At 42.5% G+C, this 72,089-nt stretch overlaps 3 protein-coding genes across 4 annotated transcripts; 1 reads left to right on the forward strand and 2 right to left on the reverse strand.

Moving 5' to 3' along the window:
• Positions 1 to 7,773: 7,773 nt before the first annotated feature.
• On the reverse strand, positions 7,774 to 38,097 carry SNX10 (sorting nexin 10; the record flags this gene model as incomplete). The annotated part of the gene is given in 9 exon segments (XM_079538101.1): positions 7,774 to 7,852; positions 8,332 to 8,547; positions 16,085 to 16,183; positions 16,842 to 16,942; positions 19,005 to 19,091; positions 33,319 to 33,351; positions 33,355 to 33,413; positions 37,913 to 37,959; positions 37,961 to 38,097. Coding segments are annotated over 9 exon segments (858 nt in total).
• A 12,696-nt stretch (positions 38,098 to 50,793) lies between these two features.
• Positions 50,794 to 60,055, reverse strand: CBX3 (chromobox 3; the record flags this gene model as incomplete). Its single annotated transcript, XM_079538533.1, has 5 exons — positions 50,794 to 50,920; positions 52,494 to 52,588; positions 53,949 to 54,114; positions 55,960 to 56,102; positions 60,032 to 60,055. The coding sequence occupies 5 exons, from the start codon at positions 60,053 to 60,055 to the stop codon at positions 50,794 to 50,796; spliced, it is 555 nt and encodes a 184-aa protein (XP_079394659.1).
• A 1,545-nt stretch (positions 60,056 to 61,600) lies between these two features.
• Positions 61,601 to 71,155, forward strand: HNRNPA2B1 (heterogeneous nuclear ribonucleoprotein A2/B1; the record flags this gene model as incomplete). Of its 2 annotated transcripts, none has more annotated exons than XM_079538080.1 (10): positions 61,601 to 61,639; positions 65,587 to 65,697; positions 66,474 to 66,620; positions 68,038 to 68,248; positions 68,576 to 68,677; positions 68,757 to 68,837; positions 69,421 to 69,483; positions 69,894 to 70,013; positions 70,255 to 70,377; positions 71,094 to 71,155. In XM_079538080.1, the coding sequence occupies 10 exons, from the start codon at positions 61,601 to 61,603 to the stop codon at positions 71,153 to 71,155; spliced, it is 1,059 nt and encodes a 352-aa protein (XP_079394206.1). The 2 variants fall into 2 exon arrangements, with proteins under 2 accessions (XP_079394206.1, XP_079394207.1); XM_079538081.1 differs by having other exon boundaries at positions 61,601 to 61,630.
• Between the last annotated feature and the right edge of the window lie 934 nt (positions 71,156 to 72,089).

Raw genomic sequence — 72,089 nt, forward strand, 5'->3', positions numbered from 1 at the left:
CTGCGATTATGGAGCAGCAGGACGAGAGGAAAATGCTGTAAAACTCCAAGCACAGAACAAGGCCCTGTCCTGTAATGTTCTGTCAACACCAGCCCTGCTTCCTCCAGTTTGGTTCCAACCATAGCATCAAGATTAACAAGAGCACAGCACTGCTGCAAGGGTCCCTCCGAGCAAATTCTGCCCATGCCGCTTATTTAGCCAGCACAAACAAGGTAACCTAATTGCCCATCTCTCCTCACCTCTAGTTTTTAATCAGCAAGAGGTGTGAGTAACCTCCTTTTCTTTTCCAAAATAGGCATAAATCTCTGCTCTGAATGCCACAGTCTGAAGGATAATTAGGCCCAAATTTTCAGACGCAACAGATGCCTGGGGGAGCTTGGTTTCCCAGTGCTGGAGTTCAGAGGGAAGCAAATCCCTTTCAGGTGATTCAAGTCACACATCAAAAAGTGGGGCCCCTCTGCTCCCTCTCACAAAGGTCTTGTGCCAATAGCAGGGCTTTTTGGAGGCACTTGGCACTGAACAGGGGAAAGTCCCAGCTCTTCCCTGGCCTGCGGCAGGCCCCAGATGTCCCTGTGCCTTGCTGTGTCTCCATTTCCCCCCTGTAAAAGAGCAGATCCTGTTTACTGCATGTGAGGCTGAATTAATCCCTCACTGCAGAGGGCTTTGAAGCTCTAAGCAGGAAAGCTTTATCATAAACACAGAAGAATTATGGACTTCCTATATCCAGCCAGTGATGTGCAGGCACTGATGCCAAGGGGTTACTTTGACTTCCAGTCATCCAGAGCCAAACTTGCTTCCAGAGTTCCTGTTATGTGCAATCAAGTTTGCATCCTTTTGATGGACTCTCCCAGCATCTTCAATCATCAAAACAGCAAGGGCTGTGGATCTTCTGATGTGGAGAATAACAGAGAAGATTCATATAAGCAGCACCATATAGGCACTTTTTGGCCATATGATAGGAAACCATCTTTCTGCCATGTACAGGTTACTCTTCCATCAAGGTAATTAGTCGGGACCAAACAGCACTGTCCCAAGGGGCACATTCATGGCCACTTCCAGCTGCAGGAGCAGCTTTCCCATGGGAGACGTGTAGGGGGTTTGTGAGCTCCTTCAGAGCACATCTTGAAGCAGTGAAATCCCCTTAAAAGTAGCCTCCCTTGGTGAAAAGCAGCCCACGAGGATAGAATAGCTCCTCGCACTTTGGTACTTCAGTCTCACCACTGGAAAAACAGTCTTCAAATCAACACAGGAAGCAAATTCAGATACGAGTGGGAATGTAGGAACCATGTATTTTATGGGAGAAATCCTGTCCCATGCTAAAAATTCAAGACCTCAAAATTCCCAGCAATTGAATTGAAGCCCAGTTTCACAGCAAGTGAGTATTGCTCGCATAGGAAATAAAATAGATTCAAAGTTCCTGACACTTGGCTCAGAGGGGAGACTTCTGCAAAACCACAGTGTTCCTTTCTGAAGCACAGGGAGATATTCATCTAAAACTGCCTTAATCACCTGAGTAAACAACATGAAATAGGAACACGTGAGAGGTCTTACAAACTGGAAATATATGGCACTTTGAAAGCGTGTGCGTGTGGAGAAGAAAGAATAGATTTCACAGACCGCTTTATCATCACAATTATTGATCATGCATTACAGACTTACACACAAAGAACAGGAATTTCCAGAATAATAGAAAACAAATTTAGAACTTCGTGTAGTACCTACTTCCTTTCAGAAATAAAAATGCATCTTCATTACAGTTGAAAACCGCTATTTAAAAATGTTCTTTAATTCAGAGCAGGTATTTTTGTGTTCTCAGGAAAAAAACCCACCTGACTGCAGCACATTCACAAAAGCCACCTATTGGTTCAAACAAGAATGTCATTTTTAATCTGAGCAGCATTCAGAAGGCAGAATTTTTTTCAACTTCAGTATAAGCAGCACAACTATTTTTTTTCCATGGACTGCAGCTGAACCAGCCCCTGATGGGTCTTAAGCATTTCTACTCCGACATTTGTGTTTGGTACTTGCACATCACCTGAAGCAGGCCTTCTGCCTTGGGTTAAGTTACAAGACATGTGAGGCAGAGACGGTTTTGTCCAAAAGATTTTTTTCTGTACTGTTTTCTATTTAACGTTTTTGCTTCGCTTTCTTATCAACTATCAAAGAACAGAAACAATGCTAGAATCAAGCCAAGGGCCCATCTCAGCTGATGACTGATTTCTTATGCACAAGCTCAAAAAGGAGGGAAGACACTGCCAGTAGTAAAGACTAATTCTGCAAGCACCCAAATTCACAGGTAACACTAGCAAATAATTACCACTCCAGCATATTTTAAATATACCCATGGAAAGAATCAGAGGAACTGCAAATACTTGTGATTATAATAGCCTACTACACTATAAGATGCTTAATTTGGTGTTTGTTTGTTTGTTTTTAAAGTAATGGTAAGGTTAGGCACGTGTGGCACATTTAAATGAACAAGGAAATTAGTTGTGCTTGGTTGACATTTTATCAAGAGGTGAATTCCTCCCTGCCTACAGGGAACCATGAGCTCCTTGAGCAGGGTGAGGCAGCCAGACAAAGGATGCTCTATGAAGCAGGGCAGTGAAGCCATACTCTGTGGGTCTGGATTTCATTGCTTTGCATTAAACCAAGTGGCTTAAAGCTATGATCCAGAGCGTTATCTGCTGAGAGCAGAGCGGGCCCTGCTGTGGGTGTGAATCCCAACATTGGGAAGCCTTCCCTAAGGGACAGAACAGGCACCCACAATACGTTCAGCACGGATGAGATCCCCAGATGGAGGGCAGCAACAACAGGAGAGGAGCAGTGGGCTGGATGGGGCTGCCCAGAGGACACAGCCACAGATTTGCTGTGTTTTAATCTGAACCATGATTTCCCACCGCAGCCTTTAAGCAGGCTCCGGCTGCCTCCGGCCTGCCCTCTCCTCCCTGCTCTGCTCCCTACATGAGCACATCTCCCTGTATTCTTTTGTTTTTCCCCCTTTTGGTATTTATTTTTTCCTCTCCCCATCACCCCGTTCATGCGGAGCGGGGCTGCTGATTACAAAGAGGCAGCCTGACTCCGGCAATAGGTCTTCTTCACTAATCCTCACTGTCACTGAAATTCCAGCTGCTACCAGAGTAAGAGGCTCAATCCATATTTGCCAGCTCTAATATGAAATCTGTCAGGACCCAAATTAATGAGTTCCAAATTCCTTACATCACGATAACAGGTTAAGACTGGTCAATTAATTACATAAATCCTGCCCGGTGCTCGCAGGCACCACGGCTTACATCACGGGGAGCGCGGGAAGGCCCCCCAATCAAGCAAGATGAAGTAAAATAAATCAAACCAAAAGAATAAGATATTCTGTTTTGCTTCTCTTTGCTTTCTCTGCTGGCAGGGCTGCGCGGGGCGGGGAGCACGAAGCAGCGGCCCGCCGCCATTTGCGCACACACACAAGCGCTAAAAGCGCCGCAGCCCCGCGCAGCCGCGCACTCACCGCGAGGGCGCCGCCCGCCCCGCGCCTCCCGCTGCACCGCAGCGCCCCCTGGCGGCGTGGAGGGACGCTCCCTCTGCAGGGCGGGGGGCGCGGAGCCACCGCCCCCTTTGTTCCCGCGCGGAGCCCCCTCCCTCTCTTCCCTCTCCGTTGCCACGGGCTGCGGTTGCCACGGGTAACCGCATGGCGGCCGCGCGCCTCCAGCAGTCGGGACGCGGGCACATGTGCGCGGCCCCGCGGCGCGGCGGGCAGGTAAAGCGCTGCGCGGCGCCGCGGGACGGGCAAGGAGCGGAGCTCCGGCGGCATCGGGGCAGCGAGGCCGGGGACGCTGCCTGCCCGGGGAGAGGGCAACTCCCCTATTTTTGTTTTCTTTCCCCTCTCTTTCTTTTCTTTTTTTACCTTTCTTTCCCTGTTTTTATTATTAATTATTATTTCTCTCGTGTCCCTTTTGTTTCTTTCATTATTCCCTCTTTTTCCACTATTTTTTTCTCCTTTCCTATTTCCTTCTTTCACACACACCCTCCCCCCCACACACACTTTTCCTTTTGTCCTCTTTTTTTTTTTTTCCTCTCCTCTTTCACCCCATCCCTCACAGAAGCTTCTGCAGATGCTGCACACACACACCCACAAATACACACACATATATACACACGCCGTGCACCGAGGTGCCTCGCAAATCAATAAAGAACCAAAGCAGAAGTGCCACAGCTCCCAGCTGAGGCCAATTCCTGCTATAGGAAGCAGATGCAGTGCTTTCCAAGGCATTATTGCAGAAGGCGAAGCAGCACTGCAGCACAATGCTTCTGCACCGTAACGACTGCTACATCCCTTCCACCCCGACCACTTCTCTGGTGCTGTGACTGCCTTTCCTCAAGCACCGGGGCTTTTCCTGAACAGAATCAGCTTGATCATAGAACTCAGAATTTGTATTTTGGTGCTGGGGAAGGATGCAGCCCTGTAAAAGCCACAGGGAAGAAACCCAGCACTGCAAGTAGCAGAGAAACGCACAGCTCTGTGCCATCCACCGCCAAACCACATCCTACGCTTTGAGTGACAGTCACCAACAGTGCACACCCACAGTATTTAAGTATTATTCCACTAAACATTTCAACATATTTAAAAAAATCTCATGGGATGGGCATGGGATGTTTCAGGCAGAAAGTGGAGGGGGTTTACAGAAGCACCCTGCTCTTCTCATGAAGATTTGCTGTCCAAAAGATGTCTTTTTCTCTTCTTTCTTATTAAATGTGTTTCAGTGGCACAGTAACAGGTTGCTCACAACGTCCTGGAGGTACACACTCTGTAATTCCACAGCCTGTATGGCTGGAGCCATTTCCTCTTAATTTCTACGAAAAGAAAGGAAAAGAGAAAGAAAGGAAAAGAGAGGGAATTTAAAAAAAAAAAAAAGACAAAACCAGAAAAAAAAGAAAAGCAAATACAACTGTGTATGCACATATCACAAAAATAGTTGAAATTACACAGGGCAAGTCAAAGCAAATAGGCTGTTGATAGAAAAAAAAGAGGAAGCCTCAGTGGTAGTATAAACACAGGATAAAAGGGGTAACTGGGTTTAATTAATTGAAAACTTTAAGAAATCATCCTACAAAATAGGAATGTTGCATTCTAAGCAAAAGCTAAAGCACAGCGTTTGAGTGCAATTACTCGAGCACAGAATTATTGCCATTAGATGAAATTGGCAATAGTAATTAAATGTATTACAAACTCAACATTACCCTGTTTGAAAGACCAGCAGGAAATGGCATGGCTCAAAACGAAGAAATACCACTCTGAATACCAGGGCTGCTCTTGCAAAAGCAAAATGCACAACACTCACAATCACCCCCTTGCTCAAGTTGCAAAAGACACCGATTTCCTATTAATATCTTTAAGTTAAATAGAAACTAGCACTTAAATGCTTCCAATTAAAGCATTCATGTGCACTCACAATACAGCTGATACACAAAATAAATACTGGGACATAGAACACTTTTCCTTCCTTTTTAATAATAATAAAAAAGATGCACTAGTACAACCAATACACCCAACAGTGAGAAGATAAATATTTAAACACATTTCTGCCTGATCAGAAGAAAGAGCTGCTGCAGAATTCCAACTTCTGAGCAATCTGACAAAGGAAACAGCAAGATAAGAACAGAATTGATAGAAAACTGATATTTATTTCGGAAACACCTTTGCTTGGAATCCATTCAGCAGCGCACAAACAGATCAGCTCCTGGAATGGAAAAACAAAACAGCCACAAAGGTTTCTCCACGCTCTGTGTTTCTGCACTTTGTCAAATATTGAGGGCTTGTTTGCAGGGCAGGGCAGTGAAGTGCTTCAGCAGCCCGGCTCGAGCTTTCCAAACAAAACCTAAAAATAATATTAAAAAAAAAAATAAAAGAAAGCCCACCCATCCTATACTTCATTAAATGAAAACAGCACTATCCTCTGACATCGCTCCCATTTCTAGCTTTATTCCAGCTTTATATATCCCCATCTTTTAAATAAGCTCCCAAAACAATTTTTCTAATAATGCACTCTCTCAAAACAAAGTAGTGCAATGGAACCATCCCTACGTGGCACTGGTACTATTTTTAGGCTACTTTTAGCTATAACTTGTTGCTTTAATTAAATGTTATCAGCTTTACGTTAAAACAGCTTCGTTGCTAACTGGCACACAAGCCGAGATGGCAAAGAGATCCATTTGTGCAATTCAGTCAGACTAAGCAAAAAGAAGCACGGGTATTTATCTCAGGAAAGCGCTGCCATCAACAGAAAACAGTGGCTCGGAGCAGTTACCTAAGAGATGTTATCCTCAGGCTATTAGAACACGTTTCTAAAATTACACAGATTCCCAGCTGGATGCTTGAAAAAAGCGTGCCCACACATGCCTGTGCTAACCTTTATGAGGTGTCCAGTTAATAATCTATTGTTTCTGTAATGCATAGGAGGTGAACAACGCTCCTTCTTTGAAAGTAGCCCCGGATTTCTTAAAGAGGACACACGCACCCATTTTAGGCTGGGAACACAGTGCCGGAGCACACGGAGCTCTGCTGGGCCCATCGGACCCCCCAGCTCTTTTTAATAGCAGCTAAATGTCAAATATAAATACAGCACCACAGCAAAACGTATTCCTTTGACAGAGCCTGGGACAAGACGCTACGCAGCTGCTGCTAACAATAAAGAGCAGCGCTGACGTTTAATCAAAATAAGAATTGGTGGTTACAGAGTTGTATCCACGCCTGCCTTTTGTTTGTGAAGTGCTCCGTATCCATGTGCTAACTGCAGCCACAATGGAACCGGCGGCTCCAGTTATTCCCGAAGATTCCAGCCCGCATTCATGCAGCTTGTTGCAGCTATGGGATCATCATCACCTTGGAGTGACAGACAGCATTTATGCTGCTACATTAAAGCATGGCTCCTGACATCTTCATGTAGGTGCATGAAGTTAAATATGTTGGGTGGAGTCCTGGACACAGTGCAGTCAGTGGAAAATTCAGCCATTGGTTTTAATGGACTGCATCCAAGATTCTCACTGGGAACGAGTACCCATCATTTCCCTGGGAACTGAGAATCCTCAGCAACCCTAGAAGTTATGTCATTTTTATTATCATTTCCAATTTCCAAGAAACCATACTCAAGAATTTTGGCCTTATGTTCTTATACACGATAAAAACAGGCTTTCCATAAACATCACAGAAAGATCAGGGAAGATATATTTATATCTCAAATTGTCAGCAGTGTATAGTTCGTACAAATGTTGTTTTGCTGATGTTGCTGAGCTACTTGAAAAAGTTAATACCTTGCGGGGTATGTAATTTCATCACCAATGTCAAATGACTTCTAAAGATGAAACTTCTCTGTTGCAAATTACAAAAAGATGCTTTGACTGTGTTTGATATGATACACCAACTCTAAAGCTGAGGACGAAGTTATCTTTATTTTTCCAGCTCTAAGACGTGCACTCACTAAGGGAAATATTTTAACAGCCACGTCAGTCAGCGGAACACGACTAACCCAATGCTGAGATTATTATAGTTACAGAGAAGTAAATGCAATAGGTAACACATAGACCTGAGTCAGCAGACATAATAAATCAAAGAAATAATATTGAGGCCCGTTTAAAAACTCTGTAAGGACATACTGTTGTGTTGACAATGAGTCTTTTAGGTGCTTGTTGCTAGCAAGTTGCATTTATGTGGGGTATGTAACTGGTAAACATAGAAGAAACCATTTTGTGCTGTCCTTAAGATAAGAGTACAGAACTGATCTTTCATGATTCTTCAGAAGCTAGGCTTGCTTTACATCCACATGAAATGCTGTCATCACTAGGTCCAAGCCCAGAGGATGAACTGCAGAAAAAGGGGAGAGGAAAAAAATAAAATAAAAGGAGGAAATTGGTTTTCACAACACACTCAAAGCCTGAGTAACAGAGGAGAACTTTAATTATCTCCAGTCACAAAGAGAGACAGGAAATTTGGACTTTTAATTAGCCATTTGGAGTGCAGTTGGATATTTTTTTAGCAAGATAATTTAAACGCGAATAATTCAAGTCTGACTAAATGAAATTCACATAATCAGAATGCAGATAATTGAATTTCTACTGCATTCATTAATTCAGTGTGGAGGTGTGTGTGAAGACTTCTATGATGAGCTGTCACAGCTCAATAAAATCTCAGTCAATTAATTTTTTCATTATCTTAGTATTACATCAACAAAAAACTGAAGCACACGCATGCGTGTACGTGTGTGTATATATATATGTATATGCATATATATATACACACACACACACACACAATCTCGAGAAGTAAGGAAATACAGAAATCACCTCTCCGAATCAGAGTCTGCATCGTTTCCTCCTTTTTTTCTCTCTTCATCTTCTATAGGAAAGCGCCTGTTCAAAGAGGCAAACTTCTGAATCGCATCAGCAACAGAATATTTGGTCTGCCCAGACACACAAGCCTCCATATCTTCCGGACTTAGCTGAGTCTGTAGGAAGAGGTGAAGCCTGCTGTCCGAGAGCAATAATGCATTTTGTAGAATCCTTTAAAAAAAAAAAAAGAGCAGTGAAATGTTTCTATGTGGATACACGCACATTCTGAAGTGTTTTACCAGAACAAATTCTAAATGATGCCCTGATTTTAAGATTCCTTCTGAATCCCAAATCAATTACAGAAGGTAATGAACTTATTAAAATGATTAGGTGTGCGTTACTTTCTTTTTACGTTATTTGGAATTTCAGGTGAGTAAAAACACCAAACTAAGAGTTAAGCACATCTGCTATAAGAATAACTTCAAGGACGTTTCTTTCGTGTAACCATCTGTTATTACAACATGGATTAATTAATTATTTTCAGGCAGTTGGAGACTCTAACGAAAATTTGGTCTGTTTGGATAATTGTTTTTAAATAGCTAAGCTTTTCTGAAAGCTGCAAGTCACCAATTTCTTTGGTTGGGCAAAGAAGTGTGTGCAGAGACACAGAGCTCCAGACACACGCAGTGAAAACTTTGAAATCCCTGCAAACAGAGCCAACGTTAGCCAGAACTTGCTTACAGACATACGTTTAAACGAGTGAAAATGCTGCTACTGAGCACAGTTTTAAATATACCTCTAAACAGTTCTCAGAGAACCTTACATGCAATTTCATTCTAGCTTTTCAAGAGTCCATTTTCATATTTGGCTTATACGTATTTCAAGTTAAATCTTCAAATACGTTTAGCACACAGCATTTACTTTCATATAGTGGAGTAAAGAAAGTGTAATACGTTCCAGGAACACAGAACATTGTAGAGGCACTTCTGCAAGGACTTAAAATTGCAGATCACCGTTGCTATTTTGAAAAAAATATTGCAGCTTTGCTGTAGCATTTCTCTACAGAAGGAATTCTTCTGTACATATATCCTACAATGTGTAACAAGAGACTTTTTGCCTATTTGCACGTGCAATTTTCCCTATCCAGGTGAGTCAAGAGATCACTGTCTACAGCCGTGCCAAATAGCACTCCATAAAACTTAAATATCTTTAAAGAAACCAAAACTATTAGGAGTCTTTATTTACCCATTTCTACCCATTTGAGCTACAACAGTTGCCCCCAAAAATAATTACTATGCAGTAGGAGACAAGAAATAACATTAAATGCAAGTAGTAGTAAAAGCAGTAAGACACAGTGCATTTGATAGGTACTCTGATTAAAATTAAATGCATAACTGATCAGTTCCTACTATCAAATAAGACTAATGAAGTGCTTGGACTGTAACATTTTAAAATACAAATACATTCTGAAATCCATGCTCTAAAATAGCCAAATTACAACATTTAATTAGCATGCTAACATATGTCTGGTTTTATCTAAGCCTATACAATTCTGGCAAGTCCAAACAAATAATAAGAGTTGTCTAACTAAAAATGTAGGATATTTGTGTTTGCACATATTTCCATTGCCTAGGCAAACACACGCATTCTCAACCAAATAATTCAAACTTTGACTTCTTGCAGTGAGGAAATGCCTCCAGTGAGCCCAGTGACCTACCAGGTGCATATAAAACTGTCTAAGAAGGAACAGACTTGACTGAAACTCAAAACACATTTTCATGCCCATGTTGTCTTCTCAACCTCATATAAATTCTCACAACTCTAATTAAAAATAAACATAGCAAACAGAGTACGTATCTGTAAAGCCAATGCACGCAGTGTATTAACATACTGAAAAACTTCTTAGCTCTCATAAAGAAGCAAGCAAATGCCCTGGAAGTCAACCCAAATCACAGAATTTACAAGTCTACACACCTTGACAGCACCAGCCTCATGAATGCTTTGAAAAGTCATCATTCACTGGATGCTAACAGAGGATTTCAGCCTTGACTCGTGATAAACACATTCCAAAAGACGACAAACATTGCGACAGAAAATACAAGAAAAAAAAATACTGTTCTACGCAGTAAGTCCACATTTACGGTTTGTGCGCTCAGGGGAGTCAATTTTCTCCTCCCTCTTTTCCTCCTCTTAAAAGAAAAGGGAAAAAAAAGTATTTAAAAAGTATAAAAACAACATTGCAGAGCTCACCCCCTGAGGAAGGAGAGCTACCCGTTTTCCCAGGCTTATAAGCACAAGGAGGGGGATGCACATTTCTGCAATTCTAAGCATTGGCGTGTCTAATACAAAGTAACACAGCAAAAGCCAAGAGATTAAATTCTGCCCATGGCATTTAGTTTCACAGCTTTTCTTCTTCCTCTACCTTCCAAAGTTTCCTGCCACCCAGCGAAAACACAAGTAACTAACTGCTCGTGCCATTATGCCACACTTACAGCTCGGTTGCTGCTTGGAATTTATTTTATTTTCTTTATAAAATAATGGCTAATCTTTAAAATTGATTTTAGATGGTTTGAGGCATTACACCAGAGGAGCAATGAGCGCTAATGCCAATGATATTGGACACAAATTCATTTTAGCTTTACTTCATGTCCAGTACAATTCTGCTAAGCCTTGAACTGCGAAAGCGCCGTTATTAACTCAGCAGTAACCCAACGCATGGTACAGCAAACAAAAGCCATGAGAGCACAGACTGATCGGGACCTCAAGGCTACTGTCCTTTTTTTTTTTTTTTTTTTCCCCTTTGCTGCTATAATTCAATTCCCAATTTTACTTTACATTGGACTCATTATTTCGCAGTGATTTTCTTTTCTGCTTCACAGCGCCATCTGGAGCTGAAATGACGGAAGAGAAACCGAGAGGGAAGGAACGGGAAGACGTAGGTGAAGCTAAATAGCATGCACACATTTGGGGGCGGGGGAAGACGTCAAACACACAAAGCGTTTTGCAAAGCAGTTAAAACAAACGCAAACACACACACACCTTTCACCCAGTTGTACCCTTGAAACGTTTCTCTTTTCTTTTAATTAAAAAATAACTGCTTTCACCCCCTCATCTGAACCAACAGGTTAGATTGCTTTTTAATTGCATCCTTCTAGCAATCAAAAAGAAAAATAATTTCTGCTCCATCAGTCAGCAGTACGTTTTCCTGTTGGAAATCCTGTTCCAAGGAAATAACCACATGCTTGTGGCCAGGTGTGGGAGCAGCACTGAGGGCTGGCAGAGCAGCCACCCCATAGGCCCTCACCAAGTTGGGGACTCATTGTGCAAGGTGCTGCACCTCTGAAATGCACACTGGGCTCCATGGGCTGCAAGGTCAAAATCTCACAGCACAACACACAAATCAATAAAAGCAGAAGAAAAGGTGGAATGCCCCAATATTAATACTCACATATAACATTAATACCAAAGCACAGGTAAGCATTCACACTGTTTGAATCCTATCAGGAGCACTGACGGTGTTCCTCAGTTTTATGAGTACAGGTGTCAATGCAAAGCTGCAGTTGCAATGATGTAAATCAGCTCCCTCCACAGTTGTGCTAATGTCAGAGTCATGGGGCTCACAATGATAATTCCTATAAACTCACTGGACACATTTAAGAGAACAACAGACTTTCTGTGCATGCCTAGAATAACAATGAAAGGCTAAATCCTGCAAGTCTTTATCACATCAGCAGTCATTACTTGTCAGAGATCTCACTCCTCTCAGCCAGATTGCTCACATGCATAATGACTGCTTATGTGATTAAGAGGGCTGCAGGAGAAGGCTCTACATTTGAATTAGAGATAATAAAATCATTTTTTATTCGTGGCCATGTGAATCTGTTTGTAAGCTTTCAGTAAGTGCTTGTGATCTCTGGACCCTTAAAGAAAAGGGGCAGAAAATATGACTTCACAACCAAAAGTAGTAATGTCATTGTTGAGGAAACTCTGGGTAGTATATGAGGAGTATTTCTCCTTCCCCATCTTACAGCAAGAACATTTACTAAAGGGAAAACATGTGCTTTGTCTTATTTGGACAAGGTCCAAAATCTGGTTTTCTTCAACATGATTTTATTAGGTATATTATACACTGTTCTGCTGGAGGAGAACAACATATGGCCGAACAGTACAACTTAATCCTAACTAAAGATTTCCTGTATCTACTGTAACCTAATACAATGACAGATGCACACTCGTATATGTGTGGAAGGTTAACACTCCGATTTTGTTTTCAACAAATTTACTCTGCCCATTTACATCATATCAGGAGAGAAAGGAGAAAATAAAACTTGAGAGACAACAGATCACAGCCTGGGCTGTGGTGCCCTCTATTGAACATCCGCTCGGCCTCTCGCAGCGAGCGCAGGGCTGCACAGCCTGCAGTAAACAAAGCTCCATTTCCTCCTTTTAAAAAGCCTACTGTGCCTCCTCATTCATTTTTTATAACAGAGGAAATGTTACTGATAGCGAGCAACTGTGAAGCAACTGTTTAGGATCTGATAATGAATACATTTAAGAATTAGCATGTCTGCTAAGCATTATTTATTTCAGTTTGCTTCCCTCACCAGATAGGAAAAAGCTTCAATGCTTTGCTCAGAACAGCTCCACTGGAAAAGGCAGCCATCACTCACAGGAGTCAATCCTACCTGCCTATGGCTGCAATGCTCCTGCTGCTCGGTGCTGACCAATCTGCCATGTAGGCCCTGGCAGGCTGGGATCCATCCTCTTCAGAACCAGCCCCCCACTTTCCATGTGTCACAGTGTGGGGACCTCTCCAGGAAAGAGCCCTCTACCTCTATGCCAGCTTATGCTTGTGGGAAGGAAGGCAACCTGAATCCCGAAGTTACAGTTCTTCAGCTATTCAGGGATGAAAGCAAAAGGGATCTTGTAGAACCTAGTCCTATAAGGCAGTGCCTCAATTTTGACTTCCAATTGAAGAGTAAGCTTTTCCAGTGAATCAACCTACAGACATCCTCAAATGCATGAGGATACATACCAGGAAAAAAACACAGTCTTCCTGATTCTTACAAAGTAATTTGTAATTGAAAATGGGCTAGCTAGCTTCCGTTAATGCAAATGGACTTTTGAAATATTAAATTACGCCCAGGCAAGAAGTAAGCCTTACAGCTCTTCATCATTCAGAGATAATTACCTGTAAGAATAGCAGGTCTTACCCTGTGCTGGTGTGGGAAAGCCAAATCAAAATGGGAAACATTTTCAGACTTCGCCAAACTGTACAGCTTGGATATAGTTTCCAGCTATTGGCACATTTTACAGGAAGAAGCTACACAGAGGTCCTTTTTAAGCACCTCACCATGCTAACTACCTGTGTTGAGTGACATGTGAAGAACAAAGAGACTTTACAGCAGTTGACAAAGATAGGATGCCACAGGGCTCCCAAGGTGCTGCCTCCAGCAGCAAAATCCTTACTCCTCTGGCATGTGGCTGCTGTCCTGGCAGAAACTGCAGCAACTTCTCACACAGACCAATGGGCACAGGGAAGAATCAGAAATTCTTACAAACCTGAACTCCACTGCAGGTATGGTTTCAATCCAATAAGCTTATAGCATATCAAATATAGGTTGGGTTCCTTACATGTGGGCATTTGAAATCTGTTACCTATAAACCTCTGCCTCAACAGATGCACACAAGTGGCACAGATTTCATCCCACAAAGAAAAATCAGCTGTATAAACAAACTGTATATAAACCACCAATATATTAAGACAGAAGAATTGGAGCGCTTTCAGTATATTAGCTGGAGCGGTCCAAAATCAGCAATGATCACATACAAGACTTAAAGACAACACACTAGTTAATGAGTCCCCCAGATGCTTTTTCAGTGTAAGATCTAATAAGTCCTTTGGTCCGGACTTATTTAGAAAGAAATAAAAGAAGCATCACAGCAATATGGATCAGCAAATAAAAAGATCCTAACTATAAATAGCAGTAGGTCTAACATGCCAGCCAGCAGAGGGCAATGGTACAGCATGCAATTTGCCAAGTCAATTCATCACCACACAACTTATCTCTGCAAATTCCTTCCAACTAGACCCCAGGGCTGAGGGAAAGCTGACACCTTTCTAAAAGGCATCCAAATTGAAATGTTTAAATCATTTCCTTACAACAGAGATGCCTCTTTCCTCACTCTTGGACTAACAGCAGCAAGGCAAAATGCTCAACAAGCCATCATGTTCTCCTGTCAGTACCCTGTCAAAACAGGCATCCACAAAATCAGAATTTGATGATCTGTTTCAAGAGAATCTACCTCTGATTTGTCTCCTGAAGCACAGGCAGTGATTGTTATTATTTATGATGCTGAGACAACATACCTTAGTGCAGAGGCCAATCTGTTAACATTTTAAAATAAGAGTGATTTTGAAAATTCACCACTCCATGAGGAGGCACAGATAATGTAAAATTGCTCAGACACAAGAGCTGAACTACCAGACTCTTTGGCTGACCATCAGTTTTAGCGACTGTGCTTCTAGAGGCGATATTTCAGTGTCTTTCTCTCCTGAGGGTAAGAAAATACACAGTAATCCTTTTCTGCTTTCCTTTCCTCATCTTATCTGCCCTCAACCAGTATTTACCCTTCTGGCCACAGATCCTGTATACAACTGTACATGGAGCCTCTGCAATGGCTAGCTCTCCCTGCCTTCAGTTGTTCAGCTTAATGTATATATTTCAGGAACAAGCATTTACAGTCTGCTATGGAAACCTATAATTGTAACATACTGACTGGAAAAACAGTGGGCCTACTATTCCTCTGCTTCCTGACCATAAGGCTTAAAGTCTTAAATGATTTTTCTTCCTTATGCAGCTCTGCTTCACAGAAACATTAATAACAATAGAAGATTAATGTCTCTGTTCTCAGGTTTGCTATGTTCTTAATCTGAACAGAGGCTAAAGGCAGCATCCAAAGTCATTCACAGTTCTGCCATAGCAACACTGAACAGGTCTGCACTCATAACAGCAGTGGCAAGATATAGGATAATGGCAGAGAAAGCAGAAAATTACAGCAATGAGGTCTCTGCCACTGCAGATGGTAAAGGGCTTTATAGCAGCATTACTGAGCAATGCACTGCTGGAACTAACACAGTGCTCCCCTGTAACTCAGGTCACAGTCTAGCTGTGTTCATTTACGTAAATCTTTTACATAACCACACAGCTGAATGATTTTATACAATCTGCAGCTGTAGTGAAAATTATCACAGCTGCTAGAGCTTGTTTATGTTGGCAGTGGTAAACACAGTAATTGGCATTACAGGTAGTATCCATGTTAGAAGAACTCGCTATCAAATTTTCCCAAGCTCCCAGTGGTACAGACCCCAGAATTCATTACAGAGGCACTGATATTCCATGAATATAGAGATGGAAAGCAGTCTATTTCTTTGTATAAATAATATCTAGCTTATTCTTGGAAGACAAAAGTAAGCATCACCATGAAATATTTTTCAACCTTAATAACCAATCACAAAGCAATATAAATACTAAACCATTACTACTAATCAGTCCATGAAATGACAGAAAACCTCAAGCTGACAATTTCTGACAGCCTGTACAGCTGAATTCATGTGTATGAAATATGACTTTGCGCAAATAAAGCAAAACATGTAGCATGTACAGCTGACCACAAGGTGGCTCTCAGGTACCAGAGATGAACTACGTTCAATCAAAATTGATGACATCATGAAAAAGCCAACCTCGCTAAGACAAGATGCACTTACTTCTCCAGAAATTCCTGCAGGCCCTGGCGACGATGGTCCACGTGATGGGGATTGTTCATATTGAAAAAGGGAGTTTTAGATGGCAGTTCAGGTAACTGTCTTTATAAAGAACAAGCAAGTACACAGTTAAAAACAAAGCTGAAGCAATGAAGAAAATTGATATAAGCAAATGCCAATCCCACATTTTTGAAAATAATGAGTCATATTCCAGAAGCCTCATTAAACTGAATTTGACAACGCAAAAGTTGAGAAATCAGAGGGCTTCTGACAATACCTCATAAGGAATAATGACTCAGATTCTTCTGGTCCAGTTGATATGACTGCAGGTATGCCTGCCTAGACCCTCTACGCTCTTAGGTTCTACCATGCACATCCCAGAAGCTCACAGAACATACACCTATAGTCTTGTTATCAACTAGTTTAAGCAGAACAGCCTCAAGCTCAGCATAGCCTAGTAGTCTGTGCTGGCCACATTGGTTGTTTCCACTACCTCTATGCAGCAAAAGGAAACAGCTCAGATCTGTTAGAAATTAGGCTGGGGTTCACCAAACAAAGTTTATCAGTACAAACCACATTCTTCTGAGTTTAAAACACTATGATCCTATAAACTGTAGTAGTAGGAAATGCAGGACACTTCCCAGTTCTGATTCTTACAGTTCTCAGAATTAAGAGGAAACAATGCTCCCCTTCCCTGTGTTATTGATAAATTATTAAATAGATATTTAATGAAACAAACCAGTAATAAATAGTTGCTCACATGAGCACAGCATTGCTCTGAAGCCTCTGCCGAAGCCAAACAAATTCTCGGAAGCGCCGTCTAACACAGGATGTCTTCCTCGTAAAGCACATACTGTTTGTCTGTTGGGAAGTTAAATAAAATAATGTTTTGCACACAAGCTCAGCATAAAGTGCAGGCATGATATAAAGAAAACATTTGAGATGCTAATCCTTGTGACACCGGTGGAAAGTTTGACATTAATTCAGTTTATGTTGAGGACCGTGCTGTATCTCAGACAGCACTGGTGACAGTTTGTAGTGCTTCTCAGGTGAATTTTTCATCACCTTTTTTTCTTTTACTTTTAAAATCGAGAGGATAATCACGATAATGGTACAATTTTCTATATAAAAAAAAGTTTTAGCAGACAATGCCAAACTTTACAGAAAAAAAGCCACATTTAGCTATTCTAGTTATAATTCTGCAAACAATTAGCTATTCTAACAGTGTGCAATCATAAGTTAAAGAAATTGCACTCTGCAAAATTTGGAAATTTTCCCATAGAACACTACTACCCCACCAGAAAATGCCAATTCAAAGAGAAACAATTCATGAAGATTAAATGCTTTTGCTAAGTTTTTCTGTGGAGCATACATTTAGGGGAAACACCATCTCCTAGACAAGACTCCATTATAAAATTGTCTGCAGTCCAAGCAGCCCTCAGTATCTTGCTGAGAGCTGTTAGCCAACTGTACAATGCAGACTGTGCAAGGCACAAAGATGCCAGCTTTCTGAAACAGATGAGTATCTTGGCTAGCGCACAGCTTAAGAATTCAAATACTCTAGGAGATAGAAAGGGAATCCAGCTGGTCTAGGAACTTGGAAGAACCAAGACTTTGAATCCAACTGGTAGACTGGGTGGTAGGACTGATCTAGATACTTGATCAGAGTCCTGGCAGGAAACCGAGCTGATGCTTACCAGCTTCAGAAATGCTCAGCAATGAGTCATGTAACACTGTGTCTAAATGACTTTGTCTCAAATTTAACCATCCAGGCTGGATGCAGCTTTGGGCAGCCCGGTCTGGTGGTTGGCAACCCTGCAGGGGGGTTGAAACTAGACAATCATTGTGGCCCTTTTCAATCCCAGCCATTCTATGATTCTAACAGCTGCTGAGGAAGACAGTACTACACTTCTATTGAGAAACATTACTGCCTATGAAACAGTAACAGAGCACACCACCCACTGCCAAATAGAAAGAATTTCTCTTACCTGTGTGTCAAAATTATTATCACTTTTGAATCAGCACTTAACCCACACTGCAGAAGTTTCACAGCTGATTGACACATAGGGTAGAAGTGCTTGTCCCGATGGACATTTAACAAGCGATCATTTGACAGAGTGCTTAACTCCCACAAAGAAAAATTCTTTCTTTCTTGTGCTAACCAGGTAACCTGGTGTTCTCAAACTCTTCATCCAGTAGCTGACATGCTTCAGAAAACTTTATTTACATTGTAATTAAAAACCCTGGATCTAGATTTAGGAAATCAAAATAACTTTTCTAGTTTAGGAAATTAAAGTAACTCACATCCACTGAAGAAAATAGACTTATGTATAAGACAGATATAAGACACAAGAGGCTATGACTCTAAGGGCACTCCCATTAACACAAGGTAAACTACAATTATGAACCAGAATATCCTTATTTGACACATCCAAGCACCACTGAGCTGGCATGTCATGACTGTCAAGGTACGCTGAAAACAAGCACATTGCAGTGACCAAGTAACTCGGCAAACAGAAGAACTCGAAGGACAAATAAACAGATACCTGCAAATAAAGCAGGTTTTCAGCATGAATACTTGAACACCAAAACTCTTTTGTAATGGTAAAATACCACTGATCCAGACAGTCTTCTAAGTTGATAAGTAAAGCTAAGAATAGCATCTGTTGTAAGACACTGTGGAATGCAACTGTGAGTGCAATACCAGGTCCTACTCCCAGCTCTCCCAAGCACTTTTCTGCATGGCCTTTGGCCAGTCTATCCTTACCTGTTCCACTGCAGCTAATCATTAAAAGGAAACTAACATCCTACAGCCTCCCACAGCTGTTGCAAAGAAATTCCATTAATACCTGCAGTGAGTCCCAACTTGGACAGAAGCAATAGTACGAGTCCAAAGAATCTCTGGTGATATTTTTATACTCACATGAATAAATATCTCGTAGTCTATGTAAGAATGCCAGGAGTCTTCTTTCTGCGTCCTGGGGTCTCGCACCAAAACAGTAACAAATTCCTGCAGGTGCATAATAAAAATCAAGCAATTAATTTCAGAAAACAAAGAGAACCTGAAAGACTCTTGTCTGTTCAGCTGCTCCATAAACTACTGCGCTCAGATTAAAAGCTGAACTGCTGCTTTATTGAATTTTGCAATGCTATAAAAGGAGAAGCAAAGTGCAATGAATCATCTGAGCTATACCACGCGCCCAGGAAATTCTTTGCCAAAATGCTAGCTAAAAGGGAATATTTCAGATTAAGTAATATGATGAAAAGTCATACATGCTTCATGCATGGGAGTGTTGGTGATCTCAGCAGCTAAGAACTAAAATCTAACACTCTAAGTCACTAAAGAGAGATACAGTTAAGCAAGCATTAAAATTAGCTTTTCCCACCTTTGTACAAGATTCACAAAAAAAAGTATTGCAAATATTTTCCGTGTACCCAATACTTAAGCACAATGCTTTATTTGCCCCTAAAACTCTTTTGTCATTTTATTTATTTTTTTTTAATCAAGTGTTTATACACATTGATTCCAGGGATATGAGAGATAACCACTCTGTACTTCCACAAGAAGCTGAAGAACTGCCTTCCTTTCACACTTGAAATTACTTGCTCCAGCCCAGTAGATAAGAATGTACCACTATTAATTGCCCTGGATGTGATTTGATAGCATGAACTGTGATCCAAAGCCTACAGTCCAGATCCAGTGTGCAAGGAGATGAATACTGCCCTTATGTTTTCTGATATCCCAGGAACTTAATGCACAGAGCACAGCTGAGGACTTCAGGACAAGGGCACTACTATCCCAGCCTCTCCAGCAATCTGTACAAGGAAGCAACACAGCCACCCTGCAGAGCATAATTCTGTTTCCATCATACAGTGATACAGAGTATTTGTCCTAGGGGTTGTCACATCTAATCCATTTCTTTACAGCTCATACATTTATATTAGGACTTAAAGTGATCCCAAAGGACTGAGAGAGGCCTGCGGGCATTGCTGCAATGGTAACTGGGAGCAGCTGAAGAATCATATGCTTCCGAGTATCCTCAGCTAACCACCATATGAAATCTTGCATTTACAATTTAAAATATATATACAGATTGTATACATATGGTAAAACTGTGTGTTCATACTGAGATGGACAAGTTTTCTTTAAAATACAAAGGTTGAAAGCTTTGTCTACCTACCTGCTATCTCCACAGCAAGAAGAACAGGCTGCCCAAAAGCAGTTGCTTAAACAAGTGATAACCTCAAAGAGGCAACCACTCACAGACTGAAAGACAAGAATATAATCTTCAGCTGTGGAGACATTTTTCCTGAGAAGGCGGCATTGCACTTAATAGCCAGGTACAGAAATCAACTATATGCTTTTCCAGTATCTCTCTTTTCAAAAAATCCTGAACTAGAAAGCTCTCAAACTGTCTCTCCATACCCAAACCACAGATATCAGAAATAAACCTTTACTCTTCAGCTAAGTTCCTTCCACCACATACACCAGCAGCACACATGGAACAGATTGCCAGAACAAGGACAGCCTTGGCAGGAAAAGTGACTTCTTTCCTGAGCAGTAACTGCCCTCTGTGTGTGGCACGGAGGTCTGGACTCAATCTTCAGAGATGGGAACCTATGGCTTGGTGGCTGGATCCAGCCCACAGATTTACCCTGTGTAGCCCCACTTCTAGTCACAGGGGTGTTTTCTGCATTTTGGGCACCATTTTGGTATCTGTCATGAGTGTCATGCCAACTAAAGCCTATTTAATAACTTCCTACCACCTCTGCTTCTTCTTTCTTCACTGAAGAATGCTGGAGACTCCTCTGTTGTGTTCTTTGTAGTTTTTTATCCCCTCTTCTCCTCCTTAACAATACGCACCCAGGAGTCAAAATTGTAAACAGCCTGCTCATAACTAACCTTGAGATCCCTTCCCAGCATCAATTGCCATATCATCTTTCTATTTTGCTTCCTGTTGCCTAGGTTCATCAAATTACTTCATTTCCAAGTGACCTTCTATAGCCTTCTCCTTTGTAAGAAATCAAAATAGGCTTGTAAGTAAACAGCTCCCTTAAACCTCTACTTTACCGAAACATTATGATAAAAAACTACTACTGGATATGCTGTGGGATAAATATGGGTTACCTTGTCATTGGATCCAGGCCACATGATTTCCAAAGAAAGCCTCATGCACTTTTAATTTCCAATTAAGCAGCCACCAAGTTTCAGGAAGTGGAAGCTGAACAATTTTCAGACTCTGCCCATACAAAAAACAATACCTGCTACAAGTACTGCAGTAGGCAGGCATCTGGATGATACATCACTGAGCCAAGAGTCCAGATGTTTTACAGTACAGCAGGGTACCTCTGGAAACTGCCACACAGTCAGCATAAGCTCCAATTTAGGGAACCTTAACTTCAGCAGAGCAATGGGTGTTTCTTTTTTTTCCTTCATTTACCGAAGGCTGAGGTCAGAATGAAGCAAGACAAACGTGAAACAACTAGAGAAGAAACCCAAAATGTACAGCCTTTCCCAAGACCTGCAGTACTTCCCCTACAAACGTCTTGAATCCTGGAAGCAATCGTTCCAATTCTCATTACCATTTCTGCTGCTCTGAAACAGTGAAATCATACACGGAGCCTGTCCCTTTTCTTTTGACCTTCAAGCCTTCGCTATGATGCAAAACCCTACTGGGATAACAACAATGACTTAACTCAAGTACCCTAACTGCTTGCTATGGGTGCAGATTACTCTGTCACAAACAGTGCTTAAGCCACCCTGTAACACAAGCCTTGTACAAGGCCAGGATTCACATACAGGCTATGTGAGGGTGTGAGCAGAGTTTGGGGGCAGATTACTCTGGCAGATGGCTCAGGCCACTGGTCACAAACATTACACAGATAATAGCAGTTTCAGGCAATAATTGTCTTACTCCTCTCTATATACTCCTTTCCCTCCCAGTCTTACTATATCAGTTAGGTTACCCTTAGAAAGCACATCTATCTTCAAGTGATCTGCTGTTTACCTGTGATGGGCGAGGCTGAACTCTTCCCACAGACCACGTGAAAACATGCTTCACCTTCTGTCATAAGGCTATGCTGCACACCAGCCTTACAAATTAGGAAACAGAACCCAAAGAAAACCAAAATTTCAGGGAAGTTTTACATTAGTCTGCTGCAATCATTTTCAAGCTGCCTTCCTTCTCCCAGTTCTCTTTGTTTTTTCCAGAATGGCAGATCTGCCAATTACACCATGTTATACAAACTTTGTCTAATTTTTTTTTTTTTTTTTCTCTTGGCTTCCCTTGTTTATTTTTGAGGATGTATTTATTATGCACTTAAGGATGATATGTTTTCTGCAAAGCCTAAAGCAACAATTCCCTCCAAATCAGAATTTATTGCCGATAGTACAAACTGCCCAACCCTTAGAGTGGAAGACTACTGCACTGGAAACATCATTCCAAAAGAAAACTATCAGCAAGCAGCATCTCTGTTCGTTCCTTCTCCTAGAAACTGAAATTCATAAGCAAAACACTTCCTATCCAAACTCAGCTTTCACTTGATTTCCAGCTGTGAAACTGGCCTAAATATCCTCATGAACAATCTGCCCTAAATGCCCTAAAACAGAATTTCGTGCTAGTTCAGTTAAGGATGATTGAGGGAACAGAAAAAGTAATTTCTCCCTCCTGTGTGAAACAACTCTGCAGAGTTACTAGACACAGAAGCAAAGCAGATGTGCGTAGTAATAAGAAGAAAAGAAGTATATTAACTGTTCAGAAAGCCAGGAATGAGTAGAGCAGCTTCTGTCAGGATATGCCTCTTAATTCACAACTGTGATTTCGGTACCTGCCAGCTTAGGCACCAGTGGCATTTTGCTACTCTGTCCTTAAGAACTGAAGCAAACCAAGTGGTTAGGGTCAAATATAAATGACAAAACAGCCAATGTGACCCCAAGGTCTGGTTTGAACATACTCTCACAGTCACAGTCCTGCACAGGGAACAGGCATGCTGACAGAGGAAAAGGGCAGTGCTAAGGTTATGTAGACACAAGCACTGAAGACTGAAATGTTCCCATTTGGATTTGCTCCAAAGGGAGGAATATACCATAACAGCAGCTGAGGCAAACAAGACTTTTCTTTGCTTCAAATCTCTTTTTCCCCCTCAACAATGCAGTGCAATGCTCTGAAGTAAAGCATAATCCACAAGCTTCAATATATGAACTTGACCACAAAAAATGGTGTTTCTGAGAAGTCTATTTTTATTTTCTCATTAGGAAAATAGGAAATTTGACATGGAAATATCTATTTTTAATATGGGAAAAATCTACCATGAGAGGCAGGAATAAAAATCATCTTGCACAGGATGACTGCATGCTTCATTTGTTCCAGCTGCATTTTAGTCCAAATCTCCATGCTCTAGACACTATCAGGTGATAACCTCATGCTCTGTGGTGCCATGGATATGCATCTGATTAGTCAATAACTCCTAAAACATTATTTCCCATGAATCCTCCTAGAAAAAGAGTTTCCCCATCAGGATGTCCATTAGCAAAAGGATCAATCACATATAGCACAAGGCATTTCACACTGAGAGTGCTGCAATCTTTTCTCTTTGGAGGCTGGATAGTAAAAACTGTTGAAACTGTGAGTTTATCGGTACTGTGCTGAAGAGAGCATGCAGGTATCTGTGGCTCACACTGATCAGGACAGAGTTGAAGTCTCACTCAAATCATTACTTCCTAAAAAAAAAAAAAATATCTGCTGACTGACTGGATAGACATCTGAAATCCAAGCTCTTCTCTCCCATCCTAGTGTCTGAGCCACTTATGCAGTCATCTCCTTCCCTTCTCTCTGATGCAATGAATACTGAATGAAAGGCAATGCATCACTCCAGAATATTCTGCAGCTTAACAATTCAAGCATGAAGAATAAAACACATCATTCCTGGACCACATAAATGTCTTAAGCCACACTCGTTGTGGAAAAAGAGAAAGAAAGAAGATGCACCTCTTCCCCCCCCCCCCCCCCCCCCCCCCACTCCCAGAATGTTACATCAGGTCAAATAGGAGGTTTGTTACAACACTGTTTGTCCAGAATTGCCGTGCAGGTGAGAGAGGTAGGAAAAATCCATTAGCCCTGAGCAGGCACACAAGCTAAGGAACGAGTTACTTAGCACTGTCCAGATGCACACATGCAGATTTGCTGGTGCTCATTAAATCCTTTTCCTGAAGAAGGCTCAGACACTGGAGCAGAGCTACTAACACAAGTATATGAAGCTTCTGCCTGAGGGGTAAGTGGTTGAGAGTTGACAGCAAAGTATGGGATTTAATAGCACTCAGATAACCTAAGGAGACAGGAAGACACTAGTCCTTCTATGAACAGTGACATTATTTCTGCTACTTAGGACATAAATGCATCACATTGCCCATATGACAGACAAAATATCAGAAGTGCAAATTCTCTATTCTCCCCATTTCACTGATGGTAGCAGTGGTAAAAAGAAAGAAAAAAAAAAAACAAAAAAAAACCAACTCCCCAGAAGGTGCTGCTCCTGCAAAATACTGGTTGCTGGCAGCCTTCAACTCTTCCTACAGCGTGCTAACCCTGGCGCATGTCAGTTTAAGCTCTTCATTACCTGATTCCAGCAAAGTATGCGGGCTTCCTATTGCAATAATTAGATCATACTGAGATTCTCTGCTAAATCAGTAATCAGCAGATAGACTGCTATAGCTACTGCATAGCTAAGTTTGGTTTGGGCTATAATAAACTACAAAAAACAAGGACTCCCTGCTGATTCAATCATAGCAGAAGCAGAGCCAGGGCTTCAGCTTGTTTCTTAAAATCTAACTCCATTATGTATGAGACCAGCACTGCTATGGAATTCATGTTCCCTTTTCTGTGTGTGCCTGCTGAGGCCAGAGCTTCTCACACTTCTGCATTTCACTCTAACCTCCAGTGCAGAAGGCATCTTAGCTTGAGGCAGACAATTCTTAATGCTCACTGGTTAGACGGGAACATTTTATTACTACCTTGTTAAAAACAAACCAGTCCTGGAGCCTACTCAACAGCGCTGGAGAAAGGAAAAAGCACAGCATCCCTGAGGTTCCTGATGACATGAAGCACAGCAGAAGCATCAGCAGCTAAGCATTTCAAAGGAATTCTTCCTCAAAACTGCTTGCGGGGTTTGCTCTTCATCAACCTGTTTGTCCAGTGGCTTAGAGATGCTCCTGGCCCACAGCATTGCTACAGAACTAGCAGTGATTTAATTTCATCAGAAAATTCATAGAATCATAGGATCACAAGGTTGGAAACAACCTATAAGATCATCTAGTCCAACCATCTCCTCGTTACCATTGCCACCACTAGCACTAAAATTCATTTGCCTCCAAAGACTCATCCACACATTTTTTAATTGCAAGTCAGCTTATATCCTGGAATGCTTCAGTGAGCTCATTTTAATATATTATTTCAATGAAATCGTTTGAAACTGCATGGTTTGAACAGAAAAATATCATTTTCAAAAAAAAAAAAAAAAAAAAAAAAGAACTATTGCTTTCAGAAATCTTCTACCTACAGCTGTCCATTAGTACCAGCCTACGAGCAACAGCAGACAGGGATACTGTCACAAATGAAAGACTTTGGTCTCTCCTGAATTTGAGTGGTCTTTGAGGTCTACTATTTCAGTAATTAGACTTAAGTCAACGAAACCTTGTTTGTATCTTCAGCTTTTACCCACTTCTGAAGAATTTAAAATATAATTACAGAAGAAATGGTGGCAAAGTGGGCTTTAATTAGTTACATATCATTAATCCCACTTAATCTGTTGGCATTGCTCAACTAAATTTACCGGGCCTGCAAAGCAGGAATCACAATTCACCATGTAATGCAGAGACCCATCTTAATTTCATTTAATCCAGATCCTAAAAATGAGGTAACTGCACAGAAGTCACAAAGACCCAGAAATCACCATCAGACAAGCAAAAAAAATTATGTGATGCTGCATTTTGTGCAATTTCAGAGAAGGATCAGATGATGTTTAAATACCCCATCAGACTGCCTTCCTTTGGCTAACATCAGCCAAAATCTAGAAGAAGTGGAGAAGACTGGAGGCAGGGAATTACATTTCTCAGTTGAGGCAACAAATCAGTTTCATTTCTGTTCCAGTATTCTAAAATGAACAAAGTTTAGGTTGCAGATTATTAATGGTAACTGAGATTGCATCAGTAGCCATTAAAATGTCTGTCTTATTTTATTTATTACTATGCTTTGTACCCCTTTAACACAGCTCAGCCTAATCACCATGAGTGTTTCTAACTGGATGTACTCCAAAGATAAAGGTCATTCTGACTTCAGGTTTAGTCTGCTATATGGAAGAAACAGATATGCTTCCTTGGAATTATTCACTATAGTGAAAAACGTTAAAAAAACTGCCACGACCAGTTATTTTACTTAATCTGATGGATATCAGATGACAAACTATAAATCTTAACGAAATACAGTTCACAACCACCTAAAATAGAGTCATTTTTATTAAAGTTTAAGTCACTTACTTGTTTTTCATGTTTTGGTGTCATTTTCAATGTCTTGTATTAAAATCTAGATTGACCTATAAAAAAAACACCAAAAAGACATCAGCTTACCATTTCATCTTTACTTCAAAGGTCATTATTACTTTTGCTGCACATTAGTAAACAGCAGGAAGAGCCACGCGCCATTCTGTACGTGGAAGAAAACATGTTTGCACCATAACTAAGGATTTAATTTATTAAGATGATCCCACTCCTATGCCTTTTCAATTCACAATGTGCAGATTCTCTGCTTAGCAGTGACAGAAACACTGGTGCAGTCCCTATCTGGGGATACTTGCAATACTCCTGGCAATCACCCTGTGTCCCAGCGCTCATCCTAGCACCCCTGATCTACATCAAGCTCCCAACAGCACCTGCAGTGGACACCCCTGCTTATCCTTTGAAAAAATAAAGCAGAGGCAGCACTGTAACTACAGTGGGGTCTGGGAGACACCAGAGTTACCTGGGTGGCCCTGCAGAGAATACGTGAAGTTGGCAGAATCCAAAAGCCTCTCTAAACTCTCTCTGCGACAGAGAGAAATGCTGACAAACCTTTCAGATTCTGCATGTTGGATAAAACTCAGGCTAAGTTTGACAACATTTATGGATTTAGGATTTCCGTGTGGGGAAGGGCATATACTTAGGCCAAATCCAAAAATCCTGTCATTAACTCACAGTTTAAATCCACTCATTCACTGGAAATCCTGATAAAATCTTAACAACCTCTGCTGCTGCACAAAACAGTCAGCTTGCCCTGTGTGGACATACACACAGGAAGAACGAGGCAGATTTATTTCTGGCTGGCGTGCATATACTGCCTACATAAATACAATGGCCATAGGAAAATGGAATTACTGGAAGTAGAGTGCTCTGATACTCGTATGCACACATGGGGATGTTCTTTTCAGCAACCTTGAATGTAATTACTAACCAAGACACAGAATGGCGTGGGTTGAACCGAAAGAAGAAATGTTCTAAGTTGCAGCACTACAAACATTATCCTCAGTTAATTTAACCACTGGTTCTCACTTCAGGAAACAAATATAAGACCTCACACCTGTTTAAAGTTCACAAATGGGAACAGTAAAATGCATTTCCCATTACATGTGCTATAGGCAAGCAGACTGTCAACATAGTAGTTACACTGCAATCGATCTCAACGCTCACCAAAGCTGCATTTTCCACCGACTTCAGCAAGTCCAAAAAAGCCCTACAGACAGTTGAAAACACACTGAATAAAGGACTTAGCCATGCAGCAAGACCAATGTTAAAGGATGTCCTGAAGCATAAGCAGAAGGTGGAAAAGCAGAGCAGTTCAACTGCATGCTTAAGACACCTGCAAAAAAAACCCTACCCCACTGATGGATAGAAGCTGCCTGCAGATGATAACAGAAGGCCTTCTGTACTCAAAAACTTTCCACTGGCAGAGAAATGAACAAGTACTCAGAAGAAAAAAAAAAAAGTCAGTGGGAAACACCAGATCTGATAAAAACACTTTCTTGCTGTGACCAAAGCTAGTTTTTATCTTGCTTCTTATGCATTTATTATTACTCTTTAGTTTCACAGAGTTAATACAACACCTGCTCCTTTCAGGATGCAGTTCTGACAGCTCTACATTGTGTAACCAAGGAAACCTCCAGAGCAGGTTTACAACTGCCAACACCACCACCCAAGCACCAGGAGAGTAAGACAACTTGCCATGCTTCCTGTGGTAAAAAAAAAAAGAAAAGAAAAAGCCAGAACCAACACACAAAACACACCACACAAACACAACAAAGCAAGTACTTTGGTGTTTTTCTGAGGGATAATACTGAAGTACTACTAAGTCATATTTTATTTCAAGAAAGAGCCACTTGCTCCCAGCCTCAGGCTTCTGTTTGGGCTGGGGACCTGAGCACAGCCCTTCTGGCTGCTTCACAGTAGCTGTGCTCAGCTGCACTGGGATTCCACCACCAGCCCATGGCACAGGCAGCGTGCCTGTCTGCTCTGCAATTGTTTGACAACTCCATGTAGCCAACATTTCCCCTCAAGCCATAGATGTGGATCTTCAGTCCAAGAACTACCCATCCACCCACCTTCAGTTAACTGTGAAAATATGACTACATATCTGCCCTCCCATCCCCCCAGCTTTAAGCAGCTTATTTTTAGACCTTGGTCACCATCAGAAGTCATACACAATCACAAGCAAACTCCTCAGCTGCCCTTTCAAGGTTGTCCCCATCATAGTATGACATGAAACTTTCTTCCAAGGCTTCAATGTGTTAAAAAGAGGGATCACGAATATCTAAATACATCAAGGTCTTTCCCACATTCTAGGCCTTGCTTACATTAACACTTGCAGAGAACACCCAAAGAATTTTAATCAACAGCCTGCAGATAGTTGAGCTGCATCCCTACATGCAGTTCCCTATGCCTGCAGGCATCCAACCATGCCAAAAGGCACGTCAATCCTAAGGATGAAGGGACCAAACTATGGAGTAAACCCACAGCTACTCCAAAGCATGAAGGAAAGTTTGCTACAGCTGTTTCCAATGAAAGGATAAGGAGCAGCAGAAAGCAATGTTACCTCATTTATGTAATAAAACTGCCTGCAGTCTTCAGAATAGCCATAACAACAGCCATACCTAACAGACAGGTACTGTAGTAGCTGGACATAGCCCAACAGTGAAGAGGTGACTTGCAGTGGAACACCAGACTGCAAGAAAAAGTCTAATTTCTGCATCTTATTCCCCACTTTTGAAGAAAATATTCAGAAAGATATAAGGGTAGCACACATTAATACAGATAATACATATAAAGTAAGTCATTTTGCATTGCCACACCCACCACATTGTAACACAGTCTGCTGCTTACAGGATTTGGGTACACAGCCCTCATTTTGACAGAGCTGCTGCTTTTGTTGACAGGAATCAACAACCTACCTCAGAAGTACATCCATTACAGGAAAACCAGTGGGCTCCTCTCACATAAACACCATTTAAGAACCACAAGTCCTGTCAGCTGAAAATCCCAGCCTAGTCATCTGCTCTAGGCCAAACTAGACAGTTCACACCCCACTGCAAAACCATCCTAAGGGCCAGGGACAGGCAATCTCTTTGTGGGCTGAACTCAGCAGTCTTGGCACACCTGGTAACACAGCCCAGCTAACAGATGCAAACACAACAGTGCCCACAGAAGGAGCTATCTTTAGTTTTCAGCACCAGCAGATTGACTCTTTCATCTTTTATGTGTGTTAGAACAGATTAGCCCACAACCAGCATCTGCCCTGCTTCAGTTTTAGCTCCTCTGCATCTTACTCAAAAGCTGGTGACCACCCAGTCACTCCAGGCTAACCCAGAGTAAGCAGATGCCTTCTAGGTAGCCTTGTCCAGTTTAATGCTTGGGGTTGATGTGACTGCACTCAGGAGAGGAGTCACGGGCTCCCCTTTGTACAAAGTACATACAAACAGAAGGGTGAGTAACTTTTAGTCGTTCAGGCTGCAGTATGTCCAGCCTCCTTTCATAAACCCTGCTGGTTGTCTGCTTCACCTTCCTCCAGCAAATAATCATGAGGATCTACTCATTAGGAGTGAAAACCATACGTGTTTTTGAGTTAACTCTGCACTGCCCACAGTGCTGTGGACTACACAGTGATGTCAACAAAAATAAAGCACTCTTCAAGCAAACCCCTCTTACTTCCCACCTTATATCACTGGCTTTGCATCCCAGAAGCAGTAAAAGCACTTCAGTGCTGAGCGGGAAACAAAAGACATTGTCTTAAAGTGCTTTTAGAAGAAAAGGAGCTTTCCTAATCCCCAACAGAATTCACAGGCCATCCACCTAGCACAACATTAGGTAGACACACGCTACCAAGAGTCACCACTTGAATTTCTGACCCAGCTGTCATTGTCAAGATACTCAGCTAACTATTCTTTTCCTACAAGATTTCACTCCATTTGGTTGCAAAATGTTTCTTTTATGGCCACCAGGCAGAAGATAACCCTGCAAATACTGCTCTGCTATTTTCCCCCTACCAGCCCAGCCATTCTGTTTTGCTGCAGTCTTGCTGGCTATTAAGACCTGTTTCATCAAAAGAATGGATTTGGTCTTTGGTTAAAGAACGTTTCATTCATTTCAGAGGAACATGAAAAATCAAATAGTTAATCAAATCACCAATTTCCTACCATCCTCCAAAAAACATTGCATGAATTACAGTGTGAAGTACAGGTCACAGATCTCCAATTTCAGTAACGCTACAGCCACTTTGAACTGCATAAACTTGACACCATATTGCTGCCTGGCAGAATGACTCACACGCAAGCTCAATTATAAAGCCAAAAAGAAAGGGTTTGTGAATAGGTGTTAAGATATACAGACTCCAATCTGGTCTTGTAAGATCTTACATGCTATATCTGAAAAGGGTCCCTGTTCAGACAATATATCCTTTTATTTCTTCCAGAACTTAACATTTCTTACAGGAACTGAAAATTTTATTTCATCAAAACAAATTAAACCACCCTAACGATACCATCTTCCCCCACGTATCTCTCTATCTATTTGGTAATAACAAATTTTATTTAGCACAGGAAAGAAGGATTGATGGAAGCTATATTTTGCTGCTGAGTAAGTGTAACAGAAGCCAGCAAACACAATGCAGATTTACTTCAACATTTCTTTTTCAATCTCATAAATGCAAATGCTGACATCATCTAACCTGTTTTTTTCCCTGACTCATCCCTTGTAACATTTCAGATCTCACATGCCAGAAATTTTTCCATTTGTGCTCATTTCAGATGCCTTTAATTTATCACATGATTTTTCTCTGCTCTCAGGCTCTCTGCTGCTTGAATTGCTGTTGCAGTGGTGCATGTTTTATCTTGGCCTCCTTCCTGTTGGGGATTTCTGTATTCTACTAAGACAGTTATTTTTGTGAAGCATGACCCAGTCACAGCAAGGAAGTGCTGATGCTTGGTCTTGTCCTCTGAATGAAATTGAGAGAAAAGTGACAGTCCTGGCCATAACCACAAAATTAGAACTGCCAGCCTAATTGTGTGCATCCAGTGAGATAGCTGGTAAGGACAGGGCACAGAGTCAAAAATAAAAATCAGTTCGGTAATTACATCCCGAGATAAATCAGTCCTGAACAGTGACTGTACCTGCATCTCAGAGCAGCGAGAAGATACATGTATTTGGTCAACACTGCAAACTCACCAAGCATTTTGATCAGCTCAGTTCAAACTGCTGTGATTCTTAGGTCTTAAGTTGACCAGCTGGATGCCCCACGTCTGTCCAACCTCTAATACAGTGGAAACTCACCAATGCTCTCTTCTGCTAAAGAAATCATCAGATGGCCTATCATTACTGCAAAATCTTAGTGCCGTTTCACGTGTAGTTGTGCTCATATATTACACTAGTTTATCGTACTAGATTTTCTAACAGTTAAATTAAACATTTAAGAATGTATTGGCAGTGAATTCAACTGGGCATCTTAGTTGTTGAACAGGCTAGTCTGTTGCAAAAGAAAAACAGAATTTTTGAAGCATCAACAATGAGCTGTGAAAAGCTCACTTAAAGACCTTATGTAGGCAAGACTCTTCCACCCCGACTGTAAGATTTAACCTGGAGCTAACACAGGGGATAGATACTCTCTTCCTGGCAAGCAGGCCTAACAGATCTTCCTCTCACATCTGCCTGCGATCACTAGTGAAACAGCAGTCAGAAGGTTTGCTTAGTCCTAGTGGTTTTGCATAAAACAGTCCTTCATAAATCCCCTAAAGGAGTATTTTGGGTAGAAATCCCCTCTGATTTTTCAGTCTCGCTGCCCCAAGCCAACTTCATTGTCTGGGAGATACAGCAACCACGTATGGCTCCTGGCTGCCGTCCTTCCTAGCAGACCCCACCTTTGTCTGCAGATGGGAGTCAAAGGGCTTCTTTGTGTCTTATCACAGATTTGCTTTCCTGTCTCCCCAACAGCCCTCCTGAGTCAATTCCACAGTTACACAGAGACTAATCTTCACAACAACCTATCTAACATAATGAATATAAGACAGCCATAAGTTCTTGGGGAGCAGACCAGCTCATGTCATAGTCATTAAATGGTGGGCTCATCATCAGTTCACATCTAAAGACATATGAGAGTATTTTGGAGTTGCGTTCCTCCACACCACAAGCATACATGTAGCTGTTCTCAAAGCAAATGTAATCTCAGTGACACCATGCTCTGATGCAACTATTTATATACATATATGAATGCCCAGTTTGTCACAGGCAGTGCTATGAAGATTCTCTACTGCACTCAATGCTCACGGCAATGTATTTCTTAGCTGTTTCCCTTCTCCCTGTAAACGCTCCCAACCACACAACTTACAACCTTGCCTTTTAATGCCTCATTAGTAGAATTTCATTTCTTCTGGGAAGCAGCACACAGCTCTTGGGAAAACAAAGCCTTCCCTTCAGGGAAGATAGCTGAAGAACTCATCAAACAGGTACCAGAGTCATGACTAATCAAAAAACCACACATTCCCATTATGCAATTAAAATGATGAGGCTATTAGAAGGCCCAGAGTTATAATCCCGTGGTTGTGGTGTACAAACATGGCAAAGTAAGCTAACAGGTAGCATCCTGAGGCAAAGGAGGAGCAGGAACTTGAATCTGCAGAACCTAACGTGTTGGCAGCACTGCACAGGAAGGTCAGGGTTCACTACTCACCGCAATAAAACAGACGCTTTGCTGCAGTGTGAATCACCTGCTCTGCATTGAAGTGTAGAACACCTCCAGGTGAGCGTGCCCTCCTAGAGAGCTCTCTGGCAGGAAAGGAAGGGAGAGGAAGTAGTAATTTTCTGAAGCCACAAAATAAGTCACTGGAGAGAAGATCTGTAACAAAATCATCACTGGTTTATTTTCAAATAAATTAAATGCATCAGTGTGCACCCTGCCAAGGCTCTCTGTGGCAAGCCATTGTGCCTGTCATAAACACTGCTGCCATGAATATGATGGAGCAGGTGCATCCTCCTGGGCAGACATATGAGGTCATTCTGAGTACAGGTTTTTGCAAGTTCAGTTCTATCAACAAATGCACCTCTTCTGTCAGGTACCAGGAGATGCTTTGAAATGACTCATGCTGAAGTGCCAGTGAGACAGTGAGCGTACAGACACTGACAGCAACACCTTCACAATATCAGTCCCAAGACAAAACCTGCTTAAAGGCAGCTGTTAGTAGAACAGAAGAAAACAAACAAGAAGGTAGGATCATGTAGACAACCATCCCCTTGTCACTGAAGAAGTGTGTATCGCAGGAGGCGAGTATAGAGCCAGGACAGAAGACAGAGCACGGGCTACCTACTTCTCTAGCACATGCTACATGGGAAATGCAACCAGCAAAGTCTTCAGGCATTTAAGGTACCTGCGAAGACCATTTGTGTTGGCTTACTTGGATTATCATAGAATCATTTAGGCTGGTAAAGACCTTCAAGATCACCAAGTCCAACCGCTTAACACTACCAAAGCTAAGACTAAACCATGTCCCTGAGAGCCATAACCACACACCTCTTAAATACTTCCAGAGATGGCAACTCCACCACTTCCCTGGGCAGCCTCTTGAGCAACATCTTTGTAGAAAGATTTCTCCTAAGATCCAATCTAAACTTCCTTGGTACATTTCTCTCAAGTCTCCCAATGATCCCCCATCCTGCTGAAATTTGGACAAGTAGGATACAGATAACTAGACATGAGCGCTCTTTGTGGATGCTCACCAGGCATTGCACACAGTATGAAAGGATTGCCCGAGGGATCCTGCTCCATCTGCAGTGCCCCATCACAGAGTCGATCTCTGGACTTGGACTGCTCCAAGGCATTTTGGCTCTGGGGTCTCTTTGCAGCCTCTCCTTTTGCTCTTCCTTTCCCACAGGACTGGGCTGCAAGAGCCCAAATTGTGGCTGATCAAGGCTGTGTGCAAGCCAGAGCTTTTGCTGAGAAGCAGAGCATCGTGATGGGCTGCTCTCTGCAAGAGGAGTGGCCACTCATGCAGCCACTACTGAAGTAAGCTTTTCATTTTTCCTTCTTCATTCCTACATACAAGCAAATCATGAAAGTTTCATAACCATACAGATAAATAAAGAAATCACTTTTTTCCCCTAAGCTAGGAAAAAGCTCATTAAAAGCATTTATATACTTAAATATTGCCTAGATGTAGCAAGTAATGCCACCAATACAGAAATCCAGTGCAAAATACTATGCACTAGTGCATATAGTTTGCTTTAACTTTTTTCTTTTTTTTTTTTTTTCTTCAAATGAAGAAGCAAACACAGCATGACTTGCTTCTCTATCTCTAGAGTTACTCTGCCAAACAGTCAGGAAATTCCTAGAGAATACAGCTGTTCTTTCCTCTTGTATTTTCAGTACCAGATGAACACAAGTTGCCGAGTTATCTTTTTCAGACAATAAGAAGATGCAAAATCTCTAAGAAAAGAAAAAATAATCACAATATCCTAAGTTAACCAGATCTCCTATATCTCTCTGTTTACAGAAACCAAAAGCTGATGCACACTACATGCCAGATGCATGGAAGTAAGACCCATGTGATACATTGCAAAGCCATGATACACTGATGCACCTGTTCTATCCTGTCTACCTGCTCACCCAAACAAGGCACAGAAAAGCCTCCTTAAACAGTCTACGCTGCTGAGTAAACACTCATTGTCTTTTTCAGGATTTACTTAAAAAAAAAAAAAAAAAAAAAAAAAACACACAATCCAACAGAGAAGTATCTCCTTCTTTCGTATGAATAAGTTACAAAGCTGTACGATCAAAGCAAAGAAGGTTTCAGTTTCTTGAAATGATGGCAATTAGGAAAACTCTTTAATCAATTTTTGCTCAAAGGGTCTGCAAGCCTGATTCCACTCTACTGCCACAACGGCCCTACTTTTTATAACAGTGCTCTTGACAATTATGTTTTATTACACAGGATCAGAGGCAGAGCAGAACAAGTGGTGAAACAAGCCTATCTGGCATAACTGGGGTTGCTCAACTAGGAACAGGATGTGGGAAACTTCAGAACAACACCTACCATGACCCTCTCCAAGCAGGAAAAGCTATTTTCTAAGAGTGTCACGTGCTGGAGCAGCATGAGCTCTGTAAGAATTTCTAGGAGCACAAACCTTGCCCTTATGGTGTTCCAGTCCTCACCTGTTCAGTGCTACCACCTTACAGAATGCTACTGGTCCCTGCTAGATGATGACAGGCACTGACAGAAGACACATCATGCCATACTTCTCACCTGACGTCTTGATGTCATGCTCCATCTCCTGTGCGTGAGAATTACTCGGCCTGACCTGAATGGGAAATCCCAGGGCACTCGGAACCCACAGCAGAGCAGAGCACAGCACCACTGGCATCAGACCTAACATTGTTTCTATGCTGGAAGCCATGCAGTGCATCAGGCACGCAACCATCCAGAAAGGAACAAAGGAAAAAAACAGAAAACTGATTGTCAAGATGGGACCCAGGTAATATTTCATGGAACACTGTAGTAGTACTGCAGCAAACTTCCAAAGGGCTATTCCTGACTGACTGCAGCAAAAGCTTTTATTTTTTTTTCTTAAAATTAAAAAAAAAAAAAAAACACATCATTGAAACCAATTACTATATAAAAGCTACTGCAGCTGGTAGTCACAAAACAGCTCATTTTAGGAAGGAGAATCTACTAGCTGGCAATTGCTGCTTTTCAGTGGTGTAGAAGCATTAATCCTTAAATCCAGCAGCTCACATTAACAGCAGCTAAGCTACAGAAAGACATAAAGGAAGTAAGAACTACAACATCAATGTAATTTATAATGGGCTTTCCACTTGTATGAGCACTCAGAGGTGCTTTATTAAACAAATATTTTTGTCTGTACTTAAAGTCTCTTGCTTTCTGTTTATTTCACAAATTCCTTGGGACCCACAACCGCCTTTCTGCCTGTGTTTGCACAGCTTTTACACCACAAGGCAACTGAATAAGGCTTCTAGGTGCTGCTCACTCCTAATTAATTACACTATAGCACTGGAAATACTATGGTGTTAGTACTTAGCATTTATAGAACATATATCTCCTTTAAATATACATACATACACACACAAAATTTAGAATGACAACAGTCATAAAGCTCACACTGACTACAAGCCCTTAAAAGTACGTTAATGTGAGTACAGTGCACAGACAGAAGTTCTTCAAATTGAAATTAACTGAGGATAAAGCCTGCTTAGATTGAACATAACATACACACAATGAACAACAGACTTCAAGATTTCAAGTCAGTCATTACAAACTTCCATAATATCATAGGCTGAATTATTTTTGCCTTTTCTTACCAAGATGACAGTAGCATTTCCATTTTTCTACAGGGAGGCATGCTTAGCTTGTGTCACTCAAGCTTGTCCCGACATCACTTTTAGTTTCAATTCCCCCAGCACTCATAGGAAGAACGTCCTCTTTGCTCCACCCAGTGCCTGCCAACCTCAGAAGAGGACTGGGAAACACGAACTCAAGCCGCTGTTTCACTTGTACCGCTAGTAAGCGAGTCTGTGCAACGTTAGGGCCAGCCGCATGGGCGGCGGTGATGCGGCCACGGGCTGGCTGGAAACCCCAAAGTACCTGGATGGACCAGAGCCAGCCCCTGGCGGGCTCACACAGCACTCCAGCCCGCTTTTACCTTCTGACCACTGCCGAAGGAGTCGGGCAATGTTTACCCGGGATTGCCACGCACTCGGAGGGGCTGCGAGGATGTGGACTCGTCTCCTCCGTGCGCACTCAGCACAACCAGGCAACCCGCGCAGAACCCAGCGGAGCAGGCAGCCGCCCATCCCAGCGCCCGGCCCGAGACCGGGGCCCGGCCTTCCTTCCCCACGTGCTCCACAGCGCTTGGGTTTTCAGCGCTGTAATACGCTGACACAAACGAAGGCAGTCCCCGACTAACAGGAAGGCACAGCACGTTAATACAGATCAACACGCCACACGCCATTATATACGTTATATTTACGCTAGGTACGGGCGCACAGAGTTTTTGAGCGTCAGTATAACGCCGATAGCGCCGAAGGGAGCGGGCAATAAACGGGTTGGTTCAAAACAAGGACATTAATTACGTAAGCCAACGTTCCTTACTGCCAGCACCGAAACGAGCCGCTACGTAGCCCTGCAACACGGGCTGAAGACAACCCAGCGCGGGCAGCAGCCCCACGGGTCCCAGAGCCACGGACCCCACAGGGACGATCCCACCCCGCGCAGCCGTGAGGAGGCGACCCACGGGAGCTGCAGCCCCGACCCTACCGTCTTCGCCAAGCCGCCCGCGGTGACACCAACACGGCCCGAGCAGCCCCACCAGCAGCCCGCCGCTCAACCAGCGCCGCGCACAGCTCCGCAGAGGCGCCGCCGCCGCCCCTTAAGCCGGGAGGCGGAGCGCACGTCAGCGGCCTCGGGCGGGGCCGAGCTGCCCCGCGCTTGCCCGCCGCCATCACCTGGCGCCGCGGTTCTCCTCGTCGAGATCCCTCGGGGCGGGACGGGGCAGCGCTGAGCCCCGCGGGCTGTGAGGGAGGAGCCCCGCGCTTGTCAGCCTAAGGGAACGTACGCTAATTAGAGGAAAGAAAGGCGATAATTCTGTGTTATAAGAAGTGGCACCGGTCTGTGTGTCTGAAGGGCTGCAACACACTCACCCGCGTACCGTTACAGAATCTGAGCAACTCCCCTGCCTTCCAGAAAGGAAGAATCGTTTGAATGTATTTTTACCTCCTTCCTGCGTGCTGAAAAGCCCAGAGCCTTACCTTGGCCTTTCCATCTCATGTGGGGTCTGACCTTTCTCATCGGAGTTGAAAATACGTAGCAAAGCCCTGGAATAAAAAATCTTGCTAAAGAAAAATAATTACTCTTAATTTGTCGTAAAGCAGAATACCCAACGACTTCAGCCAGATAGCCATAAGAACAAACCCGTACAGAAAGGTGTAGAGATCAATAAGAACACATCGCATCCATAATAACAAAGTACAGAGGATTCCAGGAGCGATACATGAATGTGTAAGTTTGCATGGACTAACTTGCAATTAAACAGATTTCTTCAGGGCTGCTTGGTATCATCTACTTTCCAGAAAGCAGAGCTTTTTATACTCTAGTGTAACAAAAATGATTATCAGTCAGATTTATAAATCTCTCATAGTTATCTCTGCACATGTGTGAGACATGCGGCCGCTAGTCCACATGATTTTTTCCACAAGGCTGTGGTGTGCAGGTGTGTATCTTCCAGGAAAGAAAGGAGGCTGGAAACCATCAGGACTTGCTGAGTCGGTGGTTTGCAGTGAGCAGCATAGCATACATATGGTGATCACAGAACCCTAATACAGCATCCTAGGAAAACTATGGGAAGATAGGAAGACAAATAGGAAAAACACCAAAGTCTAGAAAGAGAAAACAAATACTCTGAGGAAGGGGATAGAAGAGGGAGACAAGCCTTGTAAAACTGTTGTAAACAGGGGAAGGTGATGAATTAGTTCTGTTGCCAGTTCAGAGTTTAAATAGAGAATTTGCGTACCTGTGTATTTGCAGTGAAGTTCTTGTGCTGCTTTTGTCCATTTTGTCACACTGGTGGCATTGTGTCACGACATGAAGCCCAGAAGTGCATTTCTACCAAGGTTTTTCCAAGTTTCTCAGGGTGCAGCTGTAGTGCTGGTGGGAACTGTGGAGGTTTGCTGCTGATGTTATCTGAGGTCTTCCTTTCTGCTCTTTGCTGAGCATTCCCAGGATGTGCAGAAGAAATGTTCTGTCTGAAATGCAATAAGAAGCTGCTCTCCAGCCAGGGGTGGTGCCAGACTGGTAATACAAACCTGCTGAAGTGGACAGTGTGAAGGGTGGGTCTTCTGTTCAAACTCTGCCGTGGGTTTCTTAGGCATTACTTCAAGGAACCACAAATAAATGATGGCAGCAGTTGTGTTACAGGTTGCGGTTTTAAAAAGTGCTTGGTGCTTTGGTTTTGTGAGAGGTGCAAGAATTAAGAGTGAGAAAAAGAAGGGAACTCTTCAAAAATGTCCTGTGACTGTGTTCTCTTGTGGGAATCATCCTGGATTTGGCAAGGTTGTTTGCAATAAAGCATGGAAAGAATACATTTGCTGGTGTCCTGCTAATAACTTGTATCCCCTTACTGGCTATGTATAGCAGGAAGGGATTTAACATATGCAAAAACGTTCAGAAGAGTACGATACTCTTTTAGGCAGGCTGGATAGATGTCCTGAGATATACAGTTGCTGCAGGAATTGCTTTGTTCTTTTGTGTGAGCACAGCTAAGGGAGAAGTTCTGGTGAAGAGAAAGAACAAGCAATTTATCAGTACACCAGAAATGTTAACGCCACAAGTATAGTAGCTTTAAACTTGATTTTCCAAGCGCAGTGCTCTCATGTTCAGTACTATCTGCTAAGTTTGCAGTCTCAGAGGTGCCTGCCTCGGAAAACATTCTGCTTAAGCAAAATTGGGTCAGACAGAGGGGGGGGGGAGGGGGGAGAGGAGAGAGAAAGGTGTTAGCATTTACATGGAACATGAAAAAGGATTATTCATTTTGTTTCTTCCTCCCTCCCCCCCCCCCCCCCCCCCCCCCCCTTAGATAATTCCCATTTTCTGTATTATATCTGTTATGAAGGCAGGTTAAAATGTGGCCTCTGTGTTTCTAGTGTGAGGAGGAAGAAAACTATCATGTGAGAAGAACAAATAATGGAAACTAAATGAAATGTATGCCGTCTTTTCAAGTCCAACAAAGCAAAATGCTCCATTAAAAACTGAAAACCATCAGAAAGATCAGAAAGAGCTACAGTGAAACAAACAACAGCATTCTTAAGGGCACTCCTCCTTTATGTATTATTTAGCAGCAGAGGAATGCAGACTCTGCTTTCCCTTCTCCCTTCTAACTTTGTTTCTTACAAGGTGTTTGCTGTTTCCTTGTTTTATTTCTGGGCTATTTGGGTTCTGTTTACTTTTGCTTTTCTAGGCCAGATTTAACAGAATAATATGGAGTCACAATCTTTATGTGCACAGTTCCCCCAGACTGACAAAGTCAGCATCTAGGGCTTGAATAGTAGAAGATACAGCTTTCAGATTCTGCTTGATACTTAGGATTATTTCAGATGGTGACAGTGTTACCTTCCTATTTCCCACTTTCCTCTCCTGCTTCTGGCTCTTTGTACTCAGATGCAAGTTACAAAGGCTGCATTGCTGCCTGCCCTATTTTCCCTGCCTACTCTAGGGACTTCTGGTCCCTCGGCCCTGTGTAGTCAAGGCAGATATCAGTATCTCCACAGAGCTTAGATTCAGTAAGATTTCATTTGTCCTCTGAAAACGGCTGTGCTTCCAGTACCTGCAAGCCAGCCACGGTCAAGTGTAAGCCTTGAGTGGGAGGCATCTGGGTCAGACTGCCTAAGGATGGCAGTTTTGTCTTCTGATTTGAATAGTCTTGGCCATGAGCTGGCATTTAGTTAGTGCAAAGATGTGCCATGGCACATAGTCTGCAGATGTGGGCTACTCTTTGCTCCCCACCGTTGTCTTGATGCTCTGGGACAAACAGGTGGAATAAGCACAGACTTGCAGTATTCCCAGTCCAAATACTCTCAGTTAATATGTCAAATTGGTTTTTCTTTTTATGCAAAGAAACCCATGAAATTTTTCATGTGCAATTTATTCCAAATCTGAAAAACCATGAAAAAATTAACCAGCCATTATCAGTTCTGGAGAGAAACCTGCAGTAAGCAGATTGCATTTGTGTGTTGATAAATGAGCATCTGTTTCATTTGGCAGATTGACTCACAATTTTCACCACTCTTCTGAAGCCTCTGGGACTCTTCAGAGCCAGAGGGACAGGTGGGGCTGGCCTAGGGCGGCAACTTCTGCAGTAGCTTTCCTGATAGTGTCCATGCAATTATTTGTTAAGACACCTTTTTGTTGCCTGCAGGCAAAAGGTAGCCGGGAGCAGTAAGAACCAGGGAGAGCCTGGAGCAGAGTCGAAGCCAGGAGGGACAAATTTTTTTGAGAAGCATTTGGGTTGATACTTTTTATCTGAGATGAATGCAGACAGGAGGGGTGGAGTTGACAGTAGGTATTTTAAGAGGAGCAAGGGGAAGAAAACGAGTTACAAGTTAGGTGATAAGCAGCAGCAGCAATGTAATGAGGAGAAGCAGGTTGGGAAAGATTGGGATTTACTGGGGCTGGCATTATTGGCAGAATGGTAGTGTTAATGGGGAGGGAAGCGCTTTTCATAACAGCTGGAGGGTGTGCACTTATTCTAATCAGATGGAGAGTGGAAAGAACATTTCCCATTGGTACTCTGGCAGCAAAGGACCAGGTCTCTGGTCTGTGTTAATGATCTGGCAGATGAACAGATTGACATGCGTCAGCTGAGTTGCATTTCTCTGGCATTGGTTCATGTCAATTCTGTGTTGTAATGTCTAGTTTAGTAAGAAAGAGGTAAGCTAAATGCTAACAGTATGTGATTGTACAGTATGTTATGGTACAGTATGAGGCTTACCTGACAAGGTTTTGGTTGTTGGGCCTGTGGGGGTGGCCTCTGTGAGAAGAGCCCAGCACTGTCTCATGTCAGAATAGAGGCAGCTCCAGCTTCTCCAAAAAGGGCCCGCTGGTGGCCAGAGCTGAGCCATGAATGATGCTGGTGGGCCTCAGAGAGAAAAGATTTAAGAAAAGGGAAAACTGCTGATCAATAGCATCTGGGAGAGAAGGGTGAGGAACGAGAGAGAAGCAGCCATGCAGGCACCGAGATCAGTGCAGAAGGAACGCAGGAGCTGTTCTGACTGCAGAGCAGAAGTTCCCTGCAGCCCAGGAGAGGCTCGTGCTGGAGCAGGCTGTTCCCCTGCAGCCCATGGGCACCACACAGCAGGTCTCCACGTGCAGCTGTGGAGGAGCCCACAGTGGGGCAGGAGGTGTGGAGAGCTGGATTTCAGTACCCCATTGCAGCAGAATATTCTCTAGTCCACATGGATGAAATCTACTGAGCCATGGCACCCAGAGATGATCCATCAGAATCCTTCTGGACTCTATTTTAGGTCTATCTCAGCTGACCTAGTTCAGTCTTTCAGTAGTGAGCCCCATGTATTGGTTTCCTCCTGCTGCTATTTGTTTTGCAAATTTACAGTGAAGGAGTAGCACACTTTGCATTGCTTTGCACTAATCTGTGTACACTGGTCCCTGTGAAATGATCCGGTATGAGGGGATTTGAAACCCAGCAGAGCCCAGAGATGAACTTACTGTCCACAACGGATGCTTTTGGCTGCTTTTAGCATATTGGAATTTTCTTGTGTATTGGGCTACCCCATGCTATTGTATATTATTTTTTTATACATATAATATACAATTATAATTGTATATTATTGCAAGGAAGTGTCCCCCAAGGACCTGAAGCAACACAGATCCACTGCTGTAGCTGTTTTCTGCATGAGCAGGTCCTGTGGTGAGCATCAGCACCCTCTCTGCTCTTAGTGGCTTAGGGGCTTTATTCAGTGTGTTGCATGACCAAAAATCTCAGGCCCAGGTTTGCCTGGAGTACATAGTGCTGAATTAGAGATGCTTTCAAATGTTTGAGGGAGTCTTCAGGTCCTGCTTGTGGCTAACTTCTTTCTGATTCCACATTCCAAAATAATTCCTTTGGTTTGTTTAATTGCCTTATGCTCACCAGTGTGGATATTAGCATAACTTCTACAGCAGAAAGAGTGGTAAGAACTTCCAAATTGCTACAAAGCTCATTGGTATGGCCTTATGATTTGTTGGTGTAGTAACATAGGTAAGGAGGATTGCAGTGCCTCCCATCTTAGATCAGCTTCTGACATGAGATTCTCCCATGTACTTGCCCTGATTTCAACCAAATTATTCTGGGGTGCTCTCTCTCATCTCATTGGCACATTTAAGCAAGGAAACAAAAGTATTTTTGCAAAGATTTTTTTTCCCTAAAAACACTGTATGACTTAAACCAAAGCATTTTGCTACACCAACATTCTGACTACGGGTGTGTCATGTAGTACTGGGGGCACAGCTGGAATTACTGCTCTCCAGGGAGCACATCAGCACTCCCACACCTGTAGCTCTCACCTGCCCCTTTAGAGCACACTGCCTTTCATGTCAGAAAGAGCTCATGCCTTGGTACATCAGCCTCTATTCAGACCAATGGCACAGATACAAAGCCCAGCTCTCACCCAGTACAGGAAGCAGGAAGGCATGCAAATGTTGCATGAGAGCCCGCTGCGTTGTCTGAGCGGTGAGGTATGACGGGCAGACAAGAAGTTGGTTCCCTTTTTTCCTTATTCAAAGCAGACACAGCAGCAGGCAGCCTGCAGCAGCTGTAATTCATCTGTTTCAGATGGCGAGCAATGCAGGGGATCATAAGGAGGAGCAGGAGTCCTTCGAGTTCAGTTCTCCTCTACCATAAAGTATCTTTTAAATGTGCATTTCTGTCTTCAAAATTTACTCCCAAGTTGCTGGCTTTATGCACATACATTGTCCTCTACAAAACTGAGGTTTAGCACTGCATTTAGCTTCATTTTTGCCTTTACAATGCACTGCCTATCAAATCAAATCGTCTCTTTTTCAAAACAACAGCATCTCTTACATACAGAGCAATTCATATATATTATTTGAAAGAGTGAGGGATGAGAAACTGAGTCTGCAACAGTCTGTGTTGCAGTATTTATCACAATAATGTAAAGAAACAAGAAATACTCCATATGTCTTCTTCTGCATAATATTCCCAGAATATGGCATCGTAATTCTGCCCGAATGGGTAAAGCTCCCTCTGCTCTTTGTATCATTTTCTTTAGCTGCTCTGCAGCACCCTCAGCCTTCATCACCAGGTCAGCTCCATGAGTCAGCCCAGCGGTGACTGGTGCTACTGCAGCGAAAGGAACCGCTTCCAGTGCAACTTCAGCACAAAAACCTTCCTGGAGATGATTTATCGAGGCATAATCTTTTAACCAGCTTGAAATACCTGCATTTTATGGAGGCACCATTTCTAACCATTGAGAAGCTTTCCCAAATCTATGTTCACCAGCATTTGCTGTGGGTTCTCCTAAGGATCTCATGCAGCAACCAATGGATTCCCCTGGCACTCAGCCCCACAGTGGAGCAGGCAGCCTGCAGGTATCCACCTCCACTCTCTGCTGCTGCCCCACAGCTGTCTTGGATGAAACAAGCAGCTCCAGACTCCTGTCCAAGCGTTCAGTATAGCAGCTTTGATACCACTTGAAGGAAGCCTACAGTAACTTGTGTCTCTCAGGCCACTGTACCACCACCAACCTAAACAGCAGTCATGAAACCAGTGGTAGGAAAGGCAACTGTGACTCCCACAGAGATCAGCTCTAGAAGCAGCTCTTTCCCATAAGCATTATTGGTGGATAAGAGATTGTTACAACAGCTTTTCTCTGCTAAGAGTTTTTTATATATTTGTTACATTTCCAGTGTTCAGTATGGGTCTTGTGTCTGCCATGGGATAAAGAGAACCAAGGCCTCTTTATTCAAACTGTGAACCATATTTAAGCAGTAGATATTAAACACAAATTGTTCGCTTTGTTTCCCAGGCTCATCCTTTCCCTCCAAGTCAACACAACATCCCCTCACTGAAGGCACAGTCTTTCACATCAGCTCTGGCTGCTGATCTACTGGAAGCAAACAGATCAGCACGCAACAAGGGGAATTGGGTTACTGAAGGGGCATTGGCACTTGGAACCATCCTGAAGAAGTGGCCATTCACATTTGAAACTCTTGGGCGCTGCTTCTCAGCCATTCTCAACAGCATTACAAGGCTGTACAGAAACATTTTTCTCTCTTCTCTACGACTGTCTGCATTACACCATAGCAGCCAGGCTTGTGGCATCTTCCATCACCTCCGGGTCACCCACCAAACTGAGGGCCAACACACCCGAAGAACTGTTTGGTTAGTGGCATTCAGAAGGGTGGTGCAGAGTGCTGGGAAGCAGCACCCACGGGGCCAGGTGTGGGCTGTGCAGGTACAGCCTGGAGAACCACCACCAATCGTTTGGCTTGCAGATTTAGCCACAGCATTTGAAATAAAAGCAGCTGAACAGGAGGTGTTTAATTGCTACACCTAGCAACATGTTTAAACGCTTAAAGCAACTGTATCCTGAACTACCGCTGGAAGAGTAGGACCAGCTGTGAGTCAGCACCTCACTCAAAAAAAAATGTAGGTTTAACAAGTTGTCTTTTTTTTCCCCCCAAAGGTGCATATCATATGTTTCATAAGCAGGACGTGCACAATACTGATGGACATGGCATCTTTGGGTCTGCAACAATTAAAAGTAGTAACAGAATTTCAAAGGAAAGCCCACAGATGCAATCTCCCAAATATTTAGAGATCTATGGAGCATTATTCTATTAAAGCAAAAGCCTTAAACATCTCTGTGGATTAATACTGTAACTACTGACATTGCAATGGCACTCAGGTAAGCAGAAGTGTTTCAGTTGTTGAGGCTTGACGGTGGAAAAAGCAAATGGTTTCAGTTTTTTTTAGCTTCTCAATGCATTTACTACAAGCAACACTTTGCAGTTCCAGGAAAACCAACATCACAATTACTTCCTTGCCTTTTGATTGTTATTTTAAAAGGCAAAGTAAGCACTTGATGCATTCCTTGTATTTCAGATTGAGCAGTCTCATTCTGCCCAAGTAATACATTTTTTTCTACAGAAAGTTCTGCCTTGATGAGTGCTGACTCAAGGCTCAGCTTTTTTTGACATTGACTTTGCAGCAAAACTCCATACAGACTTTAACTACATGCAGAACAGTGCACCTGAAGAAAACCACCTGGGGAAGGAGGAACCAGAGGCTAACAATGCCTCCCCTAGTCTACAAAGCCTGAGTGATGGGTACATAAACTAAGGACAAGCCCAACAACACAACACCCCAAAGGGCTGTCTTTGCACTGAATAAAAACCATTGTGCAGACAGTGCAGTGAATGTAAACACCTGACCACACACTAAAACCCTCATCTCCTAACAGAATACACCATAATAGGCTCTCAAACAATGTGCCAACAACAACAGCATCCTCAGAAGTAAGAATAGGAACTCCCATCTGGACAGTGCCATCTGGAGCAATGGGAATCATCTCCAATTTTCTCACCACGTTAACACTAATAAATCCCACAGCACTTTACAAGGAAGAAAAGCACCACTCCTGCTTGTATGGGGGTAGATCAACAGCAGGCTCTTTCTCTGAGAGAAGTGCTCCAGCTTTGCCTGTTTAACCATCTGTCATTTATTTGAAATAAGAGCCCAGAATGGCTTGATAAGAGTCCCTGAAAAGGACTTGGGGAGATGAAGTTTTCCATTTGACCTTCAGAAGCTTCTGACGTTACCTGAGCTGAGGGCTGGGGCTGTTCTAATGGGGGTGAAGCTCAGTGCTCCCACAGCTTCACTGAGGTGTGGGGAACACCAAACACTTCTACCTCTGCTGCTGCATACCCTGCAAGTGCTGCCACAGCTGAGATGTGGGAAATCAGCAAAAGATATCAAACTGAAACTGCTCGTGAGCAGACGTTTGAGAAAGATAAAATCAAAACCAGCCATTCAGCACATCTGCTCTGCAAAGCGAAGCATGAGAGCACAGCTCCTTAGCTAGCAGAGGCAGCTTCATAAACCATCGGCAGAAGTGTGGCTCGGCCTGGCCCTACAAAGCACTGGTATGTGAACCAGGCTGCCACGCTTGCACAGTACGCCCTTAGGTATGGAGTCTACGCAATAGGACTCTCAATTTTAAGGGAGGCACCCCACAAACGTGGGGACACCTGCCTTGGCTCTTAGCCCCAGGGTAGAGCCTCACAGCAAAGCAGTTGCCTTAAGTTAGCCAGTTACATTCCAAAGCTGAATTAAAAGGAGATGGTGCTTTGAGAAGAAATTCTGAACAAAAAGGGCACCAGAAAATATCAGAGGTCAGGAAAATGCTGAGGAAAATGCCAAGGACGTCGCAGACAGTTCTTAGAACAGGGAAGAGGGACAAACTACACTGAGAGAGCCTGGCGTGGGTGAGTAAATACTGGGATAACTCGCAGTTAGGCAAAATATACTCCTAGTTACATTATGGCAACTTACCATGTGTCCTAAATGCATCATAGTGCACTAGGCAACCTTCAAGTAGTTTAAGAGAACTAGATCATGAATCTGTAATTATCACGAAGCACACAGCATTGGTTTGTGCTGAACTGATATAATCAACTTACAGTGCTGACTGCTTATTTTGCAGACACAAAGAATACCTATTTCATTCAATTTAACAGTGAATTTGCAGTTGGCCAATAAAGCAAAAAATAGAAACCAGAAGTAAATTATTCTTTCCCAATGAATTAAGAACCAGGTTGCAAGAAGCTGATGCCATCATTAATTATGATTTAAATTTGGGGGTAACCTAGCACTACCTATAATGAACACATGCTAATAAAACTCTTCATGTGGCCACTGAAGCAAACCAAACTGGGAAGAGGAGTAGTAAAGGAGCAAATACAACTAAATGCAACTGTTTGTTTTTGGACAGCAAGATCAGCACCGAGTAATGATGAAACGACAGCCTGAAATCCATTTGCTTTGGAATCAGAAAGGACAATGACCAGAAACCTCTGCATAACTCACTAACTACAGAAGATAATTCATTTATTTAGTCAGTTAAAGTTACTAACATTTGATAACGGTTTTTTGCATATGTACCAAGCACATTCAGCATAACTTTACAGAACTTGTAACTTCAAAGTGTTGCACTTCGTCACTGTCAAAATGCAGTTTGACACAAATCAAGGGGGGAAGGGGGAAAAGAGGAAACAAATACCAGCCAGCATTTCTACCATCATAATGTAAAAAATTAGAAATCTACATAACTGTAACAAGCTGTATGGTAGTTTAAATGTGAGTACAGTGCATTTTTACAGATTGTCAGAAGGAAGAATCAAATATACCTAAAAGCTGTATCTAGCTGCAAAATAACATTTTAAAGGTTACAAACTGAAACGACCTTTCAACAGAAATCGTTACACACCTACCACTTACGATAACCCATAACTGACTCTTCCATCTATATTGACTAAAATCAGCAATGTCATATAAACTCAATATCCACTCTTGAAACAAAGAAACTGCAAAGTCTCAGTATAACACAAACTGTGAAATATTTTAAGACTGAATTTAAAAGTATTTCATACTGAAGAAAAAGGCAGGAAGACGCATGCTGCTTTAGAATTCTCGTTTAGCCTGTGTACTTCTCAGGCAACTGGGTAAAAAAGCAATATTTGGAAATCCTACACAAGTGTATTAATATTCCTATTAGAAGCCCAAAGAATTAAGCCATGAACTCTGCAGACTTGCATATACAAGAAATTCAGAGACATTTCTCAAAGGAGCAGGCAAGAGAAGCAAGCTGAGCTCTGAAACCATCATTAACCTGAGCAAGGGAACCCCACACAACATCTTTTGTTTTTTTCCCCTACAGCCACAGAGACTGAACTGCACCCAAATCTGGTTAGAAAAAATATTAAGATAAAGCAGTTACACCTAAAAAGGTAAGCTAGCTTCACTTTAACCATCCCACTGTTTACTTACAATTAAATGTTCTACAATGATTCCATTTGTGATAGAAACAGAGTTTGAGTCTACATGAAAACAAATGGTTTTAATCACGATTGGTAAGTCTCTGTCAAAAAGAAAATCAAGAGTAGATTAAAAGGTCCTTTTTTTTTTTCCCCTCAGGATACCTATGAAGGTTTCCAGGAATAGCCGTTGTTAAGGAATCTTATCATCTCATGTAGGACTGTGACAGCAGCACGTGACGTGATTATTCTAGTCAAAACTTCGTAAGAGCAATTCTAAAACAAGGTTGGCCACTGACCTATGAAGAGGCAAAGCTTAAGGCCAAACGGCCTTAAGTGAGTCACAACCCAAATAAAAGAACGCATGTAGACAAAAGCAAGTGAAGAGAGGAATAAACGGAAGAAGAACGGAAAAAAGCAAAATTCTTTTCTTCCAATTTCTCCATCCCTCACTTTTGCCGACCTGAGGGCATTCTCCCAGCAGCAGATGATACGACCCATTTTAGAATTTAACGAGAAACAAAGCCTCTCGATTTAAAAGTATACAGCTTAGAATCTGGATTAAAATATTACACTTTAAAGACACAGAACTGTGGAAGTATTTTTCAGGCCACAGCCTGAAGAGTAACTCTACCTGAACCATCCCACGACTTGTTACAGCACAGCCCCATATTAAGATCTGAAATCAAAGCAAAGGCTGACATTGTCAACACACCAGCTATTTTCCAGTACATCTGCAGAGGCCGCTTGGCCCTGTGAGCAGCAGCCATACCCAGGGAGCACGGCTGCTATCCGTGTGGCTTACAAGTACCCACAGCTCATGAATTTCACAGTCCAAAAAAGCCAGTTCCTTTCTGACTGAAAATAAATAATATTACACTTCACCAAAAAAATTAAAGAGAATCAAAGCCTGACATTTGTCTGGCATTGTGATTACAGAGTAGCAGTGGGGTAATATCAATCAATCTATCCCCAAAAGAACAACTTACAGTTAAATACATCATGAACTGAGAGGTTAACATATAAAAAGTTCAGAAATATCATACCGCTTCAAAAGAGTCACAGCCTATCATTATAAAGGAAGAATATAAAACTATTTTATTGACCACTGTTCACCAGTATTTACAATAAAGTAAACAATATACAGTCTGATAACATTCAAATTACTACAAAGTTAATTTTCACCTGGTCTTCTTGGGATCGTGTGACCCCAAATACTAAAAAGAATGAGTCTACAGGTGTAAAGGGCTAGGTTTGGGTAAAGAAGATACATGCACATCAACTGTATAGGAGACTACAAAACATCTGTGAGCTTGTTTAGACATTCATTAAGATTCAATAATAACCATGGAAGTTTATGAATGTTTTATAAAAGCTTTTACCTAATATGGAGGAAGTAGTAGTATCAAATGCTCTCCTGTGATAAATGAAATGAGTTGCAGAAAGCTTTTATTTACTTGCTGTTGATGCAAAACACACTACTTCAAAAAAATATCAAATTTGAATTTTTTTAGAATGTATGCTTCTCACATTGCTAATAAATCAAATTTCAGGTTTTAATATTCATATATATATAAAAAAAGTGATGCCAACAATTATTGTGCTTCATCTTCTGGGCATGAATGCCAAGTTAGTCGTTCTTCATAAAAAGCGATTACGATCTGAGGACACTTCACGTTTGCTTCTTTGGCCAGCACCAGATCTGCCTCATCTGAGTCTTTCCTGATGGGAAAGGAAGGAGAGTAAAAAAAAAAAAAAAAAAAAAAAAAAGCATAATTACTAATTCTCTTAATTAACTTATATTCATAGCAGGGTTCTTCAAATTATTTTAACATCAAAATGGGTTTCAGGAAGAATATGTTTTCATATAAATGCATCACCTCTTGATATAACATTATGAAAAACGTCAGCTAGAAATCAGTTTTCAGTATACTTTTCACTCCAGCTAAAAAGAATTTCTTTGCTAGCAATAAGATTTCACAGCTGATACCTTCCTTCACAAGTTTCTTTTTCTATTCCAGAGGAAAACACTGTTTAAGAGAAATTATTCCTACAGTTACCAAAAGCAGTATATAATGAAGTAAGTAAAATTACACTAATTTTACTTTAAAGCATAATTGGAACTTCAAAGTGAGACCTGTAGTATTCACATGCCAATTGCATTAGAAGTTTATGCAAGTAACTGCAATTTCTGAGCCTGTCTTGGAGTAACAAAAAAAAAAAAATTCCAATCCAACATGCTTTAGGCTCCTTTTTCAAGAGTATGCTGATTGTACAAGTCAGCTCTATGGCTACATGTTCATATCCATCTTTGTTGACTGCAATCAATTATGAAAAAATGAATCCACTACAAACAAACTAAAAAGAAAATGCTCCTTTCTTGTTTTCCTTTGTGTTTTATTCTGCCAGTTATCACTACAGAAATTCAAGTAGTCATAATCCACATTTTCAAACTTCTCTCAGTTCCACGTATTAAAGGCAATTTGAAGTCAGAAGGCAGACCACCTTTCCAAAGCACTGATCTTCAAGAGTCTAAGCACACTGCATGACAAACCAATTCTCTGGAGACTGCTCAGTTTGACACTACTAAAGAAACTAGAAGCCTTTCTAAAAGGTTGTTGGAAACTATAATTCTTATCCCAGCACCACAGAAAACCAAACTCCAAGCAAATGCTAATTCAACCCTTATATTCTCAATGCTGGATTAAAAAAAAAAATTACCCTGCTTCTCTACTGCAAAGACAAGATGTCTTCTGCTAACACTGTAGCTAATAGAACTGTTTTCCTCCTGTCCTCCAAATAACACTAATTCCCCAAAGCACTTTTCCCTGTTACAGGCCCATAATGACAAACTTCTTCATATCGTTTGTTCTTCATCACAACTTCAGCTTCCTCCACTAGTTGCTTCCAACTCTCTGTCCACCTGATTGCACACAAAACAGCAGACACCAAGTTTGGTTAAGAGGTTGGCTGCCTAGCAGCTAGAATCTGCTTATGTAAAACATCTAAAAGCAGAGTTCTACCTGAAATTTCCCTAGCAAGAATGCTACTCACATGCATAGGCTAGTTCTAAATTCCATTTCTATGATACTGAATCAAGAGATTCTAAAATCATTTTAGTTTTTGAAGAAAGGGGGACTAAGTAACTGCACAGGTTTTGCTTCTGCAAGAACACAGGGTTAATAAGCAGACCACCAGCTTCTTTCTGTTTGCTGAAAAGAAGTTCTCTCATGAGCTAAGTGCAAACTACCAGCCCTCCCTCAACATGGCTCAGAACCGTGGATGTAAGACTTACCATTTCATGAGGAACATAAGCTCTCCGCTGCTATCCGTAGCCCCAATTATCCTCTCAGGATCAAGACCCCTTGCAAACCCTCTCGGTTTATCAACCTATCAAGTAAGTTAAAAGATCATTATCTATCATCATCTAACTACCCTTTTATTCTGGCATTAGAGCTAGATATACACATTAATGTGTGTGTGTGAATCAGAACAACAAAATATAGCATTACATAATGATAAAAGCTATCGCTACATATAAAAGTTGTCTGAAGATGATATAAATGTTACATTTTTCTTGACTGACCTTCAGATCTTGTCATTCAGATGCAGAGTAACAATGAAGGACTTTTCAGAAAGAATGGCTAGAGCCATTAATGTAAAACTCAGTAGATGAATCAAGTGGTCTCAGATCTTTATAGTAGATAAACAAGCACGGCTAATGAAACAAACTGAACAGGCAAAACAAAAAAACACTCCTGGCAGCAGGCAAAACATGTTCTTTTCAGCAAAACAACAAACCTGGACACTTAGGTTGGCTTAAGCCAACTGTGAAACTGCACCCATAGGGCACACCTCAACTCTTCTTGGCTCACTGAAATCACATCTGTGGTCAACAACAGGACTGCTCGCCTCTAGTTTCACAATACCTTTGTGAGACAGTGACTGCTACCATATCAGGTGAAGCCATGAAATTAACTTCACTCAGAAACTAAAATGCTATTCACAGTATTTACCAATATTGCTTCTGATGCCTTCCAACGTCACCTAGTAATTGACAGCACACATCCAGCAGCTGTCTTCAGTAAACCACTGACTGACAAACAGCTCTGATTTATATTGTTAGTTTGAAAGCTTAGAGAGAAAAATGTACTGCTGAACATACTGTGTTAAGCGCATTATTTTGCTCTTATTAGCACTAAACTTATCATATTGTTGGCTCATTTAAATTGGAGCTGAAACCCAAATATCCATGAAATAAGTTTTCTTCAGTCACCCTCTCTACATCTTTCCTACCACCATGTCCAGTCCTAATTTAAGCAAGTGCTTGGTCTTCCCATTTTGCTATCTTCCCACTCACCTATTTAAAAATCATAGTTCATACAAAAGCCAGAACAGAACTTCTGCTCGTTCCATTCACGACCATTTTACTCTAACACAAACTGACCACGTTGTTCATTAGTAACTCTCAACCAGTCTTACTTTTGATTATTCAGCAAGAATCACAGAACATCGGGGCTTCTGGTCATAAAAAGGAAAATCAATCACCTTTTACTGCCATTTGGGCGGTCTCATTAATCGCTATAAAATATTACACTTTCCAAACCACAGTTCCAGTTCTGTGATTCTTAGTTTTAAGACTATGGTTGTTCTAGTTCCCCAAGTCACAACAGAATTTTTGGGGTAGAGGGTTGGAGAGGTAGAAAGAAACAGAGGAGAAACAAAGTTTAGCACATGAACATATACTTACAGAATCACGTTTTTTCTTTGATTTACTATCATCAGATTCGCTATCTGACAGTGATTTTCTTTTCGCACCATCTGTTTTTTCTTTACCAGCTTTCTGAGAGTTCAGAAAAGCTTCAATTAGCTCTGGACAATCTAAGTTTTCTTCAGGCTCCCACGTGTTGTCAGCACTGAAACATACATACATTTATGTAAAACTAGGAAAAGAAGAGAAGCGTACAACTAGCTACACGGCTCACCCTAAGCAAGTCATTCCTTTCCTCTATAAATAAGGTATCTTAAACTCAGGATGCTTCTCTAACCATCTGCCATAGCCTTTGTGCACTACATTTGATGACTGACTCTATGCTATGCTGAAGAATTCTGCTGAATTGTTCTTACATTTGAGATACAGAGTAAGCAGCTCTATTAACTCCTAAGATGCTGGTGGAAGTGACAACATGCAACCTTCATCCTACCTGTACATTTAAACTTAATTCCTGGTTCCCCGAAAGGCTGACCATGCAAACAAGCTGTTTGGTAAGAGCATAAACTAAGACTTCAGGAGAACAGAACATACACAATCCCCACTAGTAATGACATAAATGTATGTACCTAAGCTTCTATGTACCAAAAATGCTCTCAAAAGTATCATCTGAGCACTGAACTCTTTCTCACTCCTCCAGCTGTAGAGCTTTTGGAGCTGGTCCAGAGGAGGCCCATGAAAATTATCAAAGGGGTGCAGCACCTCCCCTATGAAGACAGATTGAGGGAGCTGAGCTTGTTCAGCCTGGAGGAGAGAAGGCTCAGGGAAGACCTGATAGCAGCCTTCCAATACTTAAAGGGAACTTAGAAACAGGAGGGAAATCAACTTTTTACAGGGGTAGAAAGTGATAGGAGAAGGGGGAACAGTTTCAATCTAAGAGGGGAGATTTAGATTACATGTCAGGGGAAACTTTTCACTGAGAGACAGGTGATACACTGGCACAGTTGCCCAGCTGTGGATGCTCCATCCCTGGAGGCATTCAAGGCCAGGTTGGATGGGGCCTGGGCAACCTGAGCTCATGGGCAGCAGCCTGCCCATGGCAGGGGACTGAAACTGAGTGGGCCCTGAAGTCCCTTCCAACCCAAACCATGCTAATAGGCTGTAATTATAGAAAAAACAAAGGCTCCATGTCCGGAGCTGGGTATTGCAATTGTTCCAGAGAGTATGTATTTTGTTAAATAACATTTTATGCTGTCCATGAATGTGCTCTCCAACAATTAAGCACCTCATCAGAAGTCCTCAGGCACTAATATATTGCCACAGCACTACTGCACAAACAGGATGCCTACCCGTTATTTTCAATTACCAAAACTTTAAGGTCCTAGAATGCAGAAGGTTGCTTTGGGAGATATGTATATGTAACTACTAATGATAAAATGCTAGACTTCAACATTTAATGCATCCCCTTTTCTCGGCTGATGGAAGCACTGTTGTGCTTTCAAAAGGCCCAGGATAGAGACTGAAAAATACCTTTTCAGTATGTCTAATGAAAGCAATCATGCCACAGAATTCCTTTTGTAAATTTACCTATTTCAAGAGCAACTCAAAAAAGCAAACACCTCCCCCCTCCCCCCCAAAAAACAAAACATTCACAGCTTCAAAGCTGCCTGTTTAAAGCCCTGCAAAATTTATTTCTCAGAAATAACATTCAATCCCCTGCATATGAAAGTATACCTATTTTATGACAACTGTCAGCCTAGCATACCTTGATTGATATTGACACAAGCTAGATCAAAGAGCAGTGGCAAAAGAACAATCACTGAGGGCTTTGTATAAGATTTTGGAACGTGACCAAGCACAAACCCTAAGCTACCAGTCTTCTATTTTACTGTCATACTTGACTGCTCCACCTGAATAGACATTTATGCTGTCCTTCCCTTTCAGCTCTTTAAAGCGTATCCCCACCATCCAATCCCCCATCCACACAGTTATTTCAAATAAATGGTTAATATTTAGCATTGTACCAGAAAAAATAATGGTAATGCCTTACTCTGTAAATCCTTTCCACTTCAAGTAGTATTCCACCTTTCCATTCACAACACGTCTGTCCAGGACTTTCTCCACAACAAATTCTTCAGGCTCTGCCTCTTCAACTTTTTTACCTTTGCCATTTTGTTTCTTTCCCATTTTGTGCTACAAAAGAAATTCAGAATGCCATTATTCATTCTTTTGCTTTACATCGTTACTTCACTGGCCAAATCCAACTTTGCTCAGTAAACAGCAAGGAATCATGTATTTATTCACACTAGAGCCAGAAGCTTGGACTTGTTTCACGTTAGTGCATGAGGTCAGGTAACCTGAGCAAGACATGGTAATATTTTGGGTTGTTTTTTTTTTTTGTTTTTGTTTTTTTTTTTTTCCAGCCACTTAATAAGATACCCAACATAGAACACCAGTTTTTATAAAGGTGAAATATCTTTGTCCGTACACTCAGTGCCTCCACTCCCCTTATAAATTTAATTCTCAGAGTGCTACATGCTCAAAATTGTATCAAGCTTCTATAAGTTAACTCCGTGCCTGTGAAAAGGCGGAGGGCAAGAAACAGCATGAGGCAGAAGTAAAGAAAAGTAATAAGGGAAAATGCATCAAACAGAAAAGGCTGCTACTTAAAAAAAAAAAAAAAAAGAAAAAAGAAAAAAAAAAAGTTACTAGCATTTCCAAAAAAAAAAAAAAAAAAAAAAAAAAAGAAAAAGCAAAAGCTGAAGGGAGCAAAATGTACAATGTAGCGCTACCATAACCAAAATATTCAATAATAATCGATAATTATTGAACAGGATGCATGCCAGGAGCAGCAAACTACTGCAGTCCCTTCCCACTATCAGCCACGCACCGATGTAACTAACATTCAAGGGGATGTCAGAAAGGTGCAAACGTTAAGACAGCTACACTTAAGGCACACTTAACATGTAATTAAAATTTTGCTAATTTAAAAAACTCAAGTGTTTCAAGTTTACATTTGATATACTTTAAATAATATTCTTCAAGTTCTTAAAATAAATATTACATCCACATCATCCTCAAGGCATTCCCAGTTTAATAAGGCACAATTCAATATTGGTAGAAGGACACGTTTCAGAATTTCCTTGTTTGCAATCTGGAAAAGGTCAGGACGTGTCTATAATCTTGTTGTATCCCATTTGTGGAGTACCAACAGACCAAAAGCAGTCTGATGGCCATTTTGGATTGCTCCTTATTGGAAAATTGTTAAAATGGCAGCCATAAATTAATGGGAACAGTATTAATCTCTGAGAGCACACAGTCATGCAGCACCTTAAAGCAGACAAAGCTACTTCCTCACTAATGCTCTTACGTGACAGACAGAGGCAAGCAGAAGTCATGGAGCACCTGCCTTTACTTTGTGGCACTTTTCTAGTCCTCTCTAGAATGAACGCGGGTTAGTTTGAGCACTCTGCGAAGCAATTTTGAAACTGATTTTTAGATTTTGCAGAATTTTTCCTTGATGTGGTAAAAGGAAGGAAAAAAAGTGTCTGTCAGACGCAAAGAAAACTCTTCTTTGTGCAAAATGAAGAAGCTGACCTGCCTTTCCAAGCCTATTCTTTGCGTTCTTTTTTTTTTTTTTGCATTAACTTCTCTTCCCCCAAACACCTTTACTCTCCTTAGCAACCCACGAATTGAAGGTGCGAACAGCAAAGATGAGGAAAAGGTTCAAATTCCCCCTTCAAACAGCAAGCTTCCATATATGATTAGATGTTGTGTGACGCTTGTTTTGACTTGGGAATAGAAAAGAGATTATTTAAAACAGAGCATGTATTTCCACTTTGATAATAACTACCTGCACATCCCAGGTGTATTTTGAACCCAGTACTCATGTCTAAGAAGTACCAACCACACTGGCTTTTTTTTTGCCTCCACAGGAAAGAAAAATAAAAGAATGCAGGACTGAAGGTAAATGAACATAAGCATATGAAAACATCCACCTTGTCTATGAAGGCTGCTTACTGCAATAAATGAAAGTATTAAAAAGAGAAATGAGATGAGGAAAACGGGGGGAAAAAAAGAAATGAGGAGAAAAAAGACAGACTCACTGTACCACACTAACAACATCCTAATTACTGGTGTTGAGGCAAGTGGGCTACAAGTGGAACATCTCCATCTGTGCTCTCCACTGGACTAAAACCCTCCAGTTCAAAGGAAGGCTGCCTTCTGATAATTGTTCTCAGCTTCTTTCATTCTCATCACCTAAATGTTTTGGACCTCTGCATCAAAGTAACTTTTCTTTAAAAGAAATGCAAACTCTTTAGGACTTTAGATAGCTACATAATCTTCCACAGAAGAAAATGAATATTACAGGATCTGATCCTTTATCTCAAAGGTCAGTAAGCGATATCAAGTCAAGGGTGCGTTGCTTTTTGCTCTGAATATTAGAGGTTTCACTACATCTTCTGAATAATGCTACTTCCCAAACACTTCCTAAGCCTTTTTAATCTACTAAAATAATATTTGACAGCAGAGCCTGAAGAAATACTGAAGAATGGTAACTCCTGAGATTATACAAACCAATGTAAATCTCAGCCTGGAGGTGAATGTAGCAGCTGACCCAGAACGAAGGACAGAAACATCCACCAGATCCCTGAAGCTCCCTTCTTTAAGGTTACCCATTCTAAACCTTAACACGGGCATCTAAGCACTGGATGCTCATTTGTGGCTTCCTTCCTTCTGCATTCAGAAGTCACATCCAACAGACAGAGATGGTTTTCAATGGGTAATGGCTCTTTCTTGAGGGGCAACATTAGAACAGAGACGTGATGTTGCAATGGAGTGTTTCACGATACAAGAGATAACAAATTCAGAATTACAGTTCCAGAGCTACGCTACCCCCAGTATATCTAAGTTTTGCATTCAAATATGCAATGAAGCAGAATTAGTTACGGTTCCCATGGGAACCATAACTGATTTTCCTGACCTGTGCAGCAAAATTCTGAACATCATATCAAAAATACTGCAGTTGCAGGCACTTTCCCCTCCGTGAGGCACTCCCTCCCTGGGTTGGTCACTGCTCCTCTTCCTCAAATTAGGGAAAAGTGGACAACCAATTACTAACAGAAAGTTCAGACATTCATCTTGATGAAATCTTTAGAACGGTTTGCCATCATATAATGTCAAACAAGCACTACACTTTGAAGCCAGGAGTTAATAAGAGTTTTTAATGTACCTCAATCTGGGTCAATTAGCAACCACTTTAGTAATTTAAGAACGGGCCTTTTGAGTGCATAACAAGTCCGTCGTTCTGCTATCCAAATGTCCAATTGTATCTATGCATCCTGCTTCAACCTCAGATGGATCTCATGCTATATTTCTTCAGTTCTTCCACACACACACATATATGTGTATATATATATTTATATATAAAGTAAGTAGTTGAATGGCAATTAAAATAATTTTTCCCGCAACCAACTGCCTTTAGAAGTTCATATTTTAACGTCAAGCAAAGCTTTACAGGGACTTGAGAACCATGAATGCATCATTAAAATAGATCAGGAGGGGTTGACATCTGATAATCTCTGCTCCTATGAAATTCAAAGAAACCGTTATTTGGTTAAAAAAAAGTAATAATAATTTCAAAGGGCATCTTAACTACACCACATCATTTCCCAGTAACGTTATTTTTCTTCTGTAAGGACCGCCTTCGCTCAATTTGTTCTTTTATTTTTTTCTGAATAGACTAGGAGAAATTAATCGAATACATGATTTTACTTATTTTTACATAAACGATGAATTACATGGTATCCTGAAAGGAGGCTAAAAAAATCCTCAGTGCTTTCTACAACAGGACAGACGAAATAATGCACAGTCCTTTTTTTTTTTTTTTTTTTTTTTTTTTTTTTTATTCCCCAACAAGTCTCTATAGGAATGGCAGATTTGTTAAAGCCAAAGAGAATGTCCTTTCTAGTAGCCTTACTTTCTGGACCTGAAATTTTGGTCAGAAAAATGCTGGGGAGGGGAGATGTGGATGTATCTTTTAAATGGAGATGCCAAGTTATAAGTTTGAAGAAAAATATGTTGATTAAATCCTTACATACTTTAGGTGTGCGTGAACTTACCAATGTAGTTTTATTGGAGGCCATTTTTATTGCAGACTTGCAGAGCTTTTACTAGAAAAATGCATGACAATTAAAAGGAAGTTTACGTTACTCAAAGAAAGGCATCCCAATACAACATGGTCCTTGTTCCAACCCCCATGTATTCACGGCATAGAACATTTACAGAATGGATTAAATCCAGGACAAGAAGCAGCTTACTGCTTTGTCCGGCATAACCCAGTAACACACCTTTACCTAGCCAAGATAAATAGTGACAAAGTGGCAGATGAGGTTGAAAAAAGGTTTTCCCAAGGCCATCTAAGGCATGGAGACAATTGTAGGGAAAAGGGGGAGGACCATCAGGGATGCTTATTTCCTTAAACCCAACAGAACAGGAGCTCAGATTCCAGCAGTTAACTATGATACAGCTTTAGACGTATTAACTGTGGATCTGGCGGGGAGCAGCTACACATCTGCAGTGTAACAGAGCACCCACCGCTTTCAAAACTGCGAATATTTATTTTAATGCATAACGCTGCCCTCCGATTCTCAAGTTTGCACGAATTAAGGCCCTGCACCGACGTGAGCTCGGCTAAGCTGCACACGCTACGTTTGTCCTAGGCAAGCGAGTCCAACACCATCCATCCCCTTCACCACCGCACCTCTCACACCGACCACCTCTGTAAGCACGTATCGTCCCCGCCCCGTTCCAACTACAAAACTTCGGATCGCACACAGGCCCGGGCACGGCTCGCACACGGCCTTGCAAGGCCCAACGGCTCGGCCCGCCGCCCAGCGCCCCACTAGGGGAGGCCCGGCAGCCCCACGCCAGGCGGCGGGAAGGGCCGGGCGGGAGATCCTCGCGTCCCCGTCGGAAAGGAAGGAGAAAGGGGAAAGAAACCACAAGAACACTGCCGAGATACCCCCGCCCCGAGGGCCGCCGGGAGGGAAGAGGAGGAGGAGGAAGGGGGGGCAGCGCCTCGCCATGCCCGCGCCCCCCCGCCCCGCCACGTTTCCCCGCCGCGGAGGCCGCCCCGGGCGCTGGCGGGCGTCTTTGTCTGCCCGGCCCGGCCCCGCCGCCCGCCCTCCCTCTTCCCTCCCGCCGTGCCCGCTCCTCCCGCCGCGCCCGCTCCTCCCGCCGCCGCCGCGCTAAGGGCTGTGGGGGGTCGGGCGCACCCCGCGCTCCATCCCCGCGTCGGCGGGGAGCAAACAGGGGAGCGGGGAGCGCCGCCGAAGCGAGGAAATAAGAGGAGAAAGAAGGATACAGACTTCACTGCCGCTCGGCCGCGCCGCTCCCCCGTCTCCTCCCGGCTCTCGCCCTGCGCGCTCTGAGCGGCGGCGGCATCCGAGGGGCCGGGGGGGGAGGGGAGGGGGCGGGGAGCGGCGCGGGGCGGGCCGGGCCGGGCGGGCGGCGCGGGGCGGGTTGGGCCGAGCCGAGCGCGCCGGCGGCTGACGGGGCAGAGCGCACGACGCCGCCTACGCGCCAGCCGCAACCTCCTCCCGTTGTCGCCGCCAGCACAGGAGGGGGCCAAGACGTCTGTCCCACGGGGGGCGAGCGCAGGACCGCGCCAGGCGTCCAAACGGAGGAAGATGCCTCGCGGCGACAGAGAGAGCGACTGGGTGAGGGCGGCCGGTGGGCCGCGGGCGGCCGCCGCCATCATGGCCGCCACCGCGAGGGCGGGAGAGGGCCCGGCCGGGGGGCCGCGGCGGGCGGGAAAGGCCTTTATTGGCGGCGGCCGGAGATCCGTGCGGGGATGAGGGGAGAGAGAGAACAGGAGGCCCGGCGCAGTGTCGCTGCTGCGGAGCGGCAGCACTCACCCTTTCTCGCCGCGCGTGAGAGGAAAGGGGAGGGCGCGAGGGAGGTGAGCGCTGCGTGGCTGCCGGCGGAACGCGGCTGGCCGCAGCCGGGCCCGCCTTTCTCCACCGAGTCGAACTCCAGGGTTATCGCTTCCCGCCTCCCGCCCGGGCGGAGGGGGAGGGGGCCGCGGCGCTGCGTTGTGCCGTGCTCCCGCCCGCGGAGGGTGGTGGGGGTGCGGGGCCGCTGCGGCTAATTATAACCCCGCACTACGAGGTGCAGTCTTCGGCAATTTCCGGAGGGATCGGGGGGGGAGAGAGAAGAGAAGCAACGTTGTGCCAGCGACGCTCGGGCGACTTCGGATCCACTCGGGCACGTATTAGAGAGGTCTTCCGCTGTCGGAAATTGCCGAGTGGGTTGGGGAGTCGGTGAGCGCTGCGTCTTTTTTTTCCGGAAATTGCCGAGCTTGAGCCGAGTGCCGGTTTCGTCAGTTCGGCTGATTCCGGAAATCGCCGAAACGAGCCGAACGGGCTGCCATTTCTGTTTCGGCTGTTTCCGGCGACTGCCGAAGCGGATAAGCTCGGCGAGAACGACTCCTTCGGCTCATTTCGGAGACGGCCATTAGTAACGGCGTCGATGACTTTTTATTAGGTGACAAAAACACGGAGGGGCATCGCACAGAACCGCTGCCTCTCAGGACTGATTTAGGCTCTAGATCCGAGCTATTTTTTAATTAAACTCCGGAGGCGCGGCCGGGTGGAGGAGGAGGGCGCTCGTAGTGCGCGGAGCCGAATTTCAAATTACGTAACAGCTGCGGCAGCCATTGCTGAGGGCCGTGCGCCGCGCCGGGCAGGGACCGCCACCATGAAGAACATGGTACGTGGGGGAGGGGAGGCTGCCAGGAGCTCCATTTTAAGGGGGTACCGCTCTCGGTTCCGCGCACGGAGAGCGTTTTTGCGGGTCTGAGGGTTACGCGAGGAGCGCGGCCGAGCTTAGCCAGCGCGGGCACGGGAGGTGCCGAGGCTGTTGGGCCGCTCTGCACGGGGGAGAGCGGCGACGGGGGAGGAAGGTTCTGGAAGCCGCGGTTGGGGCCGGGTTGCTGCTGGGGGGAGGCGGATGCTGCGGTTCAGGCGAGGGCGGGTTAGGTCTTTCGAGGAGGCTGTTGGAGCGGGTGCTCTCGGGGCGCGGCGATGGAGGTCGGCGGAGCCCGGCCCGGGACTCGCCGTCGCCCTGTAGGCAGCAGCGGCGCCGCTGCCGGTAATGGCGGCGGAAGGGGGAGGGGGAAAATGGCGGCGCCGAGAGCGGCGGGGGAGGGGAGGCGGGAGGCCGTGCCTGCAAACTGACACCCCGCGTCCGGCTGCGTGGCGGTGCTGGGCAGGTGGCTTCCGCGCAGCCCGACGGCTCGCGTGGCGCCGGTGGGCGGTCGACCGGGATCGGTTTGCTGGCAGTCGTCCTCCGCGCCGCGCTCCCTGGAGGCGGCGGCTCCGGGCGCCATTTTGCTCCCTGGCTGCGGCGCTGCTCTGCTGATCGCCGCCACATGGCGGAGCCGCCGCCGCCTGCCCGCTCGCTCCCTCGGCGTCGGGTGGCGGGGCGGACCGGCCTCGGGCTGGGGCGCGGCGATGCGCTGCGGAGGGCTGAAGGAAGCGGCAGCGGGCTGGGGATCCCGCCCGGCTCCTGACTGAAGATGCTGGAGGGCTGCTGAGATTCACACGTGGTCTGTCCCTATCTTAGAAAGTGTTTTGGAGGTTTATCTTAGGAGGAGGTTTATCTTTTGGCTTGTGTATTGAGAGTGGGGGGAAGAGGCAGCGGGTCGTGTTTAGTGAAGGGTTTTTGTCAAATATCGGAAAAGGACCGTAGTTAAAATAGTTAATAATCGTGCACGTTACTGCTGCACCGTGAACGTGCAGTTACCAGAGGCAGCTGGGCCCTGGCCGGGGCTGTGGTCAAGAGACTCACTACTAAGTAAGGCAGTGCCTACGTGTGGAATAGCACTTCGGATATGTTCATACATTTTTCATTCTTGTAGTGGCAGTGACATTGCCATGTCCTGGCTGTGTATGTGCCTACCTGTTGCTTTGGCTAGGGCGCATACTGGTGTGGCAGTACGTGATCGATGAGTGTATGGTGATGTATGAACTTGCAGCTGTTCTCTTTATCGGTAATGTGTGGTGCATGTTTGCTCTCTGAAAAGCAAATGTGGTTGTTATGGTTGGTAGGTAGACTTCTTTAAGCTTCATTTTCAAATATGAGCTGAATGCTTAATGGAAAAATCAATACACCATTAAAATTTTACAAATTCCCAACTTATTATCCTAGTTCTGCTATTTGACATATGTACATATGCCAATTGATTATGTAGGGAAAAGTGTCTCTCATGGGCCTATGGAACCAGTAGGTACTGGTTAGTCTCAAAGCAATTGAACTGAAGCAGTTGGAAGAAAGGGCATTTGTGCATTTTTAGCAGTCATTGGCTAACATTTCTCTGCTAGGCTACTCAGGCAAGAAATGGTAACACGGCTTTCAACATGTAGCTATAACTCAAGTCTCGAATGCAGCATCCTTTCCCTTACTCTGTTCGAAAGATTATATGAGGGGAAGCTTCGCATAATGTGTGTTTGTTGTGTCAAAACTATCCTGCCTAACTTTTCCCACCTGTACGTCAGAGGGACAGCATTAGCTTTCTTTATATTTCTTAGAAGAAAAAACACTTTGTAGGTGTAATGATTTTAAGTGACATTGAAGTAACTGTTCACAAACAGGATACTTATTCGGAGGTGGAAAAGGAATACTCGATAGTTGTTGCATTTCTTCTTAGCTGATAATACAGCAATGCATTTTTAGCAAAACTGATTCAGTATCATCTCCGGTAATGTCTTCCGTGTAGCATAGTTCTAGATCATACCTGCTTCCAGCAGCTTCAGAAAACATGTGGATTGGCTGAATGCTCGTTATTAAAAAAAAATTCCTTTTTAAAATGACGAGTATAATGCTGACATAATGCTGAGTTCTCTTGGGAGAAAGCTTAGCAGGACATTTACCTCCTTCAGACAAGATCCTGAAATTCTGCATTTTGTTAAAGGGTCTTTTTTTTTAATTAGCTATTTGGTATATGGGATAACAATATGTATCATCCAGCGATGCTCCTGCTTATGGAGAAGAACATTTACAATACATTCGTAGTGTATTAAGTACTTGGGAGGTTGAAAGGTTGTTAGTTTCTGCATTATAATTATCACGTATAAAAAATGTGTAATATCTCCTTGTTGGCCTTGAGCTTTTTTTTAACGACTTACTTGTTTGTCATAGCAGAAATTTGTGCTGCATGAGCTCAATGAAAATTTCTTTGAGAAGTGATTAAGTCTTTCTGAAAATGTAGTTCATACACTGAAAGGGAAATGTGAGGAATTTTTTCTGCTTTTTTTTGATGTTGCTGACGTAAATTGGGGATGCATTTACTACTAATTCCAGATAAATTTTGCAGATACCCTAGCATGCTTCATTTGACTAATGATGAAATCTGAGTTAGTGACCTAGAACATTTTGACTGTATTTTTTTAATTGCTTAATGGTTTGTGTAAATAGCTTAATAGTGTTGATGTATGGTAATATGAATTATATATTTTTAAAATAAATGATATCTGGAATAGAATCAGACAGTATGAATGGATTCATGTTTTCCCGTAGCAAGGGCTCTTTGTTAGTTTGGGGCATTGTTTTGTTTGTTTTTTTTCCTAATGCAGTTGTAAAAAGTTTTATATTAATCTAGTCTTTTCTGTGGTAGAGGGAAAAGGAGCAGTTCCGCAAGCTGTTCATTGGTGGCTTAAGCTTTGAAACAACAGAGGAAAGCTTGAGGAATTACTACGAGCAATGGGGAAAGCTTACAGATTGCGTGGTAAGTTTGGCATGCTAATGCACAGTGATGATGCAGAATGTGTAAAAATTATAGTAGGGGGAGCTGTTTAATAGCTTAATAGAAGAGAGAAAGCGTAACGTTAAATTTTGAGTTCCTGCGGTTGGTTCAGACTTATCAGTCCTTCAAAGCTATATGCAGATTTCCTTCTGCACACTGCTGATAAAATGCAGTTTGTTTCCCGTAAAATCTCTCAAATTATCTCTAACAGCTGTTCAAAATTAACTGGGGTATCATTGATGCATTAGGGAGTGCGAAGCGCACTACTGCATCAGCATCTGTGTAACCAGTAACCTTTGGAAGAAAGCTGCTACTTTGGTAAGCAGTCCTGTTGAAGCTAGAGATGAGTGGCTTGCTTTAGTCTGCGATTTCTGTATACTTGTCACCGCTACTGTAGTTGTATTGAAGTTGTTCCACTGGTCTTGTTTTCAGAACAGTAAATATGTATTTTATAATCCACGTTAAAGAGCGTAGTCTTCAGAGAGGTAAAAACAAATGTTTGATTTTTAGAGAAAGATATACATGTATATAAATGTGAATCGTTGCTGCTGAGTACGTCTGAGGTAGGGTATTAGAGGACAGTAGTACTCTGAATTCCTCTGATGCCGTGTGGATGCTGCTCATGTATTTGGTCCGTATAGTTTGCTGCTTCATATGTAACTGTATTTGAATTAGGTTTTTGTTTTCTCCAAATGTTGCTGCTGGTCAGTTTAACATGAGACATGTAGAAGTGATTTAAATTTGTTCATTGTTTTTAGGTAATGCGGGATCCTGCAAGCAAAAGATCAAGGGGGTTTGGTTTTGTAACATTCTCCTCAATGGCCGAAGTTGATGCAGCCATGGCTGCAAGACCTCACACAATTGATGGAAGGGTGGTGGAGCCTAAGAGAGCTGTGGCTAGAGAGGTAAACGTGGGATTGAAAGCAGATCCTTTTCATGCTTTGAGAGACTACTCTGCATTTTGGTTATGCATTCTTACTTCAAACTGTCTGTTTGAATTTGTTGAAAGGGTCTGGTTGGGACACTGTTTCCACATTTTTAGTCTGTTCATTGACTGTTACTACTATAGTAACTATGTATTATTCTGGTTGCAAATCATGTCTGCAAGGGATGCTAACTGGGATCTGAAAGTATTAGCAGAAATGTGTTGGATGTCTGTAATGATGCGAGTTCTAGACCATCTCTTCTCTGGGATCATGACTGTTATTAGACCTCAAATTAGGAAACTTCTTGATCTTCTGAGTATTTCTGTAAGCTCTATGACAGAAGTGATAAAAAATAGAGAACACAGTATTGGGATCTGTGCTTTCCTTCCAGTGGTGGTGATCAAAATCAGCCTAAGACTATTCAAGTTTTTGCTCCTTGCACATTTGATTTTAAAATCCAGGCTATAAATTAGATGGGCACACTGTAAAGCAGTATACCTGGGTTACTGTAGCATTGAGATATTTGAGCAAATGCACATTCTTGTTAACTCGTGTTCTCTGCATTGTTGGAGCTCTCGGAGGATTTAGCCACTTCAAGCACAAGGTTTGACCCAAATTATTAATGTTTTTGGACTGATGAACTGCAACTGAATGAGGTGTCTTGTGGTAATTTCCATTTTCCCTGAACTAGAATCGGTACCCTTGTTAGCAATCTCAGTTCTCATTCAGCTTCCAGAAGAATGCAGGGTTGATTAGCACTTGGAAAAACGTAACTAAAACAAAGTAGGACATGTGCATATTTTTTATACACACAAAGGCTATTACTGGGCTTTAGAGATAAGTCCTTCCTACTTATTGCAGCTGGTTAAATATTGTGCTCAGAACTCTCTTCTTCTTTTTTTTTTTTTTTTTTTTTTTTTTTAAAGGTATGTGGAGAGTTATGTTTGTTTTAGTGCAGAGCTGTGGATGTGCTGTAGTTGAAGGAGCTTTGCAATTAAGAGGAATGCATGCTTCGTTGCCATTGGAGAGGTGGACAGAGGAAGTTGATGCATTTTTATTTTAAGTCAACAAAAGCTTTTTTTTTTCGTTATTAAGAAATTGTTCAAACAGGTGGTCTGGCAATTCCCTCTAAATTTATGTAAAGGATTTGCATTTACTTCTGTACATTTCTGTACAACCTCTTCACCCTCCACCACCATTTTTCAGTGCATTTAGAACTTTCATGTGGGTTTGGGGATGATAACTGTTACCTTCTACCCCACAAAGGTTTTATGGACATAGACAAGAAGTCTACCTCAGTGTCCAAAAACCTGAGTCTTGCATTCCCGTCATCCTGAAAAAAAAAGATTTGCTAAATTGGTTTTCTTTGTTGTAAATTGGAGAATTCTTTTAATAGGAATCTGGCAAACCTGGTGCTCATGTTACTGTGAAGAAACTGTTTGTTGGTGGTATTAAAGAGGACACCGAGGAGCACCACCTTCGTGACTACTTTGAGGAATACGGAAAAATTGACACTATTGAAATCATTACTGACAGACAGTCTGGTAAAAAGAGAGGGTTTGGATTTGTTACATTTGATGACCATGATCCTGTGGATAAAATTGTATGTAAGTAATCTTCATCTCGCTGCTTTATTTGATAACGTTGATGCTTACAGTCATGGTACTTCTGTGAAGCTAAATTAAAATAAACAGATAATAGCAATGCTTAAATGAATGTAATATGATAGTTTTGGTGAACTGTGGGGACAGGTATTTTAAACAAATAATCTAGTACCTAATGAAATCTATTTTAGTATTTATAATTTTTAAAATAACAGTAGGGAGTGTGTATGGATCAATTTGGGAATGACTGCATTTTTGGTAGCTTGAGATTCTTCTTGTTGCCAGATCAGTACTTAAATGCTTACAACGTTTTGTTTCATGTGATTACAGTGCAGAAATATCACACCATTAATGGCCACAATGCAGAAGTAAGGAAAGCCCTCTCTAGACAGGAAATGCAGGAAGTTCAAAATTCTAGGAGTGGGAGAGGAGGTATGTTCAGTTAATGCTTTACAGTCTGTTCTTGTGAGCTTCTCGTGATTTTGCTGCTTACAAATGTCAATTGTTATAGGGAACTTCGGTTTTGGTGATGCACGTGGAGGTGGTGGCAACTTTGGTCCAGGACCTGGCAGCAATTTCAGAGGGGGAGCTGGTAAGAGAGGCATGTTTGTAGCATTTCTTGTTTGTTTGTTTGTTTACATCATCCTTCAGGTTCTGGGTAATGGTAAGCTACTACTGTTCAATTGAAATGCATCTCTAAGTGTTACAGAATTTTTGGGAAAGACAATTTGCAAACCTCTTGCATAGTACAGAAATAGATGAGGTAGTTTTTTATAAACTCAAGCGGCTTAATTGTTAAGTGAGTCTGTTACAAGCTGAAATTAACTTAAACTTGGTAATTTTGGTAAGAAATTCACCTATTAGCTTCTCTGTAATTCTACGCAGTGCTCAGGAGCTTCACAGTGAGGGGTTTCTTTACTGAACATTTAAATTACATAAAAGCCAACCAGGTTAGCTGTGTTCAAAACTAACCCAGTACTTTACAAATGCAGGAAAGTAGGTGGTGTAGAGGAATGGGAGATATACTGTTCCACATATGTTTTAGCCAAATTCAAGTGTGTGTGCTTAAGTAGTCTGTGAGATTTGAGTCTTAACGTAATATGGTTTAGATAAAAATTGGTTGGCTACAGGTGAATTGAAATATATATGTCTTGGGTTTTCTTTTCCTCCAACAGATGGATACGGGAGTGGCCGTGGGTTTGGTGATGGGTATAATGGATATGGTGGAGGGCCTGGAGGTGAGTTTGCTTCTCTTTGTATTTTTGTTTTCTTCTCTCACTTAGAACTGTTTATACATTCATTTACAATTCACGTAAAACTTTCAAAGTGCCATAGATATTTTGTTGGCTTTAAGAAACACACACAACTGTTGGCTCACACTATACCTGATGTGGGAAATTGTATGGTTATGTCATGAACAACCATACCCTTCTCTTTAGGATGATAGCAAGTCACTTCATTGATGCTTTTAGTCAGTCTGGCTAGTGGGTTTTAATCACCGTTTAGTTAGGGTGGGAGTTGGGTATATATCTTCCCAAAACTCTACCCTTTTCCTTCCCTGTAGACTTCTGAACAGAAAAACATCCTGTGTAGAATTTGATTACCTTCTCCACTGAAAAGCTTATTTTAAAGGATTATATTGTCATAGGTGGCAACTTTGGTGGCAGTCCTGGTTATGGAGGAGGAAGAGGAGGATATGGTGGTGGAGGACCTGGATATGGCAACCAGGGTGGGGGCTATGGAGGTGGCTATGACAACTATGGAGGAGGTAACCTACTTACTGGCTTGAAGTGACCAAGTTTCAGTTGTAAATTAGCGCAAATCGTATGAAATCTGGGAGGTGTGTGGTGGAGTAAGCAAGCTTAATTTTACAGATGGAATGAAAAAGCAGCCGATATCATGTGCTGCTGGACTATTTGCATGATTTTGTCTTTCAATTGTGTAACGATGAGAATTCTGTGAACATTGTAGCACATCCAGACATGTCTATTCTTGTATTGATAATTTAGGCAATTATGGAAGTGGAAACTACAATGACTTTGGAAACTACAACCAGCAGCCTTCCAATTATGGTCCAATGAAGAGTGGAAATTTTGGTGGCAGCAGGAACATGGGGGGACCATATGGTGGAGGTATGTTTTGATATGCTTTGGAGCCAGACTGGGCAAGCTTCAGTCCTTTGGGGTGGTGGGAGGATGATAGGTAAAAATTGCCAGCTTCTGCAACAGATGCACAATGCCCATGTTTGTTCTATGTAGTGTGAGTTGGCTGCAGTTTTTTGTCGATCTCAAGACTATAAAGTTTGGGGAAAACAGTACCCCTGCCTCTTTTCCTCTAGAATATTAGAAAAAACAATATGCAGATTCCAATCAGTAAGGACTTGCAGCACAACTTGTAACATCCACTAAACATACTGCGGTTTTTCACCAGACTTACTGGGATTTTCTATTACTTTCTTGTTCTAATGTCACCTTTTCCTCTCATTTCCTGCTTGTAGTTGTCGAGATGTTATTTACTGTGCTGTATAAAACTCGTGGAATGGAAACTGAAACAAGAACCCCTTTCTTGTAAGGTTCAGTTTGCAAGTAAACTCCACCCTCACAGCGAGGCTCAAAACTATGCAGTACATCAGATTACATGTGGCTCTGTTGAGCCTTCTAGGATTTCAGTGTGTAGTTGTTGTAGCACTTTCTGGGCATTAGTAGGAGAACATAGTGAAGTGCTGACAGCTGTGGATATGCCATCTCTGGAAGTAAACTGGATGTTAATTTTAATAGACTATTCAGAAGTATTCTTAGATGGAAGTGCACTGACTTAACTGTTGTTTCTCTCTTTTCTGTGATTGTAGGAAACTATGGTCCTGGTGGCAGTGGAGGAAGTGGTGGATATGGAGGGAGAAGCCGTTACTGAGCTTCTGCAAGCTTGCCATGGGTAAGTATGTTTTTAAGTGCTAAAATTGCAGTGATTCGTGAGAGTAGCTGCAGGAGCTAAAAGTTTTTTTAGGATATTGTCTTTCCTATAAAAAATGGTTAGCTGAATAATTTCATAACCTATTTTTTTACTCTTTACTTCTGTTGAAACAGGCTTCACTGTATAAATAGGAGAGGATGAGAGCCCAGAGGTAACAGAACAGCTTCAGGTTATGGAAATAACAATGTTAAGGAAACACTTATCTCAGTCATGCATAAATATGCAGTGGTATGGCAGAAGACACCAGAGCAGATGCAGAGAGCCATTTTGTGAATGGATTTGGATTATTTAATAACATTACCTTACTGTGGAGGAAGGATTGTAAAAATGCCTTTGAGACAGTTTCTTAGCTTTTTAATTGTTGTTTCTTTTTAGTGGTCTTTGTAAGTGTAGAAGCATTCCTTTGATAATGTTAAATTTGTAAGTTTCAGGTGACATGTGAAACCTTTTTTAAGATTTTTCTCAAAGTTTTGAAAAGCTATTAGCCAGGATCATGGTGTAATAAGACATAACGTTTTCCTTTTAAAAATTTAAGTGCGTGTGTAGAGTTAAGAAGCTGTTGTACATTTATGATTTAATAAAATAATTCTAAAGGAAATATTGTGTAATTTTAGATTTTTTTTTTTAACGTTGTAAAATAAGGAAAGGAGTGGGTAGTATAAGGTCCCACAAATAATACAAAGCTATTGTTGTACGTGTAAAATTAAATGCTGGTCAGAAAAAAAAAGTATGTTGTCTTTAAATGATCAGGTTTAAAATATCTAGATAACTTAAGGGATATCTCTGCAAGGAGAAACACCTTTTTAGATCTTTTAGATGCTGCTTCTTCAATGGCAAGGAAAGGAAATATCCCCAGCGAGGTACTCTTCCAGGG

This window comes from Tetrao urogallus (assembly GCF_951394365.1).
Source record: "Tetrao urogallus genome assembly, chromosome: 7".
NCBI classification, from domain to species: Eukaryota; Metazoa; Chordata; class Aves; order Galliformes; family Phasianidae; genus Tetrao; species Tetrao urogallus.